Below are 72,089 nucleotides of genomic sequence, written 5' to 3'. Positions count from 1 at the left end.
TATACTTTTATCATCTCCAGATTACTTATAATACCTGACACAATGTAAATGCTATGTAAATAGTTGCAAATAAATGTAAAGGCTATGTAAATAGTTGCTGAGCATGTGGCAAATTCAACTTTTGCTTTTTGGAACTTTCTGGGTTTTTTTTCTTAAATATTATTGATCTGTGTTTGGTTGAATCCGAGGATGTGGAACCCATGGATACCAAGAACAAACTGTATATGCAAATAAGTTAGTGAGAATATATTTATGTTGTGCTTTTATAACCAACCACCTTGTGTAGCAGGCAATATTATTTCCACTTTATACTCGAGTGTGGCAGGCAGACACCTATTGGAGGGTGACCTCCAATGAGCCACAGTTCTCTCCTGATTATTTGAGTGTAGGCTGGACCTAGTGACTTATTTCTAAAGAACAGAATATGGAAAAAGTGATGGGATATTTTTCAAGATTAGGTTACAAAGAAAAGGTAGCTGCCATTTTCCATTTCCTTTCTTTCTCTCTCATAGGCTTGCTCTGAAGGAAAGCAGCTGCTGTGTTGTGAGCTGCCCTATGGAGAGGTCCATGTGTTAAGGAACTAATATCTCCAGTCAATGGCCAATGAGGACCTGAGGCCTGCCAACGGCCATATAGGTGGTTTGGAAGTATATCCAGTAGAGCCTTGATATAACTAGACCTACGCTTTGATTATAGCTTTGAGAGAAAACGTGAGCCAGAGGCACCAGCAAAGCTGCATTTGGATTCCTGACCCAGAGAAAAATAGATAATAAATATTCATTTTTTAAGCTGCTACATTTTTGGGTAAATTGTTGTCTTAGTCCATTCAGGCTGCTATCACATAGTACCACAAACTGGGTAGCTTATAAACAACAAAACTTTATTTCTCACAGTTTTGGAGGCTGGGAAGTCCAAGATCTAGGTGCCAGAAGATTTGGTGTCTGGTGAGACTCACTTCCTGGTTCATAAGGCATCTTATTGTGTCCTCACGTGGTGAAAGGGACAAGAGAGCTATCTGGAGTCCCTCTCATTAGGGCACTAATCCCATTTATGATGGCTCTGCCCTCATGACCTAATCACCTTCCAAAGACCCCACTTCCTCATACTGTTACCTTTGGTGTGTATGACTTCAACATATGAGTTTTGGGAAGACATAAACATTTAGTCTATAGCCCTTGTTATACAGCAATAGATAAACTATACATGAGGAAATTGAATCCCAGAAAGGTCATATGATTTGAACAATGTATCAAATGTAAAGAATTGAAAACGCAAGGGTTTTCTGACCACTTGGTCAGAGAAGGGCCTGAGGAGGTGGCATTAAACAAATACCTAAACGAACTGAGCCATGTGGACATTTGGGGAAGAAGTGTGCAGGCAGAGAGACAGGCAAGGGCAAATGATTTGCCATGAGAACACTGGATCAGCATCAAGGCCAATGTGGATACAGAAGAGCAAACTAGAGAAAGATATAGGGGATGAACTCAAAGAGATAGGCAGAGGCCAGATTATGCAGAGCTTCCCAGCCATGGTAATGACTTTGAATTTTGTTCTAATTCTAGGGAGAAGACATTAGGGTATTTTAAACAGAGAAGTGATATGATTTGATGCACTTGTTAATATTTGTGGAGAATGGAAAGAGAAACAACAGGAGGAGTAAAGACCCAGTAAAAAGATTTCTTGAGGCAGATAACTTGCCTGGATGAGTGTTAATGATTACTTGGACTAGAGGTAGGAGTGAAATGGTAGTAAATGGTAGACTGAGTGCTTGGAAATTGAAGTAGTTTTTATTTCTGGTTGCTTCTATGGACATTTTTGTCAAAGAGCTTGCATTTTTGGAAGGGAGGTTTAATTGTGACCAGAATGCAATCTAGGTTTTTGATTACTGGCACTTAATGGTTTTGAAATGATGGCTGTGCTCTGCTTTAACCAAATTAGATGAGCAGTCTTGACTGAAGGCACTCAGGCATTGGAGAAGACTTAGAGTCAAGGTCTGTATAAAGGCATGATACAGGTTTGGCATTCCCCTTAGATTTTGAGCAGGTGACCATGAGTGTTGGAAAGAGCCAACACTTATTTCTTTGCTTTTGCACTCCACAAACTGAAGTTAGTTTTTGTTTTCCTCTCATTATCCTTTTGACAAGCTTTCTTGGGAGATCCCAGAGAACTCTCCTGACAGTTCACATTTTATAATTGCTCTTTTTCTAAGAATGGGTATTATATATATGTATACACGCACACAAACACATACAAGGGAGAGATGGCACAATTTATTTTTGATTTTGTTGTGTATGAGAACACACATTCCTAAATAATATGGAGAGATTGTCTAAGTTTGGATGTTGGCTGAGATCCCTAGGGATCTGAACACTGGCACTTTTATTTTGAAATGTCCTATTGCTGCCTCATCAGCATTATCCTCCCATTTTCTTCTCAAAGGTGAATTGGAGTCTTTCATTCTTTACATCTATCCCACTAGGGGGACTAGAGTTGAACATGGTTCAGGAGAGCTCTTTGTATACTTGATTTCTTCACAAGCTTTGTTTTGGAAAAAAAAAAAGGTAAAACTCATCTGGTAATTTTGAGTCTTTTCATTTTAAAGCAAGAAATTATGTGGTAAAATTTCAGTAAGTGACACTGAAATATATTTCCCTTTTGATAAGTGTAACTGCCTTTTTCAGATTTAAGAAACAAGGTCTAATATGTATTCAATATAAATGATATGAAACATTCATTTGTCTATGGGGTGTGTGTCAGATTTATAGTAAAACATCTTAAAACCCACAGGTCAATTTCCTCAATAATAAATTCATGTAACTATGGATTTTAAACTAAATACATTCTTGGGGAATAAAATAAATGATATTTGAGAAGTTACTGATTACCTATTGAAGGCATTGTTTATGTTAAATGCTTTATGCTAAGTGAAATAAGTCAGACAAAGACAAATACTGTATAATAGCACTTACATGTGGAATCTCAAAAATACAACAAACTAGTGAAAATAACAGAAAAGAAGTAGGCTCACAGATATAGAGAACAGGCCAGTGGTTACCAGTGGGGTGGGGAGGGGCAATTTAGAGGTGGGGGAGTAGAAGGTACAAACTCTTGGATGTAAGATAGGCTCAAGGATGTATTGTACAACATGGGGAATAGAGCCAATATTTTGTAATAATTATAAATGGAAAGTAACCTTTAAAAATGATATTAAAAATGCAGTTTAAGCAGTATTTTCCCAGCATTTTACCAACTAGGATCTCTTACCCTATTCACCATTCCTTGATCATATACTATATTTAATCCACCCCAAATGAATAATGGTCCTGCAAGCAGTTGAATCTACCTACAGAACAGGCATTTCACACAGAAAACATGTTATTTTACGTCTCTCGGATTGGAGAAACGTTATATCATGATGCACATTGGAATAATTCCAGCTTCAGAAGTGTCCTCTAGAATTCCCAAATGTCACAAATTTCCATTTCAGAGTGGTGGTATCATAATTTATAAACTGCTAGGGAATAAAAAAAGGGCTAAACAACCATTAGGTTGGGTGTTAATATGTAGATGTATGTTTTTTGTGCTTTTCCCCATTATACAAAAGCAAAGGTTTTTCATTATGCTAGCATAGTTAATTTATTATTTTCAAACTAGTGCCTAAACTTCTGGAACACAAAAATTAATGGGCTCTTGGAAACCCTCTCTGAATTGTCCCAGAGTCAATGGTGGTTCTTCCCATCTGTCATCTTAATTTGTAGTATGTCTCCCAGATGCATTAAAACAAAGATATACACTAAACTTCCTTTTATTCCCATTGGCACTAAGTACAAAAATAAGAGTAGTCATAAATCAATTATTTACAAGAAAACTCCCAAACTTGCCAAACTGGAAGCCCTGATTTAAAATAAACTGGGATGTCACTCAGCTTTGCCAACCAACTCTTTCAGACTGCAAATGACATATTTATTTATAGAGCTATTTAGATAATAATGGAAGAAGGTTTAGGAGCTTATTTTCTAAACTAGTAACCAATGTTAACTCCAGGAGTTTGATGACTGCTTATAAAATGATCTGTCTGCATCCGTTTTCTGTTGAAATAATTACAACTGGAAATGATAAAAATATGTTAATATTTAACATTACACTTGTTTTGGGTCATATTCTGAGAGAAGATTATTTTTTGATCCAGAACTATGGCATTCAAAGTAATTGAGAATGAATTAATTCATGACTCCCATAGTTCTTTCCATGAAAAAAGGGTAAAGGAAAATTTGGGTAAGTAATTTTAGCATTGTATGTTGTCTCATGTTGGAACTGAACCCAGTTTAGCCTGGGGAGAATCCAAGTCACAGTTGAAAGGAAACCAAGTTTGCAGTCAAAAAACAGTACTACATACAGCAAGTCCAAAGAATGAGGCAAGCTGAAGAATGGGGGGAAAGAAATGAAGTCAGAAAGCTGGAGAAAAAGGCAGCTAGAATGTAGTTTAAGGAATTGGTCCAGTACAGAGGTTTATAACTAAGGTCAACCATTTTCAGATAGTGCCAGCATTATCCTGCAGCAATGGTGCACATCAAAGTAAGAGTGGAATTTATAGGAACTGTAAGAGCAAGACACAGACATCCACTATCCCCACTCCTTACCCATAATTGCTGTAGTTCCTTCAGTATTTATTGTTTCCTGGTACAGGATAGCTAAAAATTTGAGTGACAGGACAGCTAAAAAGTCAGGTTTCCTTGATTTTGTCCTAGTCAATGCCTACCTTTCTGTATAGTTATGAAAAACACCCCCTTTCACTTTTCAGAGTTTCCTAGTTTGGATGATAAAGTTTATGGTCATTCTAGCAAAGGCCCAAGATGAGAAGGTATGAGCACCTTAATCCTTTGTGGATTATTATCTTATTATTATTACTATTTTTTAAAATTTAAATTAAAAAAAATTTTAACATCTTTATTGGAGTAAAATTGCTTTACATTGTTGTGTTAGTTTCTGCTGTATAACAAAGTGAATCAGCTATATGTATACATATATCCCCATATCCCCTCCCTCTTGCGTCTCCCTTCCACCCTCCCTATCCCACCCCTCTAGGTGGTCACAAAGCACCGAGCTGATCTCCCTGTGCTATGCGGCTGCTTCCCACTAGCTATCTATTTTACGTTTGGTAGTGTATATAAGTCCATGCCACTCTCTCACTTCCCGGTTTACCCTTCCCCCTCCCCGTGTCCTTAAGTCCATTCTCTATGTCTGCATCGTTATTCCTGTTAATATTACTATTTACCCACAAATCCTGTTGAAATCCACATAGGAAAAGAAGATTTGTTGATTATTCCTTCTTTGGGAGATGGCAAAGTGTATGGGAAGGGATGAGACTGTATTCTTGGAGAATTTTTTTTTAAATTAGAGGAATTTGGTTCTAAAGTGTTCAGGACATCAAAGATCCACAGACCATGAGGGTAAATTTAAGAAAATTGATATAAAGTTAAATTACTTCCATTTTATTAGGGGCTTTTCCTGAGGTTCTACCTTTTCTTTTGTTTGGAACATAGTCTTCGATTTCTTCGTTTTGCTTGACTCTGTGTTGGTGTCTATGCATTAGATAAACAGCCCCCTCTCCCACTTTTTTTTTTTTTTTTTTGCGGTACGCGGGCCTCTCACTGTTGTGGCCTCTCCCGTTGCGGAGCACAGGCTCCGGATGCGCAGGCTCAGCGGCCATGGCTTACGGGCCCAGCCGCTCCGCGGCATGTGGGATCCTCCCAGACCGGGGCACGAACCCCTGTTCCCTGCGTCGTCAGGCGGACTCTCAACCACTGCGCCACCAGGGAAGCGCCCCCGCCCGCGCCCGCGCCCGCCCCCCCCAGTCTTAAAGGAGACGCCTTGGGTAGGAGATGAGCGTCATCGTTCAGCCCTGCCCTGGCTCTTGGTTGTCCCTCAAACCTTTGTGACCGTCCAAGTGGCCTATTTTATTTTTAGTGGCTCCCACTAGTTGAGGGTTTTCCTAGAACTATCAGTGTCCCAAAGGGAAGGATGTCAGGCAGCACCGAGATTCAGGCAGATTGGAAGCCAGACCCTCAGGCAGCAGCTTTGAAAATATGCAAATATATACAGTCCTGTGGGATCCTGGCTTAAGTCCCGTTGGCCACGGAGTCATTGATCCAGAGGTGTCTCCTGGGTGGCGGCTGCAAAAACCAGGGCACCAGATGCACTTAAAAGCTTCCCTCCAGGGCTCCCCTGGTGGAGCAGTGGTTGAAAGTCTGCCTACCGATGCAGGGCACACGGGTTCGTGCCTCGGTCCGGGAAGATCCCATCATGCCGCGGGGCGGCTGGGCCCGTGAGCCATGGCCGCTGAGCCTGTGCGTCTGGAGCCTGTGCTCCGCAACGGGAGAGGCCACAGCGGTGAGAGGCCCGCGTACCGCAAAAAAAAAAAAAAAAGCTTCCCTCCAGGAGACTGGCGCTCAGGAGCACTGCAGAGGGAGAGTGTGAAGATGAGGTGCATCCGCTGGGGTGGAGGTGAGGCGGAGGGTAAAGATGGCGTGGCCAGGAAGAAGGAGAGAAAAAGATGGCGCCAGGCAAAAAGGGCGCCAAGACGGCGTCTGCCTTCTGGAGCTGGACAGAAGGCGAGCGTATAGATAGCATCTGCAGGAAAAAGAAGAGAAAAGAAAAGAAAAAAGAAAAAAACTTTAGCGTTTAAAAAAAATATATATGGTGCCTGGGGCTAGAGCGAGGCACAGGGAGAGTGTGAAGACGGTGCCCGCCCGCCAGCAGGCTCCGGCTGTGTGCTAAATTAGATGACTGACCCTCCTGCCAACAGCTTTAAGATAAGCAAATGAGCTTCATTTACAGAAGTCTGGGACCTCTCCATCCTCTGCATCCACCATGAGCCCTGGAGCTGGTGAGTCCGAGCGCTGGAGCCCTTTAATGCTGTTTCTTAGACCGTTTTATTTTAAACTTGTGGGTATTGTGGACCGAGCCCTGGAGGTTTTTAAAGCTAGATGTTTTAAGAACTTGACAGCCAGGGGCTGGTCTTAAAAGTTGGGGTCTCCAATGTGGGCGTCAAACCCTGTCCTCCTCAGGGAGAAGCTCTGGGGTTTGAGTTCCCTCCCGATGGCTCATCGCTCTGCCCCGGGGTGGGGTTTATGGGGAGGTGTGCCCCAGGCTCCCCTACCTTCTTCCACGTGGGACTTAATTCTCTCATTCGCCTGATGCATAGCATTTGCTCAGAGATGAGGTTTATTTCAGAGGAAGTTGTTTCATACTTAGCTGCAGATTCGGTGTGCCCGTGGAGGGAGGCGAGCCCAGAACGCTTCTCTGTCTGCCTTGGCCCAGAACTCATTGGTATAAAGAAATACTGACAAGCCTGGTAATTTAAAAATTTTAATGGAATCTTAGGGTCGCATGAAATGTAGCACAGGCCATAAATGAATCGTTAATTAGGATGAATAAGGAATGGTTAAGTTAATATCAGAATGGGGCCCTTTATTTCACATAAGATGTTCTTTATTCAAGGGCTGTTATGACAAAAACACAGTTAGCACTTAGATCTTGAAAAAAGGAGAATTCTTTAGGCTTAAAAGTAAATAGGAAAATAAAACATTCATAGGGATTTGAATTTGGAGATTGAAATTAATTTGTCACTTCTCATTTTACTATTCAGTGTGGTGTGTGTGTTCAAGGGGATGTTAAGACCTTACTCATGAAAGTCGGTAAACTATTCAACTGAATGGGGGGGGCTTCGTGTGGGAACCCTGACAGCAGAGGCTCTCTCTGACTCTCCTACGGGAGTCACTTGATCACTTGGGTATTTAGTAATGCAGTTAATGCTGTTCATTGTGTGATTATTTCTATAATGAGAAGGTGAAAGTTGATTAGTAAGTGGAACTGATTTGGAAGGAATTTATTCAAAGTTTGTGCATGCCTAAGTGTTAAATAGAACATTTAAGTTCTACAACCAATGTTTTCATGAAAAATTTGAGGTTATTTTTTCTAAAAATGGCTCGACTCTCTTGTCCCTGGTTTTCGCTAATCTAATTTCTCCTCAATATCAAGATAAAATGGTTCATACATACTCTTTCACTTTCTCACTTCCCATTTCCTATTCAACCCACTACAGTCTGGCTTTGTGCCTTTTATTTACAGATATTCAGAAACTGCTCTCACAGTCATTGTGACTTGCAGTCATATATTGGACTTCTCGATTGCATTTGACTTGGGGATCATTTTCTCCTTGAAATTCTGTGTTCCCTACGTGTTCTCACACCAGCTTCTCGTAGTTCTTTATGACCAGTTCTAGTATAATTATGTGCTGCATTTTACAATGGAAATATGAACAAGCAACAAATAATTCTGGCTCAATCTCTTTGTTTCTTTCTTATTTGTTAATTTTAGTAGTTGGGCCAGGACATCTCAGTATCACAAACAAGAAAGCACTTCCTACACAAAGTGAATATGTAAATGTTTTGAGGACCTTATTTCTTATTTTCATTCATTTTACATATTAATGTTTTACATAATATAATATTCATTTGATAAAAGATTGCTACCAACCTTGAAGCAGTTTCTGTTGACTCCTTGTCTTTACCTGAGTTCCAACTCCTGTCTTATCTTTGTCGCTGCATTTTGACTTGCCTCCTTTGTGGGTGTCGATACAAAGATGGAAAAGTCATGCATTTCCTTTTGTGCGGATGCCATGCCCAATCCACTACTGTCTCCTCTTCTGCTACTGGTACTGGCTCCATCCTGTTGCCTTTCCTACCAATGTGCTGCTTAAAGAGTAGTTTTTTCACTCAAAGGGGAAAGTTCTCTTGAAAATGTGACACCCCAATTCAATCAACACTAGAGAATTGGTTTCTACATGAGGATAGCTCATTTAACCCCCAAATGGTAACCTTCTCTTTGATGATTACAGTGTCTTGGATGAGACCTGCACATAGTGGGTGCTCAGTGAACTCCTAATACTCGCTTCAGTTACTCTAGGGATCATTCCCAGTGGAGGATAAATATGAGGGAGATGATTCTATATCATTCTTTAAGATTCATCCAGCATGGGATGTTTGTCCACTGATTTATCCCTGACTTTAGGGGAATACCCTGCTATTCCAGGTGTTAGAATAGTCTTCTTTGCAAATGAAAATCTTCAGGACAGAGATTGGACACAGTCAAATGCTCTTTCCATGATGGCTCCTGAAAAAAAATCTATGTAGGAATATTTTATTATCTTTATTTTATAGACAAGGAACTTCACTGAGAGATTGTGAGCCTCCTGAGGTTATTTCACTGATACCTGCATAACTGAGACCCAGCTCAAGAGATCTGAGTCCAACTTCTGTCTACATTTCCTCCGGATTGTGTAATTTTATTGCAATAATTAATTTTTGGAGTTGTGCCTAAATCTTAAAAGAATTACTTCCAATTTTAAACATTTCTGAGTTTTAATATTCTGTAATTGGAGTTAGTTCAATATAAACAAATCTATAAACTAGAAACTCTGTATTTCAAATCTATTAAAAAGAAAAGTGAAATACAATCAGATCAATTAGTTTATCTGGCGGTCTCTAGCTAAGGAAGCATAAGCCCGTATAATAAATCCCTCCAGCAATCTGGGAATTTAGTTCAACATAAATGGTTAAATTATTATATTATTTTCTGGATGTGTCTTTGAGTTTTTGAGTATTGTATTAAACCATAAATAAATTATATTAAATCTGGGGAAACAATTAGAAAAAAATAAATATAAATTAATGGGAGCTTTTATGATGAATAAATGAGGAAAAGGAGTTAAACTTGAAGACAGCAGAAAGGAGTAATACCAAGTATCTATGAATAAATAAAGGTAGATCCTAGGGAGAACATGGGTCAATTTTATGATTATTCGTCTTAAAATAAGGTATTAATCAACTTAACATTCTAGACAGAAAAATAATTTCTTCAAGTTTTGATATGAAAACCTCATCATTTTAAGAAGGTTTGAGTGACAGAATAAGCTTTTAGAGAAGAGAAGGAAATCCTGTAATGTAAAATCCTTGAAGTCAGGTTAATGGGTGGATTAATACTCATGACATCAATCCTATAATGCAAGAGAGTGGCTTAACTGACTTGCTGGGAACATTACGGATTCAAATTATATTCATCTGCTTGGAAATAATACTTCAGGGGAGTCTGGGTATCTGGAAATATATTAATTTTAGCTTTTTCAAATCAAAAGGTGTTCCAGAAACTCATCAAGTCACTCAGGCAATGGATGGAAAAACCTTCATCCTGATTTTTAAAAAATTCTCAAACTATGTATACCTCAATTTAATTTTCACCTTGATTTAAGTTGTAGTTACTAAATGGTAAATGATACTTCTGCAGTATCATTTTAAATTTTGTCAGTGTCTTATGAGTAATAGCTAAAGGATGGTTTTCCTGTTTGCTAATGATTTTCTTTTCTTTTTTTGGGGGGGGCACTGTTCCCTATTTCTTATGTGAGATACCTATTTCAAAGGAACATCAGAAATGTGGTGTGTAAAATACAGATACACCTTTCTTGGTGCAAAAGACAAATTCCTGAAAGAATGCATATAAACCCAGTTCTGGTTTCAAATGGCTTCTTGGCTAGCATTTTCTCACATTTCTACCAAAATACGAAATCAAAGAAAAAGAAGAAACTAAAGCTTTGTAGATTTGACTTTGGAGTCATGTAGTTAAAGAACACACAAACCAATAGTTTCAAACTTACAAGAATGTTGTAAAGGTAATACAAAGAACACAAATATATCCTTTTTTTTCTTTTTAATTAGACATGTGTTTCACTTTATTAGATACTGCCAGTATCTGATACTGCCAGTATCTAATACTGCCATTTTACATCCACACTAGCAATATAAAGGCATTTTATTTGCTCCACATTCTTGCTGGCTTTTGGTATTGTCAGTCTTTTAAATTTTGTCTCATTGTGGTTCTAATCTGCATTTCTCTAATAAGTAAATCTTTGAGCAACTTTCCGTTGCTTATTGTCCATTTGAATATCTTCTAAAGTATCTATTTAAATCTTTGTTCCATTAAAAATGTTTTAGTCTTTTATTAATTTATTTGTAGGAGTTCTTTATAATGTAGATGAATCCTTTGACAGATACCTATGTTGTGAGTATTTTCTCCCTGTCTGTGATTTGCCTTTATACTTTCTTTTTTTAATTTTTATTTTACATTGGAATATAGTTGATTAACAATGTCATGTTAATTTCAGGTGTACAGACAAGTGATTCAGTCACATGTATACACGTATCTATTCTTTTTCAAATTCTTTTCCCGTTTAAGTTATTACAGAATATTGAACAGAGTTCTCTGTGCTATACAATAGATCCTTGTGGTTTATCTGTTTTAAATATAGCAGTGTGTACATGTCAATCCCAAATTCCCTTTGTCCAGAGACCCAATTAGCTTTCTTCAACTGTTTCAATCGTATCAACTATAGCAAAAGAATCCAGTCTAAGATCATGTGTTCCACCTGGTTATGTCTTTTTAGATTCTTTTCTTAAAAAACAATTGTTCCCAAGTCTTTCCCTTGTTTTCATGACCTTGACATAAATTTTAAGGTTACAGATCAGTGTTGTCTCTGTTATCCCTCAGTTTAGCTTTGTCTAGTGTTTCCTCATGATTAGACACAAATTGCATGTTTTTGGGTGGAATGTCACAGAAATGATGCTGTGTTCTTTCCATTGCATCTTTACAGGTACCATAAAATGATTTGTTGTTGTTGTTGTTGAGTATTTTTATTTTATTTTACTTTTTTTGAATTTAATTTAATATTTTTATACAGCAGGTTCTAATTAGTTATCTATTTTATACACATTAATATTATGTATGTCAATCCCAGTCTCCCAATTCATCCCACCCCCTCACCCCCCCACTTTCCCCCCTTGGTGTCCATACATTTGTTCTCTATATCTGTCTCTCTATTTCTGCCTTGCAAACTGGTTCATCTGTACCATTTTTCTAGATTCCACATATATGTGTTAATATACGATATTTGTTTTCTTCTTTCTGACTCACTTCACTCTGAATGACAGTCTCTGGGTCCATTCACGTCTCAACAAATGACCCAATTTCGTTCCTTTTCATGGCTGAGTATTATTCCATTGTATATATGTACCACATCTTTTTTTTTTTTTTTTTTCTGTGGTACGCAGGCCTCTCACTGTTGCAGCCTCTCCCGTTGCGGAGCACAGGCCATGTCTCACGGGCCCAACCGCTCCGCGGCATGTGGGATCTTCCCGGACCGGGGCACGAACCCATGTCCCCTGCATCGGCAGGCGGACTCTCAACCACTGTGCCACCAGGGAAGCCCTCTGCTTCTCTTTTGAAGAATGCTTTGATGAGTAACCTCTTACCCGAAGTTCCTTTCTTCTGTCTTGAAAGGATCCTAACATCTCTTTTCTTCTCTTTTTTTCTCTCTCTTACTGTCATCTCTTCCTCTTCCTCTCATATTTCAGGATCATTAACTAATTTCCTTTGATAATGTCCTCTTTGTCTTGTAGGGACCATTTATATACTGTTCTTCATAAAAATTAATCCAGGAAGTACTCTAGTTTACTGATTATTTATGGATCAAAGCTAGGCAATCAAGGATAGGAATATTGTGAGCACTGCGGCGTTTAAAATAGAATTTAAAAAAATTATTTGTTAACATGCTTACAAAGTTGTACTCACAGATTAGGACTTATATCATAGTTATGAGGGTATAAAATGTAGTCATGCTCAGTAATTCTCCTACTATGCACATGATAGGTTTGTATTTCTCTATCCCTTCAACTCCTTGAAATTATGCTTGGCCTTTTGAGTTTCTTTGACCAATGCAATGTCAGTGGAAATGATGAGTGTTGTTTCCAGGTGGAAACTTTAATGACTGGTGCATTTTTTACTGCATTCTCTTCCTCCTGATGTGGCAGTTATGGAAGCAGTGTCTAAACTAGCACTGCCCAAATGACACGCAATATGAGTCATGTATGTAATTTAAAATTTTCTAGTAGCTGTATTATAAAAGAAAAAGGTGACATTAATTTTAATAATATATTTTATTTAGCTAATATTTTTCAAATATAATTTCAACTTGTAATCAATGTAATAATTATTAATGAGATATTTATATATATATATTTTGCTGTTAGATCATAGGTATCTGGTATGTATTTCACATTTACAGCACATCTGAATTTGAACTAGCCACATTTCAAGTGTTCAGTAACTCTTTGTGACTTGTGGCTTCTGTATTGCATAGCACAGATCTAGATGAAACTTGAGTCGATGTGAGTTCTTAGTAATGATAATTAACAGAGACCCCAGTTGACCTGCATTGAACATGAAATGTATGAAAAATAAGCTGTGGTTGGTTGAAACCATTGAGATTCTGGGGTTCTTTGTTAGCATGGCATAATCTTGCTTGTCCTAATTGATAAAATATATATTTATAAAAAAAGTACTTTAATAGCAATGAAATATATATTTCTATATGTTTCAAATTTTCTACCATAATTATTTGGAAAGGTGAAGAAGAAGTCAATAAAAGGTTTAAATAGAAAATCTTGTTTTCCAGGGGATTGTTTTATTATTTCAGATATTGTCTTCAGCCTAGGGTAAGGAGGATAGAAATTATAATAAATAAATAAATAACTTGTTTGGAAAGTCATTTCTTTAAAAAGAATTTTGCTATATGATGGCAGTTATTACATTCAATGAAACATTAATACATATGAAATGTGTTAAGAAATTGAGTAAAATCTGTGGGATAAAAGTACTTCTGTCTTCCATAAGAAACAGTGACAATAAAATCCCACCCTTACCCTCCAATGTGAAAGGGGAAACTCCTTTAGCATTCTTGTTTGTCAGTCTTGCTTAACAAAAATTCATATGACTAAACTAATGAGAAACACCTTTACATTCCTGCATTTTACCTAGTAATCATCTGTTATAGACTGATATTACTTGTAAGGAAATGCAAAAAGAAATTAAGAACTACTTGTCTTGCTCTCAAAATGATATGAGGTGATCTATTTCCTATCCATCTATCATGTGTATATGTTTATATATGTGTATATGTATATGTCAGTACACTTTAGCTTTAGTTATTCAAAAGCTAAACTGATAGTCACTAGCAAATTTATAAGCTTCTGATTTTGAATGTGAATCTTAGTATTTATATTTTTCTTATATTAATGTAAACAATTTTATACATTATGTGTACATAGTATGCATATGTTTATTTATATGGGAGATATATTTATATATCAGGATAAAAATGGATATATTGGGAATATATATATATATCTGGATAAAAAATGGAAGAGAAAACAATCGTGATAAAAAAGAAAAACAGGATAAGAAGCAGTTATGGACAAAGTGAATGGACAAAAATGCATGCCGTATATAGTCTTATACAACAACAGGTGTGAAGAAAATTTGTTTCTGAGTTATCTCATAATGGTGAGAGCAAAGAAAGGAACAAAATCAACAGCATGCTTCATAATGTTAATAAAATAGAAGCAAACAATTTATTCTGCATAAGATTGAAAAACATTTCTCCTGTGAATCCTTACAAATTAAATGTGTTACAGTGAAGAATAAGTAAGAGCTCTAAAATAAATACATTAGCAAATTTCAAGTATTCTTGTTTGCATTGTGAAAACTGATAGCAGAATGTAAAATTGCATTTTGGTTAAATGGTTCTATAATATAAAAATTTTGACATTAATATAAGAAAAATGTTAATATTAAAATTCGTGTTCAGGTTTAGTGACTCATGGATTTGTTGGTAGTTTTTGTTTAAATTTTGAGTGACTAAGCAGTGCATTTTCAAAACACTGAGTATCTCTTTAACAAATGAGAACCTATGATTCAGCAAGGGCAAATCTTCCTTGGATTCCATTCAAAAGATTTTATTATCCAGTGTACCACTAGGAACTCATTACAGCCTTGTCTCACCTGTATGTAGCCAGCCTAAGATTACATCATAAAACAAACTCTTTGTGGATATAGACTCAGATTTGTTCAAATTTTATAGATACCCAAGAGCAAGTGTGCTATATTGATAAACCCTTAATAAATATTTCATTGACTAATTGAATTGCTGATTGCTATTCATTCCCTTTACCTTCACTCCTACCTCTGCTCTGTTCTCTCCATGTTCCAGAATCAATTATTGGCTTACATGCTGAGCTCTTAGCTTTCCAGGGCTGTGTTATTAAATCTAGGTTTGCTTTTATTTTTCTGTTCCTCCTCCTCCATGCCTCTGGTCCTGTTTTCCTCTAGATGGTAAGTTTCTCTTGGGCATGGTCTAATACATGACCTTAGTACATGCCTTTAAAACTATAGTTGATAAACCATAATTGCATGATGGACTTGGTGTTAATTGTGACTTAGTTTCTCACCGAAGTAATGTAGTACTTGTATTTTAAATGGTATTTGATGGAGAAATCCCATTATATTGAAATAAATAATGGGAATAAATCTCTTGGGTGGAGAAGCCACAGAAGCATTACAATTTACCTGGTGTCTGTAGGCCTGGCCATTAGATAAAACATTATTCATGCATGGAATTTTGAAAACTGCTTTAGAATGAGTTTCCAGTATCATTTTACTTGCTAATTCACTTGGATATTTGGGGGTGGGGGGTGGGCATTGACTCACAGTATTGGAAACTATTTTTGTTGGCGATTAAATGGTTATGTATTTATTTTATCTTCATTGCTCCTCCTAAAAGACTAAAATTATTGCTTAGTGCAATCAACATTTTTTCAGAACATATTAAAGTCTCTTGTGGAATAAGTTTAGTGTCCCTGTTTGAACTACTTAAAAGGCAGATTGTCTTTAACATGAATGGGTTTTGTCAGAACCCTATGATCCAGGGTTTACGCAGAAATAAGAATAAATACTAAATTTTTGAAACAATAAAGAATTAAAATTCTTTATAAAAACGACAGAATGTGTCAAAATTATACCATTTCTCGTAGGCAATACAAATTTGATGTTAGATTAGATTCAATTACAAAAAAAGCCAATTTACCAAACATTTATCACTTTTACTTAATTTGAAATTCATCTGCATCTGCAATTGTGGGAATCTAGTGTTCCAGGATACCAGAAACCTTGGGGGAAAATCAGATTGGGAAATTGTAACAATGAGATGAAATTATTTTTAATATGGTACCTACAACATTTAAAATACTAGTCTCAAGTACCAGAAGAGTTCTGAATCTTTTTTCATAGAATGTCTAATGCTATACAACCTAAATGATGAAGATGGATTATAATAACCAGATAGCAATACTAATACTAATGAATATACAAGTGAACGTTGAATACAATAAAAATGTGAGCTAATTTCCCTAACTTTCAAAATATTTTCGTACAGATGTAGTTGTTGAAAATGTCTAAGATGTATGGGTTTTTCAATGGGATTAACTAAACCTGGGTTTCTAGTGGATTCCTCATCTTGTCCTGCTGGGAGAAGAGCTTTGGGAGATGCTGATTCTTTCACAGGGACAACCCAGTCACCTAAAGTCATACTTAGGTAGACATACAGGTTTCACCATGATTACCACTAAATATGTCAGAATAATCTCTCTTCCTCTTTCCACAAATATCTAAAGCCCTTCAGCACTAACCACTCTTAAATTCACTAGACATTGTGGATATCTTCTGAGTTGCAAAGGAATGGAAGACTGGTTTTTTTGTTTTAATTTTTATTTTTTTATTGAAGTATAGTTGATTTAAAATGTTATGTTAGGGCTTCCCTGGTGGCGCAGTGGTTGAGAGTCCGCCTGCCGATGCAGGGGACACGGGTTCGTGCCCCGATCCCGGAAGATCCCACATGCCGCGGAGCGGCTGGGCCCGTGAGCCATGGCCACTGAGCCTGTGTGTCCGGAGCCTGTGCTCCGCAACGGGAGAGGCCACAGCAGTGAGAGGCCCGCGTACAGCAAAAAAAAAAAAAAAAAAAAAAAAAAAATGTTATGTTAGTCTCTGGTGTACGGCAAAGTGATTTACTTATACATACACATATCCTTTTTCATGTTCTTTTCCATTATGGTTTATTACAGGATATTGAATATAGTTCCCTGTGCTATACAGTAGTACCTTGTTGTCCATCTGTTCTATAAATGGTAGTTTGTATGTGCTAATCCCAAATTCCTAATTTATCCCTCCCCCATCCCCTTTGCCCTTTGGTAACCATAACTTTGTCTTCTATGTCTGTGAGTCTGTTTCTATTTTGTAAATAAGTTCATTTGTATCATATTTTAGATTCCACATATAAGCAGTATCATATGATATTTGTCTTTCTCTGACTTACTTTACTTAGTATGATAATCTCTAGGTCCATCTATGTTGCTGCAAATGGCATTATTTCATTATTTTTTTATGGTTGAGTAATATTCCATTGTGTATATATACCACATCTTCCTTGTCCATTTATCTGTTCATGGACATTTAGGTTGCTTCCATGGGAAGACTGTTTATATCATTCGCTAACTTATCATGTCCCAGTCAGAAGAGATCTGTGCTCACGCTTCATTCCCCTGTTCTCTGGTTCATTCTTCTCAGCCATCCTGCCTACTAGCATTACCACAGGAAAAGACCAGGGCAAAGTGGATAGACATGTCTTCAAAGACTCTGGAAGCTTTCTAGCCAACTTAGTAAATTTAGAAAATATTCCTGAGTTCCAGCTGTCTGTAACTTTGTGTGAAGAAGGCAAGGTTTTCCCACCTAAGAATTGAGTCACTTCCCTGAATTAACTGAAATGATGTCATCTCAGATGAAAAGCTTTTAAAAAATCTCTTACACCATAAAATCTTTTCCTAACTTGTGACCTCCTGAAAGGGAAATAAGTTTATGCTTTACGTGGGCCTTGGAGTAAATATATATTCACACAAACACATACACACATGCGTATATAATATATACATATAGATGTGTATATCTTCATATATATTATATATTGCCTTAGAAAGCCCTATTTTGACACTATTTTTGACCTTGAAGATGTTGCTTAGCTTCTGTGTCTTCAACTACAAAACGTGTGTTTATGAGACTAAGAAAGATGGAAAGTACTTACTAAAGTATCTGGTATCAAGAAGGTTTTCAATAAATGAATGGTACCTACTATGATACTTTTATGTTTTATTAAATTTATGCAACAAGTCTAGCCCTGCTTACCACCCAGGATTATCATGAGGCTCATGTGAGATAACTTGTGTTGAAAATATTTTATACACAGGAAAGTGTCAAACAAATGAAAGAAAACATTGTGATGCCTACAGTGCATCAGAGGGGGGATAAAGAAGAATAAAATGAAGCAAACATAATGTGTCTGGCACCAGCATTTAGTCAGAATGGAGAGGAAAGTTCTGACACCTGCTTCTGTGATAATAGTTGACATAATCCACACAGTTTAATGATCTTAACACACAATATAGCTCCAGTAATGTCCAAAGTAGCAACAGTGGTGGTTCAAAGCATTATAACACCAATGTAAAGGCAGCACATGCCATGTTATCAGCAGATGACCTTTCCCTGTATTTTTCCCCTTCTTCTCTTTCATGATTAACCTAACATCCATCACAGTAAAAAGAGAAGCACCATGGCAAGAGAGTCTGGGACGTTTTCATGAGGGTTGAAGTCAGGCAAGTCCTTACGCTAAAAGGGACTGACTGTAAAACAGGCTAGTAACCTACCATTGTGTGGTGGTGTTTTTTCATTTGAATTTTATTATGTGTGCTATCTAGTAGAGCTTCAGAATTGTATTAAAGTGAAGGAAAATAAAATTGGAGATTGTGTAGCAGTTTGGTGAGCACAAACTCTCGAAAAGAGAGCAAAGAGAGTTGTATAGTCTCCTGGAGTATTTTATTTGGACAATTTTAGCTCAATTATTAAATGGGATACTTTTGTAAATATCAGAATAATCTAATTTGTAAATATATCATCTTGTGGTTATTCTGAATTAAAAATTAATGCAAATCAAATTATAAATTGCTCTCTTACACTTTATTTTCTGCAGACTACTATTTTTTCATTTGAATTTGGTTAAATTGGATTAAATGGTTAAAAAATTAAATGGTAAAATAGTTAAATTATTAAAGAGTTAAATGGTTAAAATTTCAAAGAGTGCCACTCATTTTATATGGTTGTACTTACAGTTGGTGTTGGTTGATGATATTGTTCAATGTTTTTGAAAAATTTCCATATGCCAAGCACTGTGCTAAATGCTAAGGACTTAAGGATGTGAATTGTTCAGAGAGGGAGATAGACAAGTACACTAACAATTTTAATACCATGTGAGAAGTGAACTCTGTATACGATATTCTCCTGGAGCATACTCTAGATAGAAAAAAGGAAGTTCTTCTTCTTTAGAAATTTAAAGGGAGTCCAAGGAAATGGTTATTCAGCAAAAGAAGGGGCCTCCTTGGTGGGTGGTAAAGGGGTGTTCTATGTGGGAGTTATCTGAGGCTGAAGGAAGAGCTTATACAACAAAATAGAGGTGTGAGTACACAATTTAGTGAGGAAGAAACAAGAAGTTCATGTTGGCTGGAATGTAGCGTGCTCTTGGTAAAGGAAATGGCAAGAACTGAGACTAGAGAGGTAAGTAGGAGCTTGATAATGAAGAGGACTGAATGTTTTTCTAAGGATTCTGGGCTTATTCTGAAGGTGGGGTGGGGAGGAGAGGTGAACCCTGGAGGGTTCAAAGCAGTGTAGTGACACCCACAGATTTTCATTCAGGAAGATCACTCCAGTAAATATGCAGAAACAAGAGAAGTGGTTGGGAGCTGGATTATGCAGTGTCCCCTCTGCCATGATAAGTGCTTTGGCTTTTATTCTGAGATGGAGAGTTTAAGTAGAGGAATGACATAATCTATCTCATATTCAAATGATAGTTCTATCTCCTTGTAGGGAATAAACTATGTGGGTAAGGAAATTAGGACTATCAGTTAGGGGACTCATGCACTTATCCAGCACAGAGGTGTTGGTGGCTTGGACAATGGTTGTAGTGAAGGTGGAGGTGTGAGGAGTGTTTGTTTCGGGATATACTTAGAATGCAGAGCTAAGAGCATTTGCTACTGATTTCAATATGAAAGAAAGAACAACTTTAAGGTTTTTGGCCTAAGCAATTGTAAGGATGGAACTGCTGTTCCATAAGATGCTGAAGAGACCCTTTTAGGAAAAAGGTTGGGGGGGGGTTGATACCATGTGTTCTGCTGTAACTTTGTTAAGTTGAGCTGCCTATAAGCATACAATGGAGATTACAAGTAGGGAATTATATTTATGAGACTATATTTGGAGGAGAAATCTGGGTTGGAAATACAGACTTGGGAATTGTCAGCATATAAATTTATTTTAAACCATGGAGATGGATCATTTTCCTGGGGAATGAGTGTCTATTGAGCAGATGGGTCAGAGAACTAAGTGCTGTGGCACTCCAACATTTGGTGGTTGGAAATAAAAAGAGGATCTGATAAAGGAGCATGAGAAGGAGTAGCTAGTGTTACTGGCAGGGGGAGAACCACATGTGCCACCAATCCAATAAAAAAAAAGTTTCAAAAAGGAAAGAGTGAAACTATTGTATTAAATGTTATTGTTAGACAGAGGAAGCAAAGAAATGAGAAGAAACCACTTGATTTTAAACTTGTAGATTATTTGTGACCTTGACCATAGCAGTTTATGGTGGGCACAAAAGCCTGACTGACGTAGGTTCAAAAGAGAATTGGAAAAAGAGGAAGAAGAGAGAATGGGAAAAGAAAAACTGGAGATTAGGAAAGTTTTGCTCTAAAGATAAAAGAGAATAGGGAGAGTGGGTGGAGGTTTACGTGGGGTCAAAAGAGAGTTTTTAGTTTTTAAGATGGAAGATAGGAGAGCTTGTCTGTATGTTAATGGAAATGATCCCACAAGAGGGCAAACTTGAAAGTGCAGGAGATAAAAATGATTAAAGACCTTGAATAATTAGAGGATATGGGATCCATTGTAAAATGGAATTTAGTGTTAGAAAGAAGCTTGGACAAATTTATCCATTGTGACAAAAGGGGAAATATATATGGGTACAGATGCAAGTATATTGGTATACTAGTTGGACAGTTGAAAAAGTACAGGTAAGAAATAATGGTCCAGATCAAGTTATTGCATGGAGATAGAAGTGTACAGATTCAGAAGATACTTGGAAAGCAGTATGGATAGGACTTATGCTTATTTTGAAGTGGAAGATGAGAGAGAAATCTCCTAAAACTATCTCATAAATTGATCATCAAATAAATTATAATTCAGTTAGTCTAATCTGAGCAAAAGATAAAGATTTATGAGTCACTAATTATGGAAGATAAAGATGAGCTAATGGAGGATAGATTATATGTTTGTTTTTGTTTTTGTTTCTTTGGGGTTTTTTTTTCGGTACGAGGGCCTCTCACTGTTGCGGCCTCTCCCCTTGCGGAGCTCGGGACGCGCAGGCTCAGCGGCCATGGCTCACGGGCCCAGCTGCTCTGCGGCATGTGGGATCTTACTGGACTGGGGCACGAACCCGTGTCCCCTGCATCGGCAGGCGGACTCTCAACCACTGCGCCACCAGGGAAGCCCAGATTATATGTTTTTTAATATGGGAGTTTCTTATGTATATTGCATTCAGAAGCATGGGTCAGTTGACAGAACAAGGTTCAGGGTAGAAAGAGTAGATAACAGAGTAGAGAGAGGACAGTCTTTTAACAGCCCAGTTTGAGAGCCCAGATGGATGGATAATATTTGACTAGAGGGAAGGAAGCACTTCCTTCTGAGGTTATAAAGAGTTTAAGAGGAGTAGATACACATATATGTTTAGTAGGGAGAGAAGTAAGGGCCTTAAGGTAGTTCCTGACTTTTAATTTCTACTCTCTGTTTATCATGGCTGAGAGATGATGGGATAAAGACATCCTGAGGTGCGGGAGGTGATTAGGTGCTTGGTATCGTCTCCTTGGGCTGTGGTAGGAGGAGCAAACCAAGTAGAGATCAGAGACTACAAATTTGCTAATGATACCAGTCTATATGACTGTGTGGCCATTTTTAGTGGGATTCACAGCCTAGGAATAAGAATGGAAAAGTTGTTGGGGGCAGGGGTTCCTGTGGATAAGGATTTTAAGGATAACTGAGGCATACAGACATATGAAGGAGGAAATGGGAGTTAATATGTTATCTATTATTAACTTAAATTCTGTTATATAACAGCACAGTTCTGAGTATCTGACCAGACCTTAACATATGTTTCTGAGCCAGTAGTAAATTTACCTCAATAGTCATGCTCAGAGGATGTGATTTGGCCCTTTCCTGGCCTCAGCTAATTGTTCGGAGAATGATACCTGGTTCAGAGGGAACTGATCCAGAGGCTATGTAATGCACAATATTCTCCACATCTCTAAGTCAGCTGATAATCAGATGTAATCACATCTTCAACCATAATTTTCTTTTGCTATGTAAGGTAACATATTCACAGGTTCCAGTGATTAGGACGTGGACATCTTTGGGGACCCATATTTTGCCTACCTCACCATCATAACATGACTACTAGCAGAAATCACTCTGCTACTTAAGATCTTGTAAGATTGAATAAAAATACGATCCTACAACATGTGGGCATTCTAATGTACTCCCCAAGATTCCCTGCAAATTCTTGTAGAACTTATATTTTTATGGTTATCCCTAGTGCTGAGCTATATTCCTACTGAAATACTTCTCAGTCCCACTCTTTCTGTTTCTATTTTGTACCACGCCAGACAAAATGGGGAGTGTGATTTCTGGAATTAGGAGTGGGAGTGCAGGGGATAAAAATATCAATCGCACAAAGCTTATGGGTACAGGAGACTTTACCGAAGATCTGGTAAAATGGAGGAGAAGCTGGCATAATGGTGGCAATTATCCAGCCAATACCAAATATTTTTAAATTGAACATCCCTAGTCTTAAAAATTCTTTCATTCACTCCATCCCCAGGGCTTTTTACCATTGGCAGTGTCATCCTACAAAGGTTTCTTGACTTTTGGAAATCTGCTAGGGCTTTTCCCTTCTCATTCCTTCTGCCTTTTTCAATTGAAAAAAAAGAAAAGAGAGAAGGAAAGCCTTCTTCCTCTCTGCCCCTCACCCCCCTCCTCTTTCTCTCTCTCTCTTTTGTTTTTTCTTATACACCTTGTTCTGAGGCTACTTGTTTTGTACCCAAATTAGAAAATATTGGTAAAGTGATTCTTAGGTATTATAGTCAAGTTTTTTTTTTATTAGTTTCTGCTTTATAACAAAGTGAATCAGTTATACATATACATATGTTCCCATATCCCTTCCCTCTTGCGTCTCCCTCCCTCCCACCCTCCCTATCCCACCCCTCCAGGCGGTCACAAAGCACCAGAGCTGATCTCCCTGTGCTATGCGGCTGCTTCCCACTAGCTATCTACCTTACGTTTGGTAGTGTATATATATGTCCATGCCTCTCTCTCGCTTTGTCACAGCTTACCCTTCCCCCTCCCCATATCCTCAAGTCCATTCTCAAGTAGGTCTGTGTCTTTATTCCTGTCTTACCCCTAGGTTCTTCATGACATTTTTTTCCCCTTAAATTCCATATATATGTGTTAGCATACGGTATTTGTCTTTCTCTTTCTGACTTCTTCACTCTGTATGACAGACTCTAGGTCTATCCACCTCATTACAAATAGCTCAATTTCGTTTCTTTTTATGGCTGAGTAATATCCCACTGTATATATGTGCCACATCTTCTTTATCCATTCATCCGATGATGGACACTTAGGTTGTTTCCATCTCCGGGCTATTGTAAATAGAGCTGCAGTGAACATTTTGGTACATGACTCTTTTTGAATTATGGTTTTCTCAGGGTATATGCCTAGTAGTGGGATTGCTGGGTCATATGGTAGTTGTATTTGTAGTTTTTTAAGGAACCTCCATACTGTTCTCCATAGTGGCTGTACCAATTCACATTCCCACCAGCAGTACAAGAGTGTTCCCTTTTCTCCATACCCTCTCCAGCATTTATTGTTTCTAGATTTTTTGATGATGGCCATTCTGACTGGTGTGAGATGATATCTCACTGTAGTTTTGATTTGCATTTCTCTAATGATTAATGATGTTGAACATTCTTTCATGTGTTTGTTGGCAGTCTGTATATCTTCTTTGGAGAAATGTCTATTTAGGTCTTCTGCCCATTTTTGGATTGGGTTGTTTGTGTTTTTGCTATTGAGCTGCATGAGCTGCTTATAAATTTTGGAGATTAATCCTTTGTCAGTTGCTTCATTTGCAAATATTTTCTCCCATTCTGAGGGTTGTCTTTTGGTCTTGTTTATGGTTTCCTTTGCATATATTATGGAATCTCCTATCCCACTTGAGCAAGTGATAGATTTTTGCAGTTCGAACAGTCTCCAATTCTGAGTTAATTTCCTGCTGGTCTAATCTTCATAAATTGAACTGTTGTTGATCAAGGTCAGTATAATAATTGTAGTAGATCTTCTGCTGGCAATATTTAAGACGAAGGATAATTTCACTTTTACTCCTGTATAGAGTGCTAGACACTATATTTAGCTTTATGTTTAATTGACTTATTGTACTGTCTGTGTTCTTCAGTAATGGAACAAAAATTGCATCTTTTTAAAGCACTTCATGTTATAAAAATACAAATGTAATTTTAAAATGACATTAAATAATTGATGCACAGAAGGCATTGTTTTGAAGAATGTGTAAAACTTTCTCCTTAATGAAATATTTACATTGTTTCAATATAACTTCCATGTCAAGAAATGTAGCTAATGAAAATTAAGTAGAAAAAATTCGGAGTAATTATTATTCAAAATGTTATGGTGAATTCATATGTAATACAAAGTATTTAAATTCATCACTGGATTGCATTCTAACTATAAATAACACCCATATATTGTGAACAGTGGTGGGTTAATTGGGAGAAGTGTAAATGATCACAACCTTACATATTGCCTCAGCAGGTCATATAATCCCTTTCAATGACTCACCATTTAATACTCATTTCTATTTTTCAGAAACTATAAGATATTTCTGTTGTTTGATATTCCCAGGGAATTCTGTCATGTTATTGAATCTTGGTGAGAATTTCGAGAATATCATTATGGTAAAAGAATCACATAGTATTAAAGTTTCAGCACGAACAATACTCCCAGTACTTCATGAGAATCAGCCTTCTCAGTAGTTTTCCACAGGACTAGACCTGAGTGAAATTGTCATGGAAAATCGTGAGATATTGGAAGTTTGTCTTTGCCATCCAACTTTCTCTTTTCCTTAGGACCCTCGGTGACCTGGTGTCCCTGAGCTTGTGCAGAGGTGTCCCATACTGCAGAATCACCACAGTTCCAATTCCTTTACCAGAGGTGCTGAGCCATACCTTCAGGGTCACCTCTAAATCAAACTTCTACTCTTTCAAAGTGTTGTCATATCTACAGTATAAATAAAATTTAGGCAAGCCCAATTGATTTGCTTTCAGTATTCTTAAAAACTAATTTGACAAAGATACAAATTGGTTTGGTGAATTCCTGAAGCACTGACCCTTTTTTCTGGTCACATGTTCTGTTCTAAAGACTGAGAAAAATAGAGCCAGTCACTATACTCTGTTACCAATAACTAAAACGTCACTTCTGAGTACAAATAAAAATGGGAATATGATATTGTTTATACACTTTTACAGCAACTGAAAGAAAACAGACTGAAGCTAATATGTATTGGACAGTTAGCATGTGTGAGATACCACATCTATCTTATGACAGACACTATTTGGATTAGGAAGATAAAAGCTTGTCTGGTCAAGTAATTGGCCCAAGGATGGACCACAGCATTTTGCAAGGTTTGAAGTTGGCCCTAGAGAAGCCTACAGCTTTTACTTTTCCCACACTCCCACTCTGCCTCTGTTATTCAGAGACATTTTCAAATATCAAAAAAAAAAAAAAAGAATAAGTGAATAGAATATGGTTTGTTTTACTTTTAAATTAGCATTGATGACTTTAAACTGACAAGAACTGAGTATTTTTGCTATTATGAATGTTTTCTTTTCTTAGACAAACAGGGTCATTCTAGTTCACTGCCTTGAGCATGAGACCAGGTGTTTAAATAGATGTAAGTCAATTTAAATGTTTTAAATACATTCTTTTTTTTTTTTCTTTGCGGTACGCTGGCCTCTCACTGTTGTGGCCTCTCCCGTTGCGGAGCACAGGCTCCGGACGCACAGGCTCAGCGGCCATGGCTCACGGGCCCAGCCGCTCCGCGGCATGTGGGATCTTCCCAGATCGGGGCTCGAATCCGCGTCCCCTGCATCGGCAGGCGGACTCTCAACCACTGCGCCACCAGGGAAGCCTTTAAATACATTCTTAATGTTCTTTGTTTTCACATTTTATTTTTGCATTTGGAAGCTTTGAGGACCTAGAAAATGGTATGGACACTCCTGAGAAAAATGCTCAGTTACCTAAAATACTGTGTTTAGAAATCTCCTAAAGCCTGTCTTTATACTCAAGTTTGAAAATCTCTGAATGAGAGGACTGTGTTAAGGGAATGATCTAAATAATATTGCAAGCATTTGTTAACAATTAAAAAAAATGATGAATTAATTTCACGGAAAATAAAAAGTTTAAAAATTAGACTGAATTGTAGAGCACTGTACATTCCTGATAGAATCACATATTTCAAGAGGCTTTAAGTAGTTATAAATGATGACAAGAAAAGATTTAATGTAATTATTATACTGCTTAAGGACAGATATACACTTTTTTTTAGTAAAAAAAGTACAGTACATTTGTATTAGAAATTTTATCATGCTGAATTAAGCAGATGTATGTGAAATCTCCATAGGTAAATTGTCCATTTTTAATTCTTTGTGAAAGCTGTATTTGCACTATACAACAATTTTATTTCTAGTTTCTTGTTTATTTCTTACTTCTTTGCTGCAATGTCTGTTTAATGCTTAAGTCCCACTAGACTTCATCTTCTGCTGATGCTAGGCAGTTCCTCTACTTCAAGAATAAGAGTGAATAATAGGAAAACAACAAATATGCTTCATTTGTCAGTATTCACTGGTCTTTATTAATCCTCTGGGCCACACTCTTTGTCTCCATTGTTAACTGCTATTTTCTTAAATGCGTGAAAACAATCTTTAATCAAAATTATGGCAAGTCATCTCTGGGAACAAACCTTCACATTTGGAAGAGGATAGCAAGCTGGACATCGGGTGCTATTTAAGTTTGAATAGTGGTTAAAGAAAAACAAACAAACTTGTTCAAGAACAGCAGTGAAAACTCTAGGGAAATTGCTCACTGCTCTTGGCATTAACAACGTTTAAAACCAATGGTGCCTTGAGTCCATGGACCATATCGACTAAGGAGCATTAAAATTCCGAACAGTCAGCCCTGGGCATGCTTGGAAGGACTCAGGACCTTTCTTCAACAGGGTAAGATATGGAGAGTATAAATATTTTTAATGGACTAAACTTGAGGTCCCTGGTCTTAGTAATATCAGCCAACAAATAAATACCTTAATAGGTATATGTCAGAATTGTTATTCCCTATGCATTTTTATTCAATTTTATCACAAGAAAGAATTGATAAAGAACTAATAAGTTAGCTAGTGACTCTCTATTGAAATGCCTAAATAAGATTTATTCAACTCATCTGTTAATGTTCAGGTTTTTTTCTAAACAAAATCTGCATTTCCCAAATTATAAATGAACAATGCCTAAATTTTCTAAAGAAATCAAAACCATACTTTCATTATCAAATTGCCTACTAACTCAGGGATAAAAAGTCTTTGTATTTGAGAGAAGAAGGAGTATAGAACTTTCAGGTTGCTTTGAGTTTACTCAATGAATTCTTTACAAGTAGAATATGTATTTGAAAAAATCAGAATCATTTTAATTTGAAACTATATTTAGTTAATAATATAGTTAATTTTATCTTTCATATTAATCTTGGCATAAGGTTTATTCAGCCAATTTGAAATTATATCTGTAAGTTTCATTTCTCAGAGGTTTGCTTTAAAAGAAAATTAGAATTTTCAGAGATCAATGGTACATTGTTTTTCTGATGTCATTTTTAATGAAGTAACCCCCCTCTCCAGCAACTGGTCTGGCATGTGAGGAGTTTGGAGGTTGCTACTCTGTCCTAACAAGAGCAAGTAAAAAGCTGAAGAAACTAAAAAAGCTACAACCTTTAGATTCATAACAAAAATGAGGTCACAGGGGAAACTGCTGTCCCCAAAGCTGGAGTAATTGACAGGTGAACACAGAGAATTGTATCAATAGCTTCCTAGATCAGAACCCACAAGCTGAAATCTCCATGGGAATCAGTCCTAGGGTAGGAAAATATGAACAGTAATTGACAAATTGCTGGAGGTTCATTGTGGACAACTCTGAGAGAACTTCCCCAAATTAATGTCAGAGTTCAAACCACAGGTCCAGGAAGCTCAGCGAACACCAAAGAGGATACATGCCAAAAAAGCTACACCTCGGCATATCATTTACAAACCATAGAAAATCAAAAAAAAAAAAAAATTCTTAAGCCAGAGGAAATAAACATCTTACCTAGAGATGACAGAAGGTAAGAATTATATCTGACTTTCCTCAAAAACCATGCAAACAAGAAGAAAGGAGTGACATATTTAAAGTTTGAGAGAAAACAACTCACCAACCTAGAATTCTGTACCCTGAAAAATTATCCTTTAAAAGAGAAGGAGAAATAATGACTTTCCCAGACAAATAAAACTGAGGAAATTTGTTGCCAGTATTCTGTTGTGAAAGAAATGTTAAAAGGAGTTCTTTAGAAGAAGGAAAATGATATAGGTCAGAAATTCAGATCTACATAATGAAAGGAAGAGAATCAGAGAAGAAGTAAGTGAAGGCAAATCAAACTTTTATTTTTCTTATTTTTAATTTCCCTAACAGATAATAGTTTGTTCAAAATAATAGCAACAATGTGTTTGATTATGTACATATATTATGTACATATGTATGCTTATCTATGCTTACATATGCTTATGTACACTTATATATAAGTGAAATGAATGACAGCAATAATACAAGGGACAAGAGAGAGGAGTTAGGATTATTTTGTTATTATAAGGTACTCACACTACCCATGAATTGGTATAGTGTTATTTGAAAGTGGACTTGGAGTACTTGTAAATGTGTATTCCAAACTCTAGGGAAACCACTAAAAAAACTGAGAGTGAGAAAACAGTACAACAGACATGCTAAGAGTGGATAGAAAATAGAATCACATAAAATGCTCAGTTAAAACCACAAAAGGCAGAAAAAGAGTAGAAGACAAAAATAGGAACAAGAGCAAGGGCAACAAATAGAAAACAGTAACAAATATGATAGATATTAATCCAAATATATCAATAATCACTTTGAATATCAATGGTCTAAATTCACCAATTAAAAGACAGAGTGGGGCTTCCCTGGTGGCGCAGTGGTTGGGAGTCCGCCTGCCGATGCGGGGGACGGGGGTTTGTGCCCCGGTCCGGGAGGATCCCACGTGCCGCTGAGCGGCTGGGCCCGTGGGCCATGGCTGCTGGGCCTGCGCGTCCGGAGTCTGTGCTCCGCGGCGGGAGAGGCCACAGCAGTGAGAGGCCCGCGTACCGAAAAAAAAAAAAAAAAAAAAAAAAAAGACAGAGTGAATCAAAAAATGAGACCCAACTCTATGTTGTCTACAAGAAACCCACATTAAATGTAAAAAGACACATATAAAAGTAGATGAATGGAGAAGATACACCATGCTACCACTAACCAAAAAAGGAAGGAGTAGCTATATTAATTTCAGGTTTAGTAGACTTCAGATCAAGAAAATTATCAGAAATAAAGAGGGGCATTACATAACGACAATGATGATGTGTAGATGTAGATTTACCAGTAGTAACAAATGTTCCAAATGTCCCACTCGGGTGGAGGAGGCTGATAATGAGGGAGGCTATGCATGTATGGGGGCAGGGGGTATTCAGAAAATCTCTGTACCTTTCACTCAATTTGGCTGTGAATCTAAAACTGTGCTAAAAGATAAAGTCTGTTTAAAAAGCCCCATATTTTCTAATTATAAATGACAATATGGAAGTTTTCTAGAACATGTTTTAAGTGGGCATATATATTTCATACTACTTGCAAATTAACTTATGAAGTAAGTTCAGACTCCTTTATAAAAGGAAAAATATTGAAAATTTCCAACGGACACCTGATTTTTTAGCTTTCTGAACCTAAGTGCATATAAAAATGTTTTATAAGCTTCTCAACTAAAAAAATATTAACATTCACATGAAATACCCTACAATGAAAGTGATCATATCTTTTGAGTTACTTTGGTAGCTTAGTTGCTTCATATTATATTGAATTTTAACCTGTAAAACAAAAGCAAAGCAGAAATTGAAGTACGCAAAATACAGAGATCAGAGAAAAATATCCAGGTCTTAGTGATCTAATCTGCCAGAGAAGAATTCATAGTATTTTCCTTTATTGTTGCTTATTTTTTAATAGGATATAGTGACACATAATGGCCCTAAACACAAAAGTTTTCTACTTAAAATGAAAAAAGAGGCAGTTGCTTATCAGTTTTGGTCTTATTTTTTGAACACCTATCTTACTTTTTAAAAATAGGTCTTTATGAGCTTACAAAGAAGCAGAGTTTTATAATCAAAAGATTTGTTCAATCATACAAAAGTGCCTTAAAATTAATTAATGATATAATCTCAATTACATTAATTCAGAGATTAATTAAATCTATCTCATATTATCTATTCTATAGTATATTTTAATATAGAATATATAATATTTTATTATCATTATTTGTGCACGTATCTTTACTCTTTTCCTAAACTATAAACTCCTTCAGTTGGTATGACCTTTCTTATTTATCTATTTATTTGTTTGTTTATTTTTTTAGGCATAGTACTTTTAAAAATTATTATTTATTTACTTTATTGAGGTATAGTTGATTTCCAATATTATATTAGTTATATTAGGTGTACAACATAGTGATTCAAAAATTTTATACAATATACTCTCCAGAGTTTGGTTTTTAATGTTTACTGCATAAATGTGTGAATAAAACTCTAAGAATTTACACATTTTACTTCAAATTATAAGCAAGACTGAATTGTGTAGGTGAATATATGACCTTTGCCTAGTTTATTTAATAAAAAATTTTTCTTAATGTCTAACATTCTTTTAACATTTATTAAGCACCTACTATATGTCAGACACTATTTTGGATACTGGAGATATATCAGAAAATAAAACAACCAAAACCACCAGCCCACATGGAGCCTCCACTCTTGTGGACAGAGAAAAACAAAAAATAAATAAGTAAATTGAATAGTGTGTTAGGAATTAGCAGGGAAATGGCAGAGGGGGTACCAGGCATTGGGGTTTGCAGTTTCAAATAGTTGAGCCAGGGAAGGGCTTTCTGAGAAGGAGACATTTGAACAAAGACTTCCAGAGAGTGAGAGTGAGCCACATGCATATCTGGGAGGAGAGCATTCCAGTCTGAGGGACAAGAAGTGCACAGGTCCTGAGGCAGGAGTGTGCCTGGAGTCTTCCCAGAACAGCAAGAGGACAGTTGTAGCTGGAGTGAGTCAGCAAGTATGAGAGTAGCAGATGAAGTCAGAGAGATCATGAAAAGTTGGATCATGTAAGGTCTTGAAGGTCATTGTAAGAATTTTGACTTTTACTCTGAATGTGATGGGAGGTATTGGAGGATTTGAGCCAAGAAATGGCATAATCTGACCTACATCTTAAATAGGATCACTGTGCTGTAATGTTGAGAACAGACTGCAGAGGCGCAAAGTGGAAGCAGGGAGACCAGTTAGGCAAGAGATGATGGTGACTAGGACTAGGGCAGTAGCAGAGATGGTAATGAGAAGTGGTCGGTATGTGGATTATACTTTGAATTAAAGCCAATATTTGTTTTTTTGATGGAAAGGAATCAAGGATAATAGCAAGGTTTTGAACTGAGCAAACAGAAGGATTGAGTTGCTGTTGAGAGGGAAGTCTAATGAGGGAGCAGGTTTGTGTAGATTAAAAACTTATTTTGGAAAAGTTAAGTTGGAGAAGCCAGCTAAACATCTAAGAGGTGAAATCAGGTAGGGAGTTGGGTCTACGAGTCTTGAGGTTAGCAGGGTGGTCTTGATTAGAGACGTAAATTTGAGAGTCACCAGTGCGCAGACGGTGTTTAAAGTCCTGGGATGGAGGAGGGCACCCAGAGAATGAGTGTAGTTGGAAAAGATGAGGGGTTCAATAACTGTGATTAAAATATTTGAAAAATGAGAAAAAAAGGAAAAGAAAAGGAGGCTGAGTGGCTACGAGATAGGAGGAAAACCAGGAGAGTGTGATGTCCTGGAGTGAAATTAAGAAAGTATTTCAAGACAGATGGAACATACAGTCTTGTTGTGTTAAATGTTGCTGACAAGTCAAGTGAGATGCAACTTGACAGTGACCATTGATTGGATTTATAGATGTGGAGGGGGAGTGACATCCACAGAAGTGGGGCTAAAGGGGTGGGGCAGAGGGGAAAGAGCTTGATCGTGTATAAAAGAGAGAGTGGGGCCTTCCCTGGTGGCGCAGTGGTTGAGAGTCAGCCTACAGATGCAGGGGACATGGGTTCGTTCCCCAGTCCAGGAAGATACCACATGCCGTGGAGCGGCTGGGCCCGTGAGCCATGGCCTCTGGGCCTGTGCGTCCGGAGCCTGTGCTCCGCGGCGGGAGAGGCCGCAGCAGTGAGAGGCCCACGTACCGCAAAAAAAAAAAAGGAACATTGGTGGGGGGTATATATATATATATATATATATATATATATATATATATCTTTATTGGGATATAATTGATTTACAATGTTGTGTTAGTTTCTGCTGTACAACAAAGTGAATCAGCTATATGTATTCATATATCCCCATATCTCTTCCCTCTTGTGTCTTCCTCCCTCCCACCCTCCCTATCCCACCCCTCTAGGTGGTCACAAAGCACCGAGCTGATCTCCCTGTGCTATGTAGCTGCTTCCTACTAGCTATCTATTTTACGTTTGGTAGTGTATATATGTCCATGCCTCTCTCTCGCTTTGTCACAGCTTACCCTTCCCCCTCCCCATATCCTCAAGTCCATTCTCAAGTAGGTCTGTGTCTTTATTCCTGTCTTACCCCTAGGTTCTTCATGACATTTTTTTTTCTTAAATTCCATATATATGTGTTAGCATACGGTATTTGTCTTTCTCTTTCTGACTTGCTTCAATCTGTATGACAGACTCTAGGTCTATCCACCTCATTACAAATAGCTCAATTTCGTTTCTTTTTATGGCTGAGTAATATTCCCTTGTATATATGTGCCACATCTTCTTTATCCATTCATCTGTTGATGGACACTTAGGTTGTTTCCATCTCCGGGCTATTGTAAATAGAGCTGCAATGAGCATTTTGGTACATGACTCTTTTTGAATTATGGTTTTCTCAGGGTATATGCCCAGTAGTGGGATTGCTGGGTCATATGGTAGTTGTATTTGTAGTTTTTTAAGGAACCTCCATACTGTTCTCCATAGTGGCTGTACCAATTCACATTCCCACCAGCAGTACAAGAGTGTTCCCTTTTCTCCATACCCTCTCCAGCATTTATTGTTTCTAGATTTTTTGATGATGGCCATTCTGACTGGTGTGAGATGATATCTCATTGTAGTTTTGATTTGCATTTCTCTAATGATTAATGATGTTGAGCATTCTTTCATGTGTTTGTTGGCAGTCTGTATATCTTTGGAGAAATGTCTATTTAGGTCTTCTGCCCATTTTTGGATTGGGTTGTTTGTTTTTTGGATATTGAGCTGCATGGGCTGCTTATAAATTTTGGAGATTAATCCTTTGTCAGTTGCTTTATTTGCAAATATTTTCTCCCATTCTGAGGGTTGTCTTTTGGTCTTGTTTATGGTTTCCTTTGCTGTGCAAAAGCTTTGAAGTTTCATTAGGTCCCATTTGTTTATTTTTGTTTTTATTTCCATTTATCTAGGAGGTGGGTCAAAAAGGATCTTGCTGTGATTTATGAGACTGTAAACTTTTGAGCAGTTTTACTCTCAAAGAAATGAGAGAGTAGAGTGATAGTTGGAGAGCCCTGTAATCAAAAGTATGTGTGTGTGTCTGTTTTAAGAAAGTGAGAAAGAAGCATATTTGTGTGTCGGAATGATACAAAAGAATGCCTGTCAGGAGAAAGACTTGCTGGAGCAAAGTTATTGAGAGACACCTAGGATTTGGGTCCAACGTACAGGTGGAGGGATCGAGTACATTCCACCTGCCACGCTGGGAGCTTTCCCAGGAACCCTGTCTAGGAAATGTTGCTCTAACAGTTTTACAAAAGAGAAAACTGAGACTCAGAAAATTTAAGTAATTTGTAAATGTAACACAGCTAGTAGAAGGCAGAGCTGAATTTCAAGTTGTATTCTGCTGTAAATCTAGTGCTCTTTCCACTTTCTCACAGCTGGAGAGCCATTAAAATGGCAACTTTAATGTGGTGTTTAATGTTGTGCACATGACTGGAGAAGAAGTAGAGAAAATGTGCTGAGGTACATACTGCTTACTAATTATCTGGGGCTCAATTTGTACAGTATTCCATGTTCTCTGTATTTTTCTTATTTGTGCTCTTTACGCTTTAGCCTCCCAAACACATTCGCCCCTACCCAAGGGGGATGAGGATGATTGGACAGAAGCATGATCTAAAAACAAGATTTACTGTGGGTAGAGTTCCAAATTATAGTGTTTTTTTTCCCTAATGTGTTCTCTAATATAACAGAGATATTTGAAAATGCATTCTATTTTGACTATATGTTAAGCTTCATAAGTCCTGCAGAAGTAAAAGAAATGATATAAAACTTGATATTCTTGCAGAAAGATTTTAATGAGAGCAATGTTAGGACCTTACTCCCTGGGCCACTAAGTTGTGATCCTTGTACATTATTGATTTTTAACCTGTGTCACCAGTCTTTTCAGAGTTTGGTCATTGGTCACATTATTTCCCGGTGAGAGGATAGGAGTGAATCCGCATAAACTCAGTCCTACTCAGTCCTTGTCAAAGAGGTCAAAGGGAGGGACCTATAGTTGGCTGAGTAGTAGCTCCTTTCCATACACAAAGGACATACTGGACAAAAGCCAGCACAGTAGTGCTTGAATGGCCTCATCCCTTGGAGATAAATTAGGGCTAGGAGTGATGGAGTATTATTTTATTAGTTAACTTTAGTTAACAAATTTAATGAATATATTCTATATGCTTAGCTCTCCTCCACTGAAGAGGTATCAGTGCACAAAACTGCTTTAAAAAATCTCTGCTTTTTGTGATGGTTACAATCTAATGCGGACAGATAGATAATAAGCAATAAGGATAATTGGCAAGTAAATTTTACGGTATGTCGCAAGCTACTAAGTGCTATGGAAAAAAATACATCAGGGTAAGGGGGATTGAAAATGGGGGGAATTATAGTAGTTATAAATCTTGTCTTTGATGCTAACACTCCAAATAAGGACATGAATATTCTTAAAGCAGAGAATGACTTCCAAATCAGCAGAAAGAATTTTCTTATGTCTTACATATAGTGTTTACTGCTTTTAGTATAAAGGCAGTAGTACTGAATTCTGAGGCACAGCAGTGGTGTGGGAATTGGATGAACTTAACTGTCACCCTTTGAAATCCTTGTTTCTGACAGGTCACATATTTCAAAATCTCTTGTTAAGAACACTTTGAGCATGTTCCTTTCTTGGGGACATTTTCATCTTTAACAATAACCAACTTAGAGAAAGTAGGACAGAGCAACTAGGATATTTTGAAAACAACAAAGAAACAGATGCTTCATTGCTAACTGCTTGGCACTCTGAAACTCTGAATATTTAAAAAGCATCAATTGTATTTCTAAAATTTGAGTAAGGTCATAGGCTAACAATGCCATCCTGTAAAACTCTTATCATAAAACTAATGAAATCGAAAACTAGTGATATTTTACAGGGCAGTAAAAGAAGGAAGGAAGATCAGGTAATTATTTTTGTATTTCCCCACACCCAGTGCTTGTCAATGAGAAGCTGCAGGGAAGAGACTATCTTAGATTATTTCTGCATCCCCAGAGCTGAACACAGGATCTGATATAAAGTATGCTTGTTCTCAGATACTAGTGTTCCAAAGAATCACTCAGGCTACTCACTAAAAATGTATAATCTTGAGTTCCACTGTATGGAATATACTTATACTAACTTATACTTACAAAATATGTGTTGTTCGTGAAATTCAAATTTAAATCTGGCAACCCTAATATATAATTAAAATTAAGAATGGGGATCCCATATGTCTAAGGACAGATTTCATAGCTGTGAGATAATCATCTACCTGGGTAACAAGGGTCTATAAATTAATTCAGTTTTCTATGGCTCTGAAAAGACTAAATTCTCTTACTTGGCCCCAAAGTAGGTTTGTTTATTTCCGTCTGTTTTGAGGCTAGAAATTAACACTGGCTTCTCAGCTTGGAGGTAACGGTGATTAGTCATATAGTGGGACTCAGTAGGTGAGTCTGATGTAATAAACATTATTAAGAAACTTCTTAAATCAAATATCCTGATGACATTATTGAAGCTCCATTTTTTGTATATGAAGATTATGTCATGATAAGGGGAAATCTAGCTATTTCAGTTTGTGTCTATTCGTGTTTCAATGAAAAATGCCAACTATTAACTTATTTGGATGGAGATCAATGTTCCAACCACTCTTTAGTTCTTAAAAATTCTCATAATGAAATGATCATAAAATTTTCTGCAGACTGGCTGATTATTTTTATTCCTCAGGTATGCTTACCTCTGTTTCATTTTATATTCAAGCTGATTGATTTTCATTGATTCTGCTCCACCATCGGGGACTCCAAACAAACCAGTCCTAAAAAGTTATGGTTATGGCAATAAGGAAAGGAAATGGTTCAAGATCCCCATAGAATTAGAAAAAGACATTTTATAAGTTTTCTATTGCTGTGTAACAAATTGCCACAAATTTGCAGCTTAAAACAACTTCCATTTATTGTCTCACATTTTCTGTGGGTTGGGAGTATAGGCACAGCTTAACAGAGTTCCCTGCTTGGAGCTCAAGGCTGCAGTCAAAGTGTTAGCTGGGGCTGGGATCTCATCTGAGTCTTGGCGTCCCCTTCTAAATTTCCACGTTTGTAGGCAGAATTCATTGCATTAAGTTTTTAAAATTTGAGGTGTCTTGCTTCTTTAAGTCCAGAAAACAGAGAGAGTCTCTGACTTCTGTCTCTGACTTCTAGACCCTCTTTTAAAGGACTCACCTGATTAAGTCAGGCCCACCAAGGATAATTTCCCTTTTGATAACTTAAAGTTCACTGGTTAAGGAACTTAATTACATCTGCAAAATCCCTTTACCTTTGCCATTTAATATAACATTATCACAGGGGTGACATCTCATCACCACATTCTAATGGTTGGAAGCAAGAGTCTCAGCTACACTCATGGGAGGGGATCATATAAAGGTTTGGGTCGTTGGGGGTTATCTTCGAAATCGACCTACTATTTTACTTACAGAATTAACTTTCAGATCTCAGCCAATTTTGGAAAGAAGTGAGATAAAAAGATAATTAAACTCCCTTCTATGAGATATAAATGTGTATTTGGAGAACTAGTGAGCAAAAAAGAAAAGGAGGTCAAAAGAAATAGAGAAGGTAGGCCCAACATTATGGTTCTAATAAAAAAGATTATCAGTGAAAATTCAGGGACCAGAGTGTTCAATAATTTTATAAGTACCATCTAGAATTCAATGTAAAATTATTTGCTTACATGTATAATTATTTGCTCACTTGCATTTAGTGGAATTATTGGCTCATTTATATGTGGAATTAAAAAAAAAAAAACAAGCTCATAGGTATAAAGGACAGATTGGTAGTGGCCCGAGATGGGGAATGAGAGTGGGTGAAATGGATGAAGGGGTCAAAAAGTACAAACTTTCAGCTATAAAATAAATTAAGTCATGGGTATGTAATAAGCAGCTTAGTGACTATAGTTAATATTCAAATATTTATTGTGTATTTGAAAGTTGCTAAGAGAGTAGATCATAAAAGTTCATCACAAGAAAAAAAATTTGTAACTGTATGGTGATGGATGTTAACTAGACTTATCGTGGAGGTCATCTTGTAATATATATGGATATCAAATCATTACGTTGTACACCTGAAACTAATATAACATTATATGTCTAGTATACCTCAATAAAAAATTACCTGCTATAATGTTTTTGGAATATAAACCTCTACAGTGTCCCAGAATCTCAGAAAAGCTTGTTGCATGTAGGTTACATATAGAAACCGAGAATTGGTAACTAATAATATAGATAATTATGACTCCTTGGATATATTGCGTATACTGCAGGTTTTCCACCATATATGTGGTCAGGATTTGAGTCCATTTTTCTTAAATATTGCAAACAAGATTATCCCAATAAACTGGAAGTCTTGGGAACATTTAAAAATTTAATTTATAGGTTGCATATGTTTCTGTCTGAGAAGAGAACAGTAATTAGAAATTGTCTTAAAATATATAGCCAAACCTCCCTCAAGATAGGCCAAGAGAATATGGTTCATTCTGAAATGAGGGCAAGTAAACTTCAGGGTCATAAAACAAACAGACAAACAAATACTTAAGTTTTTGTAAAGAAGAACTTAGAAATGTTTTTATTGTATTGGCAAGTGGTTGCTGTCATATAGCCTTTGCAGCCTGGTAACACAATTCCAGATATTACCTGTGTCAGCAAAATGCTGCCATTCAGACAGATGACAGTTTATTAGATTTTCAAAATTGCACTTTTCATGATAAAAATCACCTCAGGACTCAAGTACAAAAGAAATGACATGTGTTTATATGAGTTTGATTCAGAAATTAGAAGATGTGAAATATTAATGCTATTTACAACATTCAATACCTGCTGAGTATAAATGTACACAAAGTCAGCATAAGATTCCTTCTGTCTGTGAGAGGATTGAAGTCGTACAAGAAGCATTCAATCTATCAAAATTAGGAAACATTTCGGTGTTTGGTCCTCAGGTTGGTTAAATACTAAGGATATGGCTAAGAGAGATGGCAGGAGAAGTAGTATGTGGAAAGCACACTGGGTTTAGAACCAAAAGTTCTTTCTTCCAACCCTGTCTGGGTCTTGTGTGCATTGGGTGAGTTATTTAACATTTTAAGGCTTCAATTTTCTCTTCAGTAAAATGGGGACAGCCTCCCAGGATGAGTAGTGAATGTTCAAGGGGTATGCAAATTATATTACCATAATAATTTGAATTATTATTTTCTACTGATTCTAAGTTAGGTACCATCCAAGTGTTTACTTCATAGGGAAGAGGCAGTCAAAGCACAGTATGGGATGTGATAACAGGTTTGTAGCAAAAAAAAAAAAAAAAAAAAAAGAGGGAGTATTTATCATACGTAATCTAGGACCGCTGAAGATTCTCCATTCAAATCTATTCTCACTTTACCCAAACTCTTTCAGTCACAGGAGGTACCTGTCTGTGGGAAATCACTTAATCAGATTAAAATCTTTGTCCAACATGAAAAAAGTATAAAATGAAATGACAAGAAAGCTAAAGTTTGGGCAAGGATCTCTACTATTACTTTTGTGTATTAATGTTTTGCATAGAATAGTACTTTAGAGTTAGGCAGGGTAGATGTAATCTCAATTATACCAAAGAAAGAGCTTTCTTACAGAAACTTTGCTGGCAAGACTTTTTTTTTTTTTTTTTTTTTTGCGATATGCGGGCCTCTCACTGCTGTGGCCTCTCCCGTTGCAGAGCACAGGCTCCGGACGTGCAGGCTCAGCGGCCATGGCTCACGGGCCCAGCCGCTCCGCGGCATGTGGGATCTTCCCGGACTGGGGCATGAACCCGTGTCCCCTGCATCGGCAGGCGGACTCCCAACCACTGCACCACCAGGGAAGCCCAAGACTTTTTTTTAATTGAAGTATAGTTGATGTATAATATTGTGTCAGTTTCAGGTATATAGCAAAGTGATTCAGATATATATACACATATATATTAGATTATTTTCCATTATAGGTTACTATAAGATATTGACTGTTGTTCCCTGTGTTATATAGTAAATCCTTTTTGCTTATCTATTTTATGTATAGTAGTTTGTATCTGTTAATACCATACTCCTAATTTATCTCTCCCCCTTCCCTTTTCCCTTTGGTAACCATAAATTTGATTTCTGTGTCTGTGAGTCTGTTTCTGTTTTGTTTATAGGTTCATTTGTATTATTTTTTAGATTCCACATATAAGTGATATATTTGTCTTTGTCTGACTTACTTCACTTAGTATAATATTCTCTAGGGCCATCTGTGTTGCTGCAAGTGGCAATATTTCATTCTTTATTATGGCTGAGTAATATTCCATTGTGTGTATATATATAATATATATATATATATACATACCACATCTTAAACTAGTTATCTGTTGATGGGCATTTGGGTTGTTTCCATGTCTTGGATATTGTAAACAGTGCTGCTATGAACATTGGGGTGCATGTATCTTTTCGAATTGTAGTTTTTTCTGGGTATATGCCCAGGAGTGGGATTGCTGGGTCACATGGTAACTCTACTGTTAGTTTTTTAAGGACCCTACATACTGTTCTCCATAGTGGCTGCAACTATCTACATTCCCACCAACAGTGTAGGAGGGTTCCCTTTTTTCAGCACCCTCTCCAGCATTTATTATTTGTAAACTTTTTGATGATGGCCTTTCTGAACAGTGTGAGATGATACCTCATTGCAGTTTTGATTTGCATTTCTCTAATAATTAGCGATGTTGAGCATCTTTTTATGTGCCTGTTGGCCATCTGTATGTCTTCATTGGAGAAATGTCTATTTAGGTCTTCTCGCTGGCAAGATATTTCTAATGCACAACATGAAAGGACAGGATAAGTGACAGAGCTAGTTACCAGAAATTAGGCTTTCTTGTATTACATCATGACCCTCTCATTTGTTTCCTCCTCCATCTCTCCCTCTCTCTCTCTCTCTCTCTCCTTCTCGCTCACTCTTGCTCTCTCTCTCTCTCTCACTCTGTCACTCTCTCCCTCTCTCTCTCTCTTAATTTATATATCTATATACCTAAAGGTTAAGTGAAAGAAACTAGTTTGGCTAATTAAGGTAAAACGATACTAAGAAACATTGCACACAAAACAGAGGTTAAAAGGATGCTTTTCAGATTTCTCTCAGAACCTCCAAGAAAATCAAGAGTCACACTGCAAAAACAAACAGCTCCCTTTGGAGGGGGACCTATTCACTCAGTGGCATCAAATCACACATTAATATAAAGAGAGTGAGGTAAGCTTCGTGTTTTGGCCAATTGTAGTCTCTGTTAATAAATTTTAGAAGGTGACTTTATCAGTTATTTTCATGGTTTAGTATATTTATAATTAATCTATAAATAACATTCTAGAAAAATTTCTTATTGAATTCTCTGCAAACATTCCTTCTTCTCCTTTTGATTCTGCTCTCTTCACTGCTGTCAGAACTCTATCTCTTCAACAACTTATCTAATTATTTATTTCCCATTACTTGCACATTTCTCTTAAATCCAGATGGCTGTCAGGAAAAAATACTAAAGCCTCTGGCTAGGCATTCAATGCCCCTCCTCATGTGGCCTGAAATGACCTCTATGACCTTATTTTCACACATGCATCTCAACTCCATAGACCCACTCATGTGACTCTATTCGGGAACATTTATGTCTCATCCTTCAATAAATATTCCATATCAAATATTCCATATCATTTCATGAGACTAAGTGGCTGCAAATGCTGTTGCTTTGCCTAGAATATCATTCCTCCTTTTATGCCTGACAAATTCTGCTCAGGCTTCAGGATCAAGTGTAACTTTATTTATTTATGAACTCTTTCCTGAATCCTGTGGGCAAGCAGTCTTTTCTTCCTGAGTTCCAGGAGATAGTTTTTCTCCTTATTATAACATGTGCTACATTGCATTGCAGTTTATCTGTTTCCATATTTGACTTCTCTGTAAACTGTAAGTTCATCTGGTACCAGGATTGTCTAACTCATTCTTAATTCCAAAGCACATGATATGGTGTTTGTGACCAGCAGATAATCGATAAATGTTTGTCAAATTAAATTAAAGCTCCAGAAGCTCTATTCTTTGAATTGCAAAAATTTCTTGGATTGATTCCTTAAAAAAAAAACTTTACTTTTTAAAATAAATATTTGAAGTCCTGATTTTATGTTCTAAGTAGGATGTAGTAGGTTACAGTAAACCAATACTCCTACTGTAGCAATGTAAAGGTGGATAAGTTGCAAAATTGTAGTGTTAAAAGGTTTCAGAAATCTACGGAATCAACAAGGACTAGGTGGAATAAAATTATAGAGAGGGAGGCAGATGCCGCCACCCCAGAACCTCCTGCGCTGCCCAACCATGGTCAACCCTGCCATGTTCTTTGACATCGCCGTCGATGGCGAGCACTTGGGCCACGTCTCCTTCGAGGTAAGGGACCTGGAAACCACAAAATGACTGCGCATCCAATCCATAAAGTTATGTTAACAGATTGGAGCTGTTTGCAGACAAAGTTCCAAAGACAGCAGAAAACTTTTGTGCTCTGAGCACTGGGGAGAAAGGCTTTGGTTATAAAGGTTCCTGCTTTCACAGAATAATTTTGGGATTTATGTGCCAGGGTGGTGACTTCACACGCCATAATGGCACTGGTGGCAAGTCCATCTATGAGGAGAAATTTGATGATGAGAATTTCCTCCTGAAGCATATGGGTCCTGGCATCTTGTCCATGGCAAATGCTGGCCCTAACACAAACGGTTCCCAGTTTTTCATCTGCACTGCCAAGACTGAGTGGTTGGATGGCTAGCATGTGGTCTTTGGCAAGGTGAAAGGGGGCATGAATATTGCGGAAGCCATGGAACGCTTTGGGTCCAGGAATGGCAAGACCAGCAAGAAGATCACCATTGCTGACTGTGGACAAATCTAATAATAAATTTGACTTGTGTTTTATCTTTAAAAAAAAATAGAGAGAGGGAAACTGTATACAAGTGATCTTTGGATCACCAGGTATTTTTTTTCTTGCAGAGGAATTGCCAGTTCTTGTGTGAGCTGAGGGTCAGGGTTGGCCCCTGTGCAGAGCCTCTGCTGGGGAGAGAGAAGTAGGAAGGCCTTTTGCTATTGCGTGGATCTGGAGCTGCAAATTGGAATCTTGAGGAACCACAAACATTTGCAATCATCAAAGACAGAATTTAAGTTCATATGAAATATTTACCAAATCAACCATCTGATGGGCCATAAAGAATTGCCAGAAATTTCAAAAGATTTGAATAGCTTAGAGTATATTCTCTGATCACAATACAGTTAACTTAGAAGTCAATAAAAAGATAACAAGAAAAGCCCCACCGTCTGGAAATTAAAGAAAATATCTCATATATGAATAATTAAGAAATCAAATGAGAATTAGTTTGAACTAAATCGTAATGAAGATACAACATATTTAAACTTGAGGGTTGCAATTAAAGCATAGTGAAATCAGTGGTTACAGGGAGATGTATGCTTGTAAACATATATATTAGAAAAAAGGTTAAAATTTAATAATTTAAAATTCCATCTCAAGGAGCTAGAAAAACAACCTATCTTGTGGAAAAGAGAAGAAAATAAAAATAAAGATAAGAGCAGAAACGAATAGAAGGATAAAATCAACTAAGCTAAAAGCTTTTTAAAAACTTTTAATAAAATTAATAAAGCTCTAGCAGAACGTTTAACAAAAATAAAGGAAAACAAATTATCATTACCAGAAATTTGAAATCCATTAGTATTGGGTTGGCCAAAAAGTTCGTTCAGGGTTTTCCGTAAATAAAAATCTTCCCACAAAGAAAGTGCTTGAATAGCTGCAAATATTTAAAGAAGAAATTAACACCCAGTCACCCAGTTTATGCAGCCTCTCCCAGATAATAAAAACAGGGGAAAGAGTTTTTTTAAGTGATGTCAGCATAATCCAAAACCTGACAAAGACATTATGGAAAAGAAAAATTAGAGAACAATCTCCCATACAGATGTAAAAATTATTAACAAAACATTTAAATTAAATCCAGTGCTATTCAAAAAGGAAAATACAATACAACAAAGTGGAGTTTACTCCACCTATGAAAGGCTAATTTCACATTTCAAAATGAACATAATTCACAGTATTAACAGAGAAAAGGAGAAAAATATATGATTTTCTCAATAGATGCACAGTTAGCTTTTGATTCAGTATCCCTTCTTGATAAAATAAAACTCTTAGCAAATGAGTTATAGAAGGGAATTTCCTTAATCTGATAATGAATGTTTACAAAACACCTACAGTAAACATTATATTCGATGGTAAAATATTGAAAATGTTCCCCTTAAGATCAGGGGAAAAAAGGTATGCCTATTCTCACTATTTTTATTTAGTATTGTACTGGGGGTTTTATTCAATGTATTAAGATAAGAAAAAGAAAACTCACTCAGACACACACATCAAATATCTAGCAGTTTCCTCAGTTCTCTTTGTGCTTTGAGACATGCCCATCCACATCTGATGCTGCAACTTTCCAATTTCAGGAAACACTCTTTTACCACTTCACAAAAGTTGCAAGCTGAGACCCCTCTGATGCTCACAAGCGACCTTAAATCACTTTCAAAGTAAAGTGTCATAGTAGTTATTATGCTACTTATGAATTTCTGGACTATACATAAAACTGTTACCACTTTTATCAGACTCCTATTTTTTTATGTATGTGTCACTGGTGACGTTTGTGAGCGTTATACCCCTAACCCATTTTCCCCATGAGCCCTGTGGTTTTTATTGTGAGATTTTTGCATAGCATAGTGATTTTCAGGGATCTATATATCTATATGTAATGGCAAAACTGCCCATAAAATTCACTGAAAGTCAATCAGTGTTTTTATGTGTAAAATTTATCTCAAGGTAATTGAAGCAAAGTGTGACTTTGGACTCATTTTCAAAATAAATAAGAAGCTATTAGGTATATGACTCTGCCCATATTCACATGTGTCAGAAATTCTTTTCCTCTCAGAATACACTTTTGCTATTGTGTAACACTGCTCTTTGCAGAAAACATATTAAAGATTAAAAAAATTGACTTTCTACATATTTATCCAATAGACAAAATCGTGTTAAAGGTATCGAGCCTAACTAGTCAGTTCATGCCACTTCTAACAAGAGCTTCCTCAGCCCCTTTGGTGACGGCACGTGTCGCAGGTTGCAATGAAGTGGGTTAACATGGATGTTAGTCATGTGGGATTTAGAACTGCCTAGAATGCAGTAATACAAATAAAGAATATACTCTCACAGGAACAAAATGGTAGTTTTAAGGCAGTGGTGCAAAATTTGATTGCTTTGGGATGGGTAGGTATGTTTTTAATGAGGTATTTGGAAAATATTCATGAAGAATAAGCTGTCTGTGATACAAGCTGTTTAATGTCATCTGATGGGAATATGATATGGGGAAGAACATTTTTAGGACAAGCTTTATGTAACACTGATTGCCACAAAAGGACTGTCTTGTAAAAAAAACATAAAGACCGCACCCCAGATTCCTTACTGTAACATGAAAAACAATAATAACTAGACACAAAGTTCAAAAGGAGCTTGGGGAGTTGTAGTATCTGACAGCTTATGCATCTAATTACGATATGTCACCAGAAGTCTGATTATGTTGGAGGGAGGGAAGGAGGGGGTGGGAGGTGATGAGATGGCAGTGCCTAAAACAAAGGATACCATTATCTCTTTGTATCTGGATCCCTGTTCTTTGGATCATAAGGGAATCTGCAATGTGAATGAACTCTTTGCCCTGTTGGTGCAAGAAACGAAGTGTTGCTGCTAGCCTGGGCATTGTCACTTGATGCTTTGGTATGAATACGGAGATGATATTTATCTTGTTTGGTTTGTTTCAGATTTTAGTGTTCACAGAGAGTATTTTAAATTTCAAACCATTTGATTCAACTTGAAGTCTCTACCTGCTCTTTGGGGACACAGAGAAGAATGGTAGGGTTAAGGGATGCTTTCTGACTCACCTCTTTCAATCCTGGCCAATACAAGAGGAACTCAGCCATACAGCTGTGGAGAGCACAGCCAGCCTCCCTTCCCCTGCAGGGAGGCAGATTCCAGGCCTCCTGAGGATCCCACAGAGGCTCTCAGACTCACCTTTGCCATCCTTTGGCAGACTGGCTTTTATTCCCAAGAAAAAGAGAGTCAATTAAATGGGCTTCCAAAAAACTGAGTCCTGTATTAAAGGGACCCAGGAATGCTGGAAGACTGCTTTGGTAAACTGCTTCTGTGGGTGAAAGAGTGGTGTTCTGTAGATCTCCTGCTGCACTGTGTGGTTTTGAATTGCCTGCTGAGAAAGACAAGCCTGATTTTCCTCTGTGCCCCTGGCAATCCTGTGTAATTCTACAGGTCAGAAATGAGATTAATAAGGGTCCACACAAGCAGAGTTTCCAAATTACCTCTTTACCCATATATCGTTCATGCATTATTCATCATCTCTTCTACTGTGTGCTGAGAACTGGGATAAGCACTGGTGAACAAAGACAAGTATGACGTGGACCCTATTCTGAAGGAGCATCATCTAGTAGAGAAGGACAGGCAGGAAAACAAATAAGGGCCATAACATGTTGTAGGGACTCTGAGAGAATCGGTGCCAGAGGAACAGTAGTCCTGTCTACCTAGAACACAGGTCTTTAAACTGTTTTTTCCTCTGGATCCATTTGGCAGTTGACAAGATTTAGGTGTTGATGTTCCAGTTTCAAGCAAATGCTCAACAAAATATTTATTAAACATGTAATTAAATGTGACTGTGTTTGGATCATAAGTTAAATTAGAGCCATAGCTACTGCCCTAGTTCCTAAGTATATGAAAAGGAAATGAAAGCATATTGTTCTAAGTTACTCTGAAAATGCCATAGTACAGGTGAAAGAACCCGGAACACCTGTTATTGCTTGGCTTTGCAAACAACTAACTGTGTGATCTTGGCCAAATCACTTAATTTGACCTCAGTTTCCTTATACGTAAAATGAGAAAGTCTCCCATTCCAGACAGTAATGATTACAGAAAGACTCAAAGACAAGACTAAAAATAGAAAAAGATGAAAAGTGTAAATTCTTAACGGTATTTCTCCGTGTATAAACAAACTTTAGAGAGCAACGGGATGATTTTGGACTTCCCTTGAAATTCAAGCCAAATTGGGAGCCAGATGGTTCTTACCCACAAACCCCACATGAGATGAATCTCAGGAAGCCCATCTGCTTGAATTCCCCCCACTTCCACATGGAAGTGAGGATCTCTAGATATTCATAATCCAGTGAGTCATTTCATCTTCTCTCTTTTCTCGTGCGTGCCAAAGAAAATTTCTCCAGAGGAATATAAGAAATCTAAATTCTGACGGTGTCCCTGGAGTATGCAGTAAATGGTTCTTATCATGAGTATCTGTAGAAAACGCAGAAGAGTACAAGGTAATATTGTGCGTTTTATGTGAAATCCTATTCCCTACGACAGCTACTCAGAACTTCTAACCTTGATTGTTCAAATCAGCTTCCCGTTTATGGTTTCCTCTCCCGTCCAATCCACTAACAGTGCACTACTGGATTAATCTTTTAAAGCAACTCTGTCCAATAGAACATTCTGTGATGATAGAAACGTTCTATATCTCTCCTGTCCTGTATACAGAAGCTACTAGCTTTGGGGCATTACCGAGAACTTGAAGTATGGCAAATGCAATTGAGGAGCTGGCTTTTTCATTTTATTTAATGTTGATTAATTTAAATTTAAACTTAGGCAGCTACATGTGCTGGTGGCGTCTGCACTGAACATTACAGTTTTCAAGCACAGCCTTGACCATGTCCCTCCTTGACTCAAAACGTTATGTACCGTTGCTCTGCTTAAAATGTACCACTAAAGTATCTTAAACATTCAAGAAATTTCATAAACTTTTCAAACTTTACTTTTTATGCAATCAGTATTTTATCCGAAGTGAAATATTTGCTGTTCTCAAACCTATCTTCTGTTTTCCGGCAGTCACACTTTCCTTATGGTTTTTTAAACAAGTATTTTGTTCATTTATTTAATTATATCTGATGTTGAAATAGCTCAGCTCAGTTTTCCCAGCCTTTATAAGATCTTATCTCATTCATATCAGATGACATCTCTCATGCTCATGAAATCCCATAGCCCTTTCTTATGACATTTAGTACATTTTACTGTATATTGTAACTATTTATGTATATATGTTAAGTCCACTACTAGATTGTAATCTTCCTGAGACTGTTGCCCATGTCTGATTTAACTTTGTATCCTTCCTGGCTCTTTTCACAAAGAAGAAATATAAATTAATCATTAAGCGAAAGCCAATAGCATCGGATTTAAATCCCAGTTACTTGAACTACTACCTGTGTAATTGATTAGCGCCATGCCGAGGTACATAGCAAGGATGCAGCAAATGCTAGCTAATTCATAAGTGCTAAAGATGTAAGTTCAGAATTTTCATAGGCAGATTGTCATAGTTACTTTTGATGCACAAACAAAAGGCCATATTCTTTCACTGAAAGAATCACACAATCAGCAAATATCTTATTCTCCAAGACCGAGTGTGATAGAAAGAAGCTTGTTCTCTCTCTCAGCAGAGAGAACCATTCTTGATCTATATTCACCTCTCTCTCCATCACTAAAAAGTAGAGTTTGGGGCAAAATGTCAAGAAAGAAGACTTGAAACTTAGCCCCAGAGCAGGACCAACAGCAGATCATCCTGAAAGCTATTCCTTGGTAAAGGCAGCCCCACTTCTAGGGGAAGCATGTGGTTTCCTGCCCTCCTGCCATCCACTGTGTTCCTGTTGGCAGCACCAGGGTTGAATGACTTATTTTTTTTGGCCCTGGGCTTGAAAGGAATTATAAAGATACATGGGTAAAAGGGAAGAGAACAGATTTAAGGGGAAGCTGACCTTCTCAGCACTTGAGAGAATCCTTTGTTCTCTGCTTTTGGACACTAATTTGTGGGTTATTTAGGCTGACTTTTTCCACAATGGTTGAAATCAAGTGCTTTCAAAACTCTACAGTAGAGAATTTTAAAGATTTTCCTCAAAGACATAAAATTCTACTAACATATTGTTGATTATGTTTAAATTACCAAATTCTTTTTTTTTTTTTTTTTTTTTTTTCTTTTTGCGGTATGCGGGCCTCTCACTGTTGTGGCCTCTCCCGTTGCGGAGCACAGGCTCCGGATGCGCAGGCCCAGCGGCCATGGCTCACGGGCCCAGCCGCTCCGCGGCATATGGGATCCTCCCAGACCGGGGCACGAACCCGTATCCCCTGCATCGGCAGGCGGACTCTCAACCACTGCGCCACCAGGGAGGCCCTAAATTACCAAATTCTTGATTCAAAAATATTTCTAAGGAATAGAATTGTTTTTATCTACAAAATCACTTGAACTAACTTCTGACCTACTCTTAGTAAGTCATAGTGACTGATCTGCTTTAATGAAATAATAGGATGTAAATCATCTGGGTTTGAATCCTATTTACTCACTATGTCATTAATTTTCTTACCTATTAGAGTCAGCTCCTTCTAGGTTCGAACATGAGTTGGGGCACTTATAAACTTTACAGTCACTCACAAGTTACTTAAGTTTCTTCATTTAAGAAATAAACTATAAAATAATGATAATTCCTACTTCTCAAGAGTGTGGTTAAATACGAATTGAATTTACATAAAGCGAATGAAGCACTTTGCACAGTACCTGGCACATAAAAGGCACTCAATACATTTAAGTACCCTACGTGGGTAGTTTGTACTTTGTACAAACCCTATGTGGTTTGTACTAAGATAAATGCTATAAATTATTAAACAACAGTTTCTTCTTTGGGCTATTTATAACTCCTCCATGTAACCTCGACTATACTATTTTTCAAATCTTTTATTTGGAAATAGTTTATAGCTTACCATAAAGATGCAGTGTTGGTACCAAGAACTCCATATACCATTTATCCAGCTTCAAAAAGTTTTTTTTTTTTTAATTTATTTTATTTATTTATTTTTGGCTGCATCGGGTCTTCATTGCTGTGAGTGAGCTTTCTCTAGTTGCAGCGAGCGGGGGCTACTCTTCATTGCGGTGCGCGGGCTTCTCATTGCAGTAGCTTCTCTTGTTGCATGTAGAGCACGAGCTCTAGGCACGCAGGCTTCAGTACCTGTGGCACACGGGCTCAGCAGTTGTGGCTTGCGGGCTCTAGAGTGCAGGCTCAGCAGTTGTGGTGCACGGGCCTAGTTGCTCCGCGGCATGTGGGATCTTCCTGGACCAGGGCTCGAACCCGTGTCCCCTGCATTGGCAGGCAGATTCCCAACCACTGCGCCACCAGGGAAGCCCCAAAAAGTTTTTAATATTTTGTTCCATTTGCTTTATCATAAGTACTCTCTTCATTTATTATACATCTATCATTACATCTTAGGCTGGGCTTTTTATAACCACATGTCCAGCTATGTGCAACAGCAGAGAAAGTTTTTTCTCTTCTTGTTATTCATTATCACAGAAGACATGTGGCTTCCTTATGTAAAAACTAGACCTAAAAACGTTTTGGAAACGCCATACTCCAGATATGCCACTATCTGATCTGTGTATCCAGCACATTACCTCCCTATTAAGCCTCCCAGAGCAATACCTGGTGTGGTTTCCCCTCTAGAAAGTGAAGGGAAGCATTAGAGCAGCATTCTCAAATGCTTTAGTTTTAGGGCCCCTTTCCCCCCTTACAAATTACTGAGTATCTCAAAGAGCTTTTTTTAGGTTTGTTACAGCTATCACTAGTTACCATATTGGAAAATAAACTGAAGAAAAATTTAAATATTTATTAATTCATTTAAAAATAATAATATTAAACCCACCACATATTAACATAAATAATATACTTTCATGAAAAAAAAACTATATTTACCAATAATAAAGATGTTAGAAGAATTGTGTTGTTTTCATTTTAATCTTTTTAATTTCTGTCTTATTAGATGCCAATTAGATTCTTATTACATTCTCATATCTGGTCTGTGAAGTCAACCCATTAAAATATGCTGTTTTGGTTGAAGTATAAAAAAAAGAAATCCAGCCTCATGCAGTTCATGGAAAAAGGAGTACATTAATTGCCTTTTCAGATAATTTATCTTTAAAACTATATCAAAACTCAGTAAGTGGTAGTTTTTTAAAGATTAATTGCAGCCCTATCTTCTAATATTCTATCAAAATGATGCTATTACTTTTAAATCCATTGGCTTCTTTTTCACTTTAAATGTATCTTTTACCCGTGCATACATGGTTTTGTATCATCATTCATTGGCCATTTGAAAAATATTGGTTCACTGAGTTGTGCAGATCTTCTGCACATTTCATAAATATCAAAAAACACATTTGTTAATATCCCCACTAATCTCCTTAGAAAATCCAACACTGGGAAGCTGTGAAACACGTAGTGGCTCGTAAAAGTTTTAAAAATTTATACTTTGCTTGAAAGTTTTAATTATATCGCTGGCAACAAATATTGTCAGTTGTTTTCTTTGGAGTGACAGACTGACTTCATTTGCTTTTGAGAAAACATCTGCCAAATACTCACTTCTTTTTTTAAAAGCAGTTTATTAAGATATAATTCACATACTATAAAATACACCAATTTAAATTTTCGAATTCATTGGTTTGCAGTATATTCACAGAAGTGAGCAACCACCAGTACAATAAATTTTAGAACATTTAATCACTCCCAAAAGAAAGCTCACATCCATTTGCAGTCACCATAGCTTCAGCACAACCCTCAAATCTTAGAAATCACTGATCTACTGTCTGTCTCTATGGATTTGTCTATTATGAAATTTTCATATAAATGGAATCATGCAATATGTGGTCTTTTGTGACGGGCTTCTTTCACATAGCATAATGTTTTCAAGATCATTCATGTTGCAGCATGTGTCAGTACTTGATTTTTTATGGCTGAATGGTATTCCATTGTATGGATATACCATATTTTGTTTACTTATCCATCAGTTGATGGTCATTTGGTTGCTTCTGCTTTTGGCCTCTATGAATAATGCTGTTTTGAACATTTGTATATATATTTTTTGTGTAGACATATTTTTTCAATTTTCTTGGGTACACAGCTAGGAATGAAATGCTGAATCATATAGTAATTCTATATTTTAAGTTCTGAGGAACTACCTAATTGTTTTCTGTGTCTGTGCCATTTTATATTCCATTCACAGAAGCAATAAATGAGGGTTCAATTTCTCTATGTCCTTGCTAATAGTTGTTATTGCCTGTCTTTTTTATTATAGCTTTTTGGTACATATGAAGTGGCATCCTGTGGCTGTGGACTGCATTTTCCTAATGGCTAATGAAGTTCAGCATCTTTTCATGCAATATCGTTCACTTATATATCTTCTTTTGAGATATGTGTAATCAGAACCTTTGCCCATTTAAAAAAATGGGATATTTGTCTTTTTATTGTTTAGTTTTTAGTTCTTTATATATTCTGGATATTAGGCTCTGATTAGATATATGATTTACAAATATTTCTTCCATTCTGTGAATTGTCCTTTCACTTTTTTGATGATGCCCTTTGAAGCACAACAGTTTTTAATTTTTTTTTTTTTAAGATGTTGCGGGTAGGAGTTTAGTAATTTATTTATTTATTTTTGCTGTGTTGGGTCTTCCTTTCTGTGCGAGGGCTTTCTCTAGTTGTGGCAAGCGGGGGCCACTCTTCATCGCAGTGTGCGGGCCTCTCACTATCGTGGCCTCTCTTGTTGCGGAGCACAGGCTCCAGACGCGCAGGCTCAGTAGTTGTGGCTTATGGACCTAGTTGCTCCGCGGCATGTGGGATCCTCCCAGACCAGGACTCGAACCCGTGTCCCCTGCATTAGCAGGCATATTCTCAACCACTGCACCACCAGGAAAGCCCAGTTTTTAATTTTAATAAAGCTCAACTTACCACTTTTTTTCTTTTGTCAATTGTACTTTTGGTGTCATATCTAAGAAACCTTTCCCAACCTATGGTCACAAGGATTTACTGCTATATTTTATTCTATGGATATTTCAGTTTCAGCTTTGACACTTAAGCATATGAGCCATTTCAAGCTAATTTTTGTGTATGACATGAGGCACGGTTCCAAGTTCGTTCTTTTGTATATGGATACTCAATTCTCCCAGCACAATTTCTTGAAAAGATTCTTCTTTCTCCATGGCACCCTTGTCAAAAATCAAATGACCATAATTAAATGGATTATCTCTAGCTTCTCAGTTCTATGTCATTTATCTATATGACTGCCCTTATGACAGTACCACACTGGCTTGATTACTATAACTTTGTGGTGAATTTTGAAATCAAGAAGGATGAGTCCTCCAACTTTGTCCTTTTTCAAAATTGCTTTGGTTCTTCAAACACCAACTTCTGAATAACCATAATTTGTTTGTTGGTTGTTCTTTCAAGTAAAAATTATACTCTATGGTAATAGGGCCTAGTTCCACTCTTAGGCTCGCAAGTGCTTTTGTTCAAGACAACCACTGGACTTTATAATACGTAGCAGACGTGCTCTATGCTTCTCTTTTTATCACACAGAATATTAAAGGATGTGTACTCAAGGGCCAAGATTTAATACATTTAACAAATTTTACTACTTTATTAAGACTTCTTTAGAGAAACTGACTTTTAATATTTATTTATTTTACAAATGTGTGTGAGACCACAATGACCACAAGTCCTACTACCTTGATTCCTGCTCAGTCCACAGCAGTTTTGCCCATCACTGAATTTGCACCATCAGTACAAATGTCAACACAGTAAAAAAGGTAAGAATTTCTCTGCATGTATTTGGTAATGCCAAGTCTGGTAAAAAGAAAAAAAAGTCTGTCAGGAGTAAACTTTTAAAATGCCATTTTATGGCCCGCATAACTTCAGAAAACCTGTCAACAAACATTTAATTCACATTTTATTGCATATATCTTTAAAACTATATACAGTAAAAATAATTGTCCAAGTAATCTTGTCATAGTTATGAATATTTACCTCCAATAGAAAATATAGTTATTATTAGTGCTATAATTACTTGGATAAGGATAATTTTTAGGTCTTTTAAAATATTCCCTTGACCCAGAATAGTCTGTGATTGTGTAATAAGGTATTTTCTGTATACATTGCAATTTGTGGCTATGGCATTTGAGATAGCATAAAATATTTTAGACAAAATGTTCTTTCAGTGTAGTTTACATTTTTTCTACTGTAATTACCAAATGCCAGAATTATTTTTTCTCAGATAATTATTCCTTTAGCATAGTTGACAATCCCAGGCATTTAACTCATTCATTAAAATGCAGTAATGATTTCTCCAATGGTTTTCACTACCAGTAATGACATGCATTATTACACATTACTAATTTCCATGAAGAACAATGAGATACTATGTTATTGGTATTTACATTTACAGGACTATACTTTGTTGCATGCTTATAAAGAAAACAAAAAAAGGACCCAGGTCAAATTAACATCAGTTTTTTTTCTTAAAGATTAAATAATCACTATATTAGTATATGATGTTAGAATTGCTTCTAAATATTTTTATTATTATGTAATTTCATTAATAATTGGAATAAACATACGGCTGAGAAGGACAACACTGAAATTATTAAAATAAATATATGATGATAGTTATGAGTAAACTTGGAACTAAAAAATTTTTTCAAGACAATTTTTGGATTAAATATTCTGAAGTTTTTTTTTTTTTTTTTTTGCAGTACGCGGGCCTCTCACTGTTGTGGCCTCTCCCATTGCGGAGCACAGGCTCCGGACACGCAGGCTCAGCGGTCATGGCTCACGGGCCCAGCCGGTCCGCGGCAAGTGGGATCTTCCCGGACCGGGGCACGAACCTGTGTCCCCTGCATCGGCAGGAGGACTCTCAACCACTGCGCCCCCAGGGAAGCCCCTGAAGTTTTTTTTTCTTTGATGTTTTGCATTTGCATTTGTTGTCATTGTTACTTTCTCCAGTTACTAAGCATTTATTAATTTCAAAACAAGCCACTTAACTTGTGAAATTATCTACTTTAAATGCTTTTTTGTGTTAAATGTTAAATGTCTTATTGTGCTGGTATTCCAGTGTTTACATTAGTACTCACTAAAATAAAACAGTTACTTTTTGATAAAAGTTAATTTGTGATTTGAGCCACTAAAACAACACAATGCAAGCATTTCTCAGTTTTGCCTTGAAGAGTCTTCAATTTTATAAAACAAAAATGTAGAATTAATAATCAGACTTTATATCTGGTGGACAATATATCAAAATATTCGCATATGCTCATTGGTTAAAACACGTTTTCAGTTGGACAACCACTAATTGATATGCAAATATTTCATCCATTAAGGTGAGCTTTAGTCAAAATGTATGATTTGTCTTTAAGATTATATAGCTCCTCATTTCAAAGACATGCTATTTTTACCCTATTTGTATGAAGCAACTGTGACATGCAGGGACTGATTAGCTTAAACCACAGATGTGTTTGCCTTAGGGAAGTAGCAGTAGCCTAGTTTTCCCCATAAGTATGATAGCCAGAATTCAAATTATTTCCAATCCAAAGCCACGACTGTCCCAATTCTAGTAGTTCAGTGATTAAATTGGAATATAGTAAAGAGGAAAGGAAGATTGAACCTGTAAACATTTAATATCTGTATGTTTTTTTCTAAGGCTAAAAATAATAATTCTGTATATTACTAGGGATTGGCTCTCACTAGGCTAACATCGGTAGGCGACTCATTTACGCAGCACTTGAAAAATTCATTTGCATCAGTCATCAACACATGGATGCATAATGAGGGCGGGTATTTTTCAGGAAGAGAACACACATTTAATTTGACATTTTCATGTTAAACTTGAGGCAGCCAGCTTCCCTGGCTTTACTCCATCTTTTCATCCCACCAGACCTTCCCTCCTACTCATCAAATAAGCAGAGCATTCTGCACCCTAAAACATAGGCAGATGGGTTCTTGTGTCATTATTTGTAATCCAATTGAAAGATCTGTTTTTGCTTCTCCTGGCCCCCATCCCATCGTTCTCTAAAATCAACATTCCGTTCCTTAAATTCACAATCTTTCTTTTTTCTTAGCAAGAAACGAAACTTACCAATAGCATTTCTTTGCAACTTTCTCATGTACTTTATAGTCATGCATAATCTCTGGGTGAGAGTAATTCACATAAAGTGTTGGAAACTGTTTTTCTTAATTCAGTAACAGTAGTACACTTATAAAATGGAAAGTGCCAAATAAATGCCATATAATAACAACAATTTTATTGAAGTCAAGTCATCTAACCTTTCCTATAAATGTAAATGCTTCATTATTTAAGCATGCATTTAAGAACCATTTTCATGGGTTCTCTATTCATGACTATTTATTCTGAATTATCTCATAATTGGATGATTTCTCATTTTCTTTTAATAATTGCTTGAAGCATCTTAAAAGCACTAAGTGTTAAGAGGTCATTCCTTAACAGTGGCTGTTAGAATTTCTTGGAAATGATTTTCCTAGATTTCTAGGTTACATTTTTCTTGCCCCATTTGTATGCCTAAAATTCTTTGTTGAGCCAGGGAGGGATATATAATATTATGCTTTTAAACTGTCCAATCAATACTTGTATATCTACATCCTTGAATTTGTTTTATCTATAAAGAACTACATAAATCTAACGTGTAAAATATAAATAGAGCAAGCCCCACTGGGGACATATGAAAAATATAGTAAGAATAAAAATCAGCTTAAATACTGAACCCTGAAACAACATTTTACAAAGTGGCATTTCCCATTCTTTACATTCACAAAAAAACCTTGCCTTGTGTCCTGGGAAAAGTGAGACTACCTCCAAAGTTCATGGCAGTTGATTAGACATAGTTAAATCTTTGCATAAGAAATATGAGTGTTTGGACTTTTAGATTGACCAAGGTAAAATTCATATTTTATATTTAGTAGGTACTCTAACCTGGTTTAATCACAAATTACAGAAATATCACAGTGAGGGAAGGAAAAGGAAGGGTGGCAATTAAATGAGACCACTGGTTTTCCCAGATGTTTGATTTGACCTCTTCATCCTCAGTCCCCCATCTTCTTTGATTCTATCTTTCCAATCCTTCCAAAATAATTTGAAAGAAGTGCCTTATAGGAAATGCAAACTTTCTAGAGATAGGCAACAAAAAGGTTGAAATTTACCAGTGTGTGATTTTCACCAGCAGACAAATACTCTTTCACTCCCTTTCAGTCAGAGGAACAAAATGCTTGTTATTATATTTTAAGTTTTCTACTGCATACAGAGTACGTTGTTCAGTATCAGGAAAAGTTGATTCTGGAAGGGTAAAATATCCCTGCTTCAGAGAGTTTACATATTAAGAACAAGTTGATAGATAAGTGATAATTAAAAAAAAAAAACGAGGCAGAAATGTTATAAAGATTTTTATTCAACTAATAGTTTTTTTAAAAAATTATTATGTAGCATCATGTAGTGAAAAATTCATCACACTGGGGATTAGGAAACAGTGCTGATTTTGGCTCTGGCTTGATTGGGTGTGACCTTGGTTATGTTATTGAATGTCTCTGGGTTTCAGATTTATTGTCTAAAGGAAACAAAATTGATCGAACAATCTCTAATTCATAGTCATTCTGTATTATTTCTTATGAGGAAAAATGTTCTTTTTAAGGACAGGTGTTTTCACAATACTCCTGTTAATGCACTTAATGCCTCCTTTTCTATCATATCTTTTGAGTTTCTGTCTGGTACTTAAGATTCTCCTATATATATCTTTAGTGCATATATTTTTTATGAAATTAAAAACATTGGTTTTTTTCACATGGTTAAGCACTTTTCATGAATAGCTAATTCTTCACAGCACTCTCTGAAGTATTATTATAATTATGCCTGTTTTCCAGGTAAAGACTTGGAGACACCATGCGATTCAGTCGCTAACCCAGGGTCACATTAACAGTAAATGGGGAACTGAGATTCTAGCCCAGACAGTCTGACCCTGGGGCCCACTTTCTTAACCACCCTACTGCATTTATACCTACCAGCATTGCTGATTCACACTACTCTCCATATTTTTCCAAATGTTCCTTTTTCTAGACAGATTGATTTTTTTGTTTCGAAACAGAAGGCTATGTGCTCATTCAGGACTGCAAATCTTTACATCTTGTCCCCCATCCTGAATGCTTTTATCGAATCTCTCTTCTCTAGCCTCCAAAATGGCACAGTGCTCCAGGTGGCCACTGCATCAATTAGTCAGAGTTGGCCTCTGAGAATAATCCTCTGCATCATCACATGTATATGGCAATGGCTCCCAACTGGATTTCAGGGCCCTGACTGTTCTCCTGAGCACCTCTGCTGTGCCAGAGGCTCCTCAGCTGACATCTCATTTCGCCCAAATTTGCAACATCCCTGATCCTCTTACAGGTAAATGTACCACTTAAGCTCACCAAGCAAAAACTTTGGAATTCTAGGGACTTCCTGATGGCGTGGTGGTTAAGAATCTGCCTGCCAATGCAGTGCACATGGGTTTGAACCCTGGTCCAGGAAGATCCCACATGCCGCGGAGCAACTAAGCCCGTGCACCACAATTACTGAGCCTGCGCTCTAGAGCCCACGAGCCACAACTAATGAGCCTGCGTGCTGCAACTACTGAAGCCCGTGCGCCTAGAGCCTGTGCTCCATAACAAGAGAAGCCACAGCAATGAGAAGCCCGTGCACAGCAACGAAGAGTAGCCCCTGCTCACAGCAACTAGAGAAAGCCTAAAAAAAAAACTTGGGAATTTTAGATTATTCCCTCTTTCTCATCATATACACCCAGTCCCTGAAACCTAGCAGTTTTGCTCCTTTTGTGTCTCTCAAATCCCATTTTTCTCCATTCTCATAGTCATTGCCTTAAGTCCTTATTATTTTTTGTCTGAATTATCACAATAGCCTTCTTATCTGCTCCTTGTGTCTCCCACCATGCCCTATTCCAGTTCTGCCAACGTAAATCTGACACAGTAATCTTCAAAAATGGCTAATCTTCAGATTTCCTCCATAATTTTCAGTATAAAATTTAAACTCTTTACCACAATTTTAAGGTTTTTCCTTCCCTCCCTCCCTACCTCTTTCACTTCTCCTGACACTGTTCTCCTCAGGTGAGGTTCAGCAACCTTCCCCAAGTCTCCCAGCCCCTCCTGTGTATTCCTCTACTAGAACGAACAAGTAGGACCCTGTTCTCTTAGTGCTTAGAGCCCCAACACCTAGGCATTTTAATATAAAACTTAAGAACTCATACTTTGAAGCTACACAAACCTGGTTTGAATTACTGGTGCACCAGTTACTAGCTTATTTGGATGAGCTTGGACAAGTAATGTGACCTGCCTGAGTCTTAGTTTCCTCATCTGTAAAATGGGCAGAATAAAGGGCCTATCTCACAGAGTGGTTAGCAGGGTTAAATAAGATAATTAATAGAAAGCCCTTACTATGATGCCTGGGACACAGTAATTGCTTCATGAATGTGATACTACAACTAATGCAATGCCTAAAATTGAATAAGTGGAATAATAATGAAATTTTTAAATGAATAAAAAAATGAATGAATGAACAAAGAATGAATGAACGAAGTGTATGGAATTGAATCTAAGGAGGAGAGAAAAATGCTGCAGGTCAATGATAGTTTCAGGATGAGGTCAAGTAAATAAGCAACACTTCAGATGTGTCCATTTTTTGCCTTCAGATTTGTTTAATTGTTGATATTATTTTAATACAAAAGAAACCATCAAAAGCTTATTTTTGATCAGGCTTTTATTTTATATTTCCACTGCCATGTTCTTCCTGACATTTGAGAAGTACTTTTTACTACTTCCAAGATTCTGGTCTTTGTGCATCTTTACTGAATTAGAATAAGCACAATGCACTTTCTATTGATGGAGCCATCTGAGGTTCCTGGCCTGGAGGGGCACAGATGAAGGAAAGCTGGTGTCAGCACATTTAGGGCACAGCAGAGAACAGTCGAGCAGTGTGCAGGGTCTGTGCAATCACTTGCTCTCATTAGATACTTTTTAAATGTTTGCATGCTTGCCAGTGGCAAAGATGGCAAACTTCAAGTAATTGATTGGGAACAAAATTTTTATTGTCCCCTGCAGTTCTATAAAAACCAGTGGTTAATATATTTTTCTTTTTTTTCTGAATGACTTTCCACTTCAAACCTTTGGTCAAGAGTCCGGGTCTATAGTCAGTATCTGGAGTCCTTAGCAGATGGGATGACAGGGATTAACAGGCCTTTCTGTAGGTGGTGAAGTGTAACCAGCAAGATACTAGTAGCTAATGTTTTTAAACTCTTTATAATTTACCCTGTGATTCCCATATATGATCTCATAAGGGGAGGGGAGGTATTTTTCTTAACCTTCTTTTACACTTGAGGAAAACAGGAGAATCGAGTATCAGTCAATTGCTCAAATTCACTTATTAGGAGTGCCACTGTTACGGTCATTGTTAGGAATCACATACCCTTCCCCTGCTTACCTAAAAATCATTTTGGAGGCTGATTTTATAATGGATTTAAAAATTGAAAAGGCAAGAAATATTTATTACCATTGGCAGGGCAGAGATGTGGCAGATGTGTTTCACTCAAGCAAATTTAAGACAATACATTTAGGGAAGTGTGTACTGTAGGGTGAGGGGGTTTGTCTACACAGTTGTTACTTGGAGAAGATGGGGCAAGGAAATTAGAGGGAGAAAAAGTAACTACAACAAAGAATTTCTCTTACTTTTGCTCCAATCACCATTTCACTTACCTGCTGATGAAATAAAAATTTATATTTTAAGGCAAGACAAGAAAATTTAAACATGAAATGTTTCTCCGCCAGTTTGGGCCTCCTCCCTCCCCTCTAGTGTGCATTGTGCATCTGCATTATGCATCAACCAGACCTCCCCAATGGCGGAAATACCGGCTTGAGCATAAAGATCAATTTTTCTTCTTCTGGAGCGAGTCATGAAACTCCTTAGAAGATAACATTCCTTTCTCAATCTTGTAGGGATCATGATGACCCACCACTTGCCTTGGGTGTGCAGATAACTCTGGTGAACTTTATGTACAGTGACAATATATCATTTCCCTTAGAGATAGCAATTGGTGCAGAACATACTGGTCAGGTGACCTGGGGAGATACTGGGCCACACCTAATAGAATTTTACAGCTTAAATACTTACTTATGACCTTATTAATGTTACTAGTTATGTTACTTGTATTTTGCCTATTTTACAAGATTGTTGTTTCTTGCATTACCAAATGTGTGACTAATCCTGAGATAAAACTAATGTGATTAGGTGACTTCAAACAATTGACCAAATATATAGTCCTATAAGTCAATGATTGTAATAGTGTAACTCTAGATATGGGAAGAAGCAACCAGAGGGAACCATTTCCTGAACCATAACAGACTAGTAGGACAGGTGGTCCAAAAGCTTTTGGCTACTGTTAACAGGGCCAGTCCAGCAATAGCACTTCTAGTGGCTTATCAATGAAATTCTTGATTTTGACCTGGGAATGGGTATTCTTAGTGCCATGGGACAAATTGGTCATGAACTGCCTCCCAAACCTTGGTGGAAATTAAGACCGAAAGGGAAGGGATTGTGAAGTAAAGAATGTTGCCCACCATCTTGTTCTACAATAATCAAATTAGCAGCCACTGCAGTCACTGACCTACCAGACACTCTGAAAGGAACTTGGGGTGAAGATCAGGATGAGGTAATCTGTGCTCTGGGATAACTGACAGAAAAGGCCTTCAAATAGTTAGATATTTTCAGGAGAAATCTTTTATGAAACTGGATTCTTACATCTTGCCATACCTGGAAAAGCACTAAAACCATCAACTAAGATGTCTGTTTCTCATGACTGGCAGCAACCTTCTACTGAAATGTGTGCTTGATTGCATGTACCCCCTTTGCCAAAATAACATGTATGCTGACCTCCCCCATTACCTCTTTGGAACAGTCCTCAGAGCTTTCTGAAAGACTGTCTCCCAGGTTATAATCCTCAGATTGGCTCGAATAAAATTTTCCATCTCTTTCTTTGATTATTGATTCATCTTTTTGTAGACACTACCACAACCACAGCATGAACTGATTTGTTAGACTTCTGAGCTTGCCCTGGAATCTGTTTTCTATTCTCTGACATCAGTTCCCATCAGAACCAAAAGGGTCTCCCAGAGCAAATAACTTTCACTTCAAAATCATGTCATATCCTTAATTACTAATGCCTTAAAATACCATAACCCTTAGCTTTTTGATCTATGGCTTCTACCTTTGTTGTTTAATCTTTATTGGGACTTTCAAAGTTGTTCCTATTTTTTTAATCTTTATTGGAGTATAGTTGCTTTACAATGTTGTGTTAGTTTCTGCTGTTGCTAGTTTCGAATGTCATTATTTTCTGAAGTTGTGGTGTGAGTAGCTGTGGTTCTCTGAATTCTTCGCATCTTTCTTGTCTTTCACCTTCAGTGGTGTATTCAATGAATATTTTTGAGCTCCTGCAGTGTACTAAAGGCACAAAGATGAATGCAGAATGTTCCCCGACCTCACCATTGGTTGAGAGAGATATCAGTGGTGTTTCTAAAACACAGAGATAAGTGTATTAATAGTCAAGTCAATCCAGGTCATTGCTGGATCTTTCTAAGGAAACTTGAGTCTCTCCACCAGAAACCGGATATCCTTTGGTGAGCAAGGCCACAGGCTGATGCTGGAAAGGCCTTGGTACTCCCTGCATCTACACTCCACCCATCAACAGACTGCAGGGATTAAATCACTTGACAACCTGTGGTAAATTTAATCCACCAGGGCTCATGTTATTATTATCTCTGCTCACCACCCAGTATATAGACCCCTCACTTATCTACTCTTTCCCGCAGCCTCCCCTTAGGCCTCCTGCCCCTGATCTGTCCTAATGCTACTCCTCTTGGCGCTGCCTTCTGGTCCTGATCTCTATCTTTTACTCTTTGAAACTCCCTGATCATAGTTAACAAACTTTTCTGTGTTTCCTACAACTGGTGGCCTTAATTGAAAAGACCTTCCGTATGTAAACCCTTCTCAAGGGTTTCCCTGTTCAAGTGGGAAAATCTAATATAGGGAAGGAGGTAGTCACAAGAGTCTATGTGTATTTATGGCTTATCTACAAGAATTCTCAAAATTAGTTGTTTGTTTTGGTTTTGTTTTTAGAAGCCATGGGGTGAGAGTTCCCCAGATGTGTTCCTATGATCTTGAAGTCTATCCATAGCAAGCATCTGACATTTGCCTAGATCATCGTTTCAGAGCACCTGTAAAAGTAAGAGCATAAAAATAAACCAGTTGGTTAACTTATTTACAAAACAGGAACAGACTCACAGACATAGAAACAAAACTTATGGTTAGCAAAGGGGAAGGCGGGGAGGGATAAATTAGGAGTTTGGGATTAGCAGATGCACACTACTGTATATAAAATAGATAAACAACAAGGCCCTACTGTGTAGCACAGGCAACTATATTCAATATCCTGTAATAAACCATAGTGGAAAAGGATATGAAAAAGAATATGTATATATATATATATACATATATGTGTATACATATCAATATATATCTGAATAACTGCCGTACACCAGAAACTAACACAACATTGTAAATCAACTATACTTCAATTAAAGAAAAAAACAGACATTTGGTCAGGTCCAAGTTATTCTGTGCAATCAAGTTTTCTCTCTCTGACCAAGAATGTGTCTATTCTGCCTCATAATCACTTCAGTTTTAAAGAATATATTTCAAATAGCTTAGCCTCCTACTACAACATATTTTCTTTCTTTTGTTTGTGAACTTTTCTAGATTTTTAAACTTAATTATTTTTTCCTTTGTAATTTATTTTTCACTTCTGCTATCTCTTGAAGTAAAGAGTTTGGTATGTTTGCTTCCTGCTGGGGAAAGTACTACAAGAAATTTTGTGTCATTTTGAATAATTGAGTAATAAAGTATTCTGGTTACCAGAAAAAAAAATTCAAGCTACACACATTCAAGAAATAAGGGTATAGTAGACCATACCTAATATTAATCCTGTTCTATGCCTAATTTATGCTTTCTTTGGATGACTCAGAAGGCAATTCAAGATCACACAGAAAGTTCAGGGACAGCATGGCATATTACGGTAAGTATGCAGAAGTGTCAGTTAACAGAGTTTTCAGATTCTCTGAGAAATATGCTTTATATTTAAAAGTAAAAAAAGTATGTTAATGTAAAGTGCTTTATAAATAGAATTATATGTGTTGTTTCTGAGAAAATGATAGAAGTAAAAGTCTCAAGGTCACTTTCTTGAACTCTAGAAACTTCTTGCAAAGAATAAATCACTAATCTATTTTCTAGATTTCATTATCTTCTTTCAAAAATGATATTCATGTTTTTGCCTATGCCAGTAATATATTTTCTAATTCCACCTCCTGTGTGCCAATAGGACATAATGTTGAAGTAAAGAGAACATGAGTGGGCTTCCCTGGTGGCGCAGTGGTTGAGAGTCCGCCTGCTGATGCAGGGGATATGGGTTCGTGCCCCGGTCCGGGAGGATCCCACATGCCGTGGAGCGGCTAGGCCCGTGAGCCATGGCCGCTGAGCTTGCGCATCCGGAGCCTGTGCTCCGCAGCGGCAGAGGCCACAACAGTGAGAGGCCCGCGTACTGCAAAAAAAAAAAAAAAAAGAGAGAACATGAGCATTGAGGTCACAAATTTGGGAATGAAATCCTCTTCCTAGTTTTGTGACCAAGGATAACTTAAATTTTTTTTAACATTTCCCAGTTTTATTTTTCTAATCTATAAAATAAAAATAATTTTTTAGCACATTGAGTTCTTGTGAGCAGTAAATAAGACAATTTAGGTAAAGCCTTTAGAATTGTTCCTGGAATATACTCTGGGCTCAGCAAAAGCTTTCTCTTAACACAATCATTTTTTTCTTTAAATTTATTAATTCATAGGTGAGGCCCTATTATTTTTGAAATTTAGTGCATACATCTTTGTTAACTTGAAATGGACTTCATCATCTTCTAATGGATGTTTTTCCAGATGCAAGAGGCCTAATCCCTTTAATCAGTGCTTATCATCCATGGAATGGATTCAGCATCTGGCCGCTGAGGGCGTGAGGAAATACTGTGCAGGTGGAGGGAGGATTCAGGATTGTCCTAGTCTCTCAGTCTGAAAGTTCTGTTTCATACCAAAGTGAAGTCAGCTTTTTTATATCTTCCTTTTAACTTCCCTACTCCTGCTGCCTGGCCTGCACTGACTGCGTAATCATTCTGGTCATTGGACAAACCTTCTAATATTTAAAAATGGCCATTGTGTTTCACATAAAACTTCTTTCTTCCATTTCAACACACCCAGTTCCTACAAGCCTTCCTGATAACTGTTTTCCCAAACATTTATCATCCCGGTCACTCTCCTCTGTTCACAGCATCCTAAAGTGGTCTTGGAGCAGGACATGCTATTCTAGGTGTTGTAAAGAATTATGGGATTTCCCCCTCTTGTGGACACTGTTTCCATTAATGCAGGATACAATTGTATTCATTTTGGAAAAGTCTTGGTGTCCTGTTGGATGTTGGGCTTGAATTCAATGACAATATTTGAGGTTTTTTAAAAATTGAAGTATAGTTGATTTATAATATTGTGTTAATTTCAGGTGTACAGCAAAGTGATTCAGTTATATATACATATATTTTTTCATATTCTTCTCCATTATAGGTTATTACAAGATATTGAATATAGTTTCCTGTGATATTGCAGTAAATCTTGTTGTTTATCTATTTTATATATAGCAGTGTGTATCTGTTACTCTCATACTCCTAATTTATCCCTTCGCCCGTATTTGAGTTTTTTTAAATTGGAACGACTTGTTGTTAAAACAGGTTTCCTCATCATGTAGTTGCTCTGATGTATTTTGAACTTAATTCTAGGATTTCATATTTTTATCTGTCAAATTTTATATTACTTTTATGTCATTGCTCTCATGTATTGAGAGTTGTCGATCTATATTATATTATATGTATTATATTATATATGTATTTGATCTCAGCATTGAGACATCTGATGTTTTAAAATACAATGTATAATAGTGGAAACCCTACTGATAAAGAAGTAGATCAAATCAAAGCTTTATATACAGGTGGCTGACATGCTAGACATCTCTATTCAGGTTGGAAATGAACAATAATCATATCATTCGGTCTCTAGTATTATTTTACCTCTCTCATCACTGATAGTTTTTCTAATTGGGTAATTTATTGAATGAATCTGGTAAATCTTTCATCATTCTATGATGTAAATCATTAGGACTGGAACACTGGACTCATTTAAAGCATATGTGTACTGTCTTACTATTTCCACACCTTTCCTCAGTGTTATTTGCTCTGAACACAAACATGCACACACATACACACACATTCACACACACACTCACATTCACTGCAGAAGATTTAAAAACTACTTTTCACTTAGAAAATGTAGAAAGCGTATGCAATTCTGATTCAAAGAACAAAACCAGTTGTATGACTGTTTCTCCTGGCTCACTCCTAACTAATAGCTACATGACCCTTCTCTCTTTAAACACACACACACGTGCGTGCGCACACACACACACCTCTTGTTTATATAAGGTTGGGATCATATGATCTATAATAATTTATCTTATTCTCATTTATTTTTTTTAGCATTTTCCAAAGTTGTGAAAAAATATGGGAGAATATGAACGTTAATGGCTGCATGTTACTATAAAATAGATTCAACATAACTTATGTAACAAATTCCCAGATTAAGTATATATCCAAATTTTGGCTATTGTGAATAATCTCATAACAAAAATAATTATAGCCAAATAATTCTCAGTACCTCTGGTAATTTCTTCTAGATAACTGTCTAGAAGAGATTAATTAAACAGTCATAAATTTACACATACATACAATATATAGTATACATTTATATTTCTTTTAACAAAAAGTATATATTTTAGAAAATATATAAAATGCAAACATTGAAAAGTCAAAAAAATTATAACCCACAACCCAGAAAACAATGTTATTAATTTAATCTTAATAACATAGTGCATATATTTCCTGTATTTTTTTACATTTAAGATTTAAAATATAATAAGGAGGTTATACTGTACATATTATTTTTACAATTTTTTTAGTTAAAAATAGGTCATAATCATTATTCATATCATTCATTACTTTTCTACAATATAATTTTAATATCTATACAGTATTCTTTTGTATGACTTTAATTTTAAAAAAGAGATTTCTTATTATTGGTTAGTTATGCCAGTTCTATATTCTTTGTTATGTAGACTGTGATGACTAGTCCTGATAATAAATCTTTGTATATATTCACATCAATTTTCTAAGGATAAAGTCTTAAAGATGAAATTGCTTGTCAAAGAGCATATGCAATTCTAAAACTTTTTATGGACCTTACTCAATTGTTCTTTGGAAAATATCCACAAATTTTCCCTCCTAGCAATATAAAATCACATTTCCTCAGATTCTTACCAACATCATTTATACATTTTGGCCTCGCTTTAAGTGAAAATTATGTTGTATCGTTGTTTCTATTTGGCATTTCTTTCTTTGATTACCAGTGAGGTTTCACGTTTGGGGCTGCGTCTGTGTGTGTGTGAGAGACAGAGACAGAAGGAGATGGAGAGAGAGCTTGTGTGTGAATTTGCTCCTCAGTCTTTATTATTTTCTATAGATTTTTCTGTTTTTTATTTAGAAAATGTATTTGATATTAATGAAATTAAACAGTTATCTTTGAATAACATTTTTACAACTTTTCTTTAAAATGTTTCCCATTCTCCAATACTGTAAAATATTCAACAACATTTTTTTTTTTTTTTTTTTTTTTTTTTTTGCGGTATGCGTGCCTCTCACTGTTGTGGCCTCTCCCGTTGCGGAACACAGGCTCCAGACGCGCAGGCTCAGCAGCCATGGCTCACGGGCCCAGCCGCTCGGCGGCATGTGGGATCTTCCTGGACCGGGGCACGAACCCGTGTCCCCTGCATTGGCAGGCGGACTCTCAACCACTGTGCCACCAGGGAAGGCCACAACAACATTATTATTAATACTATTATTTTTATTGCATTTCAATATTGTCTTCTGGAATTTGTTCCTGTGTGAGTTATGATGTTAGAATCTGACATTTTTTTTCCAAAAATTTTAATCAGTTCTCCCAGCACTAAATTCATCTCCCTACTGATTTGAAGTAATGCAAGCAAAGTATAATTAATTCAGATATAGAGAATGGCTGTTTTTATTCCATTATCTGTCAGTTTTACTATTTTCCATTTTTAATTTGCAAATTTTTGTTTATAGTGATATAAACACCTATGTGAGTCTTTATTTATACGATTTGGCATTTCAACTCTTTGATATGTTATATTTTTATCATATATGTCTTATTTTAAGGAAAATCTTTGATTTCAGTTTTGCAGTTATTTTCATAAATTTTTTATACTTCCTGACTAGATTCAAAGCTTGCTGCAGTTTTGATATCTTCCCTTCTCAGTTATTTGGGATACAGTTTTAATGATTATTTCCCAAAAGGAACATGCAAGCAGTATTTTTTCTGAAATCTTTTATGTCTGTGAATGGCTCTCTCTTAATTTCATCTGTTAATGACAACATGGATTGTTATTTTGAGTGTCAACTTTTCATTTCCTCTGAGCCTACAGGATGATGCTTGCTTTCTTTGTTTCTGCAGGGATTTTTCTTAGGCTCCTGTTGTTTTACTTTTCTCTCTTTTCAGTCTTGTGCAGATTTTTCCCACAGTCCCTTAGCTCTGTAGTCTATCTTCTTGAGCTGAATGCTTGGATCCCTTCCTCAGTTCCGTGACTAGACCTTGGTAAGAAATATACTCCAGTCCATTTTCCCATGTCTGATAAACACTCATCTCCTCTTCTACTCTCATAATCTGTTTCTCTGAGACTCTGGACCATTGGATTACATGAAAAAAATTATAATTCTCAACATACACTTCCCCCAAATCCTTCTTAATTCTTCCCCTTCCTTGAATGTCTTATTTGTAATTGCATTAAAAGCCATAATTTCAGCTTTAAATTCTTCTTCAATGTATAAGTATTTGGGGAAAATATTTAAATTTCTCTATGCCTTTTTTGGGTCAACTTTTATTTAATATTTCGATGTGCAGCTTTAGTTTTTTTTAATTAATTAATTTATTTATGGCTATGTTGGGTCGTCGTTTCTGTGCGAGGGCTTTCTCTAGTTGTGGCAAGCGGGGGCCACTCTTCATCGTGGTGCGTGGGCCTCTCACTATCGCAGCCTCTCTTGTTGCGCAGCACAGGCTCCAGACGCGCAGGCTCGGTAATTGTGGCTCATGGGCCCAGTTGCTCCGCGGCATGTGGGATCTTCCCAGACCAGGGCTCGAACCCATGTCCCCTGCATTGGCAGGCAGATTCTCAACCACTGCGCCACCAGGGGAGCCTGCAGCTTTAGTTTTATTTGATTAAAAAGCTACCTACATAGTTTTTCTCTCCTTTTTTAAATCACAAGTCCCTTCCACGTTCTTGCTCAGGTTTATGTGTTTTTTTGTGGTCCAGTTTAATTTCTCTGTGTCTGTGGTTTTTATACACCCTACACTTGCTTTAAAGGTAACAATATCATTTAATTTGGGTCTTTACTGAAGAGCTAGGAGTCTGGTAACAAGTGAATCCCTCTTCCTTCATCTGTCTTCTAACCCATGTCTACTACATGAGATAGTTTACCTAAGAAAAAGACCCACATGCTTTATTTTATTCACTTTTAACTCTAATCTTTCTGATTTTGTCTGTTTTATGTGAATGTGTATGTGAACTCTGAGTTAATTACTATGCTAGACACTGGCTCTATAGCAGAGATATGGCTAGAGCTTACAGTCTAACAGAGAACACAGATATAAAAGTAAGGTAGAGTTGGAAGGTTCTTCTTTTTTTTTCTTTGAAAAGGGGATTTTTAAAAAAAATTATTTATTTATTTATTTATTTATTTTTGGCTGTGTTGGGTTTTCGTCGCTGTGCACCGGCTTTCTTTCATTGTGGCGAGCGGGGCTCCTCTTCGTTGTGGTGCGTGGGCTTCTCATTGCGGTGGCTCCTCTTGTTGCGGAGCACGGGCTCTAGGCGCCTGGGCTTCAGTAGTTGCAGCACACAGTCTCAGTAGTTGTGGCTTGCAAGCTCTAGAGTTCAGGCTCAGTAGTTGTGGTACACGGGCTTAATTGCTCCAAGGCATGTGGGATATTCCCGGACCAGGGCTCGAACCCATGTCCCCTGCATTGGCAGGCGGATTCTTAACCACTGTGCCACCAGGGAAGCCCCAGAAGGTTCTGTGAAGAAATGGTTAAGCAAGAAAAAAAAAAGACCTTCTGACACTGACATTTTACTAATCCCTAATGAAACAGCCTAATGACCCAAAATTGTTGCCCACCGTAGAGAAGTTCTAATCAATTTTTGGTGACTTTTTGTTGCATGCCGTCTTCTAGATTACCTGGGATACGTGGGAACCTTTCAAAGACCTTATCCCCCAAAGTATCTCACTCCACAGCTTTTCTTGCTGGAATTTTCAGCATGTCCATTGTTTGCCTCAACTGGTATCCTTTGCCTCAGCTACTAGAAACTGGTAGCTAGTTTCTTTCCTTTCTCAATGTTTTCGAGGAATTTCCTTGCATAGTCCCCTTGCTCCTCTGAGAGAGTTCTGAGTTAGGTAAAATAAAGGCAAGCCTTTTGCACTAGTCCTTCAGGGAGCTCCCAGAGAGCTCAAAAGAGATACACTGATTTTTGAGAACAAGGTTCTCTCTGCTCTCTCCAGACCAGAGCCAGTATCAGGAAATGGGGACTGCCAAGCTGTGGAGGGGAGAAGGGACCAAGGCAAGGCAAAACACCACAAAAGTCTCCTACTGTGTTTCAGTCATTGTTTTCCTGATTAAGCATTCACGTGGTTACTGTAAACCTCAAACTATGTATGATTCTAGAGTTCTGATAAGGTTGCTTCTACACATTTTTTGCCAGAATTTTTGGTGTTTCTGAGGCATGATAGGCGGCTGTCATTTTCACTGATGTTACTCTCGACTTACATTTTTTACTTAAAAGGCATGTCTGAGTGCTCTCCCATAGAAATACATAAAAGCTTCTTTATTCTTTTTATCAGTACAGTGTTCCCATTGTGTAGTTCTACTCTGATGATTTAATGAATCTCCTATTGCTATACATCTAGCTTGTTAACAACCTTTTGCTATGACAAGTGGTATGTAATGAATAGCCTTATACATGTTATTTCATATCTCTGCTTGCATATTTCTATAATAAATTCTGAATGCATTGGTATGCCAATGGATATGTGCATTCATAATTTCAAAAGTATTTCCAAATTACGTTATATGTGACTCTTACCAGTTTACAGAGTTACTAACAATGCATGGGAACTCAAGGTTTATTATAGGCTTTCCAACATAGTGCTTCATCAGATTTTGTCATCTTTTCCAGTTTGATGCAGTATAGTTTTTATTTGCATTTCTCCAGTTATTAATGAGGTTGAGTATCTTTCAATAAACTAGAGGCACACTTTTGTTTTAACTTACGTGACTATTTTATTTATTTATTGCTCATACTTTTATGGCTATTTGCTGTTGGTTTGTGAGAATTTTTGTATTGGGAGAGCACTCATAATATTTCCATACATATTATTACTGTTTGTCATTTTTTTTCTTCTAATTTGTACTTGTTGATTTCTCCATGCATATTATATGCAGTTGTATCAATCATTTTTAAATGTTTCCTGGGCTTTTTATCATAATTAGTAAGACCTTGAAAACTAGGGGATTAAAAAAAAATTTAGGCATGATTTCTTCTAGGTTTTTTAGACTTCACTTACTAAATTTAAATATTTACTGAGGATATTTCTTATTGTAGTGCAGGAAGTTTGGATCCAACTTTAATTTTTCCAAATGAGACTCCACTAGAACCTAGTTGGCTTAACACCTCTT

The 72,089-nt window shown here is 36.9% G+C and overlaps 1 pseudogene across 1 annotated transcript; it reads left to right on the top strand.

Annotated features, from left to right (window-relative positions):
• The first annotated feature begins 42,419 nt into the window (after positions 1–42,419).
• On the top strand, positions 42,420–43,045 carry LOC309809961 (peptidyl-prolyl cis-trans isomerase A-like; annotated as a pseudogene). The gene is made up of 2 exons (XR_014296195.1): positions 42,420–42,515; positions 42,583–43,045. The product of XR_014296195.1 is annotated as a peptidyl-prolyl cis-trans isomerase A-like (transcript).
• The last annotated feature ends 29,044 nt before the right edge of the window (positions 43,046–72,089 follow it).

Source organism: Mesoplodon mirus (assembly GCF_964341445.2).
Source record: "Mesoplodon mirus genome assembly, chromosome: 9".
In the NCBI taxonomy this organism is placed as follows: Eukaryota; Metazoa; Chordata; class Mammalia; order Artiodactyla; family Ziphiidae; genus Mesoplodon; species Mesoplodon mirus.
Note: the sequence above shows the minus strand (reverse complement) of the source record. Positions and strands in the feature narration are given on the sequence as shown.